The following is a 70,955-nucleotide window of genomic DNA, read 5'->3' as shown; positions in this document are numbered from 1 at the left end:
CACATCTGTTGCAACACATGAGTGATCTGTTGGAACAGTTATCAACAGTCAATATTGTTTAGATTTCTTCCAACATAGGGTCGTCTATCGCGGCAGATGAATGATCAGTTGGAAAAATCAAGTCTTGGACTTTTCTTATAGGAAGAGTTGGTAGAATTTTATCCAACAGGAGGTTCATCTGTTGCATCAGATCATTAATCTGATGGTTCTTTCATTGCACCAGATGGTTAATTAGTTGCATAAGATTTTTTATCCGAAGCTTAATCTGTTGCAACATATGGTAAAGTTGTTGCATCAGATTATTAATATGTTGCATCAGAATTGTAATCTAGTGGTTCCTCTGGTGCATCAGATGGTTTATCTGTTGCATCATATGATGAATCTGTTGCATCAGATGGTTAATATGTTGCACCAGATGGGTAATCTGTTGGAGGAAACAGTAGCAGGATTTTGTTAAACAAAAAACAGCAATTTCACCATTTTTACCAAGAACAAGAACAGAACAAATCAAACCAAATTGTCCTTTTGTTTTTATAAACACAAACAATAAAAATCAAACTTCAAAAAAATGCAACAAACAACAAAATATCATAATTCACTTCAAAAAGAGAAGACAAGAGAAGAAATATCAGAAATTAGGGTTTTATTCAGACCGCATTTCAAATTAGTGCAACAAATATTGAAATTATTAACCAATACTATAAGAGAAGTTGACTCAAGTTTCTCGTTTTCTTCAAAACTAAAAAGGACATAAATTTTTACCTGTGAAAGAAGAAAAGGACCGATGGAGAATTCGAAGCTGCTGTGGCCAGAGAGCAAGGTTTTCACGTCGATTGAAGTTGAAAAGGAACTGGAATCCCAACTATTTGTAGTCGGATGTTGAAGTCGCCAAGGATTGAAATAAGAAATTTGCAGAACAGTTGGTTGGGAGGGAGTTGAGAGAAGCTGTCGAGAGAGGGATGAGAGACAGGTTGATTGAATTGAAGAGGGGAACTCGAAGCCCAACTATTTGTCGTCGGGGGTTGAAGGGAGAAATTTTGCAGAACTGTTGGTTGGGAGAGAGTTGACAGAAGCTGTCGAGAGAGAGGGGAGAGTGGTTGATTTGGATTGAAGAGGGTGTGGGTTGGGTTGATTTGTATTTTTGAAAAGATTAGAAAGTTTTGAAAATATTAATCAAGTCCACAATTAACTTGATCAAGTTTCCTAATAATGTTTGACCCTATCTATTGGTCAATGTCACCAATCCTTCATTCAAGACTTAAAAGACACCTATTCTTCAATTTTCTCATGTTACTCCATCTATCCCAATTTATATTTAATAGAATTTAAAAAATCAAACAATTTTTTTATATTTTTTAAATATCTTAATTTGTTAAATTATAATTTATGTTACTTTTGATGAAATTTTTAAATAATATATCCCATTATGTTGTACTGATAGAATTTCTAGTCAACCAGAAAAATTTTATGTGTCTCTAAAAATTTAAATTATTAATTATTATAATTTATAATACTTTTACACATTTTTTAAGCATATTAAAACAAATAAAGTAATTAAATTAAAATGAGAAATATGAAATTATAAATATGTCCTCGATCAGAACCAAGCGACTGAAAGCAAACGGGGTGCTTACTCATGATGCTTATGGTAGTAATATGGTTTTAAAATAAGTTGATTTCGCCAGCAAGGACATGATTGAGTGGTTGAGAGGTGAGTCGCCTCTCATGTGGTAGACCTGGGATCGGATCTTGTCTTCATCTGTCGCTCAGTCGATGAATTCGTCGCATGGGACTTGCTTAGTGCGATTTTACATCTCTTGTGTGGCTGGCGATGGTTATTGCACAAGGAGGAGATTACTAAAAAATCTCACTCGAAGGACAGGGATTCTGACAGAAGTTATGGTTGTGAGTTATTGTATGGTGAAGAGATTAGCACTGAATGCTCACCCAAAGAATAAAGATTGTGAAAAAGTGATAAATAACCAAGACGTGTGTAAAGTGTCTCCGATAACATGATTATTATTTTAAAAAGAAATAATCTTCTTGAAATGCACTAAATATGTGTCATTCCAACTTATCCAAATTCACAAATGCTGCTGTATCATCTTCAGCACAGACACAGCTTTGCATCTATCTACTTATATCGTATTAAATTGATTTATCTTTTATTCAATATTATTACTACTTATTTATCTACTCAATTAGCACAACCTATAATAAGGTGAATATATTTGGCTGACGAATACTATTCCTTCCCTTTCAATTTATTCATCTTAAATTACTATGTCGATAGTCAATGAATATTTTCTTCGATTGTCATTTCTATCAATGAAATGATTTGGTAAAATATTCAGATTGTGATAATATAGGAGATTAATTTACTGCATGCATTGTCGCGAGAAATTCATTGAACCTTATCAGAAGTCATAACAAGCGTTCCGAGGTGAATTTACAAAAAGCATTACCATCGATATTTGCAAAGTAGAACAACCCACAAACTTGTTCAAATACCGTGGGAGACCGGCCCCCTCCGCGCATCTCCCTCCTATTCCTTCTTGTGTTTCCCTCTTATAGTACCTTCTTATAGTATTTTACCATTTTATAGTACTTTTTAGAGTAAAGACATAAAAATTTACAAAAAATATTTAAAATTTACGGGCGATTTACTACACCCCAAATTTGTACAAACTCTTGTAAATAGACCATTTTGAATTATTTTGAGCCTATGCGGGTTGTCACGCCTATGACGTGTGTGAATAAAGAAAATTGATTGTAACTACCAGTTAAAAACTGTCACGTGTAATTAAATTTAACAATTATTTTACAAATCCTTCTTCTTTTTAAAAATAGATTTTCTTCCAAAACCTCCATTATTATAGCCATTGGAATTTGGAGCTTGACTTCCAAAAAAAAATAAATCACTCTCTTCTTAATCTTTTCTCAACGAAATCAGCCTTAGAGCCCGTTTGGATAGGATTAAAAAAGTTATTCTTTAGCTTAAGTGATTAAATGCTTAAAATAAGTGCTTTTAAATTAAGCAAATAAGTGTTTGGATAAAAGTGCTGAAACTGAAAAAAAATCTGTTGATGTGTTTGGTAAACAAGTGTTGTCAATCACTTTTTTGTTGTCAAAATGATTTAAATATCCTTAAAGTTGTTAACACATAATAACGTGAATTATTTATGATTTTTAATTCTAATACTTCAAAAATAATTTCTATTTAAATACACTTTCAACGTAAAGTGATTATGCCAGGTCAATTTATAAATATAAGTTACTTTTTTATTTTTAAATATTAAAAAATAAAAATTTTAAGATATTTTTTATATAAGTATAGTATTATATTGTAATATTGCAAGCTTGAAAACAACAAAAAATCTTTAGGAATGAAACAAACTATTAAAAAGAATCAATTTTTAAAATTTAAATAACATGCAGAGATTCTATATGAACGGATAGAGAAGAACTTACCACAAGTTGATTTGACGATAAAATTTTTGAGTGTTTTCTTACGTAATGATAGATTCTCTGAAAATAAAGGAGAAAGATAAAGAGAAAACTAGAGGAAAAAGATGAAAAAAATGGCAAAAAGAAAAAGAAAGAAAAATCAATAAGGGCTACAAAGTTTAGGATATTGTTGGAATTAGAAGAAAATATAAGGGATAAAAAGGTAAATGTTTTGGTCAAACCAAAAAAAACAATTAATCTAAAAAGTAAAAAGTTAGGGGTATCCAGCTTCTCAATTTTTGCTTTTTTTAATCTACTTTTAGCTTTTTTTAAACTCTTTTTAATTTTACCAAACACCTTAAAAAGCTAAAAAAGTAATTAAAAACTAGTTTGACCAGATTTTAATACTATCCAAACACCCTCTTAAAAGATAAAAAAATTTCATTTATGTTGTAAATTGTTCTTACTTTTCAGTCATTAAGCTTTAATTTGTCTTAATTTGGTTAAAAATTTTGAAATCGAATTCTAATTTCTAATTAGGTTTTGAGGAAAAAAATTCAAGCAAAGACAAATTCATAATTTATCTACACTATACGATTGATCTTCCCTCTCAAAGTACATTTCAGTCGAAATAATCATTTTTGGAGTGAGTTGCTATTATTGGATGTTGTTGCTGGAAAATTAATGCAGTTACTGATTTGGGGTCCGTTTGTTGGTGAAATTTTTCAGCAAGACAAAGATGGAGAAAGTTGAGATGGTGTGGTGATCGAAATTTAGGTGGCGGGAGTAGGTGGTTGTTATTTGAATGTTACTGGCAGTGAAGGATGTTAATTGCAATGGAGGTTTGAGGAGAAAAATGGAAGAGAAGTTAAAAAAAAATTAATTAATTAAAAAAGAGAAGGTGACTAGGATTGAAGATAAAATCGGTTAAAAAGGTTCATTTATAATGATTTTTATAATTTTTATGGGGTGATGGGTCGCACACAAAGTTAAAGTATTTTTTTGAAAATCTCGGACAAGGTCAATGGTTATTTTATGTCTTTTCTCTATTCTTTATGTATGTAGTTTTCAAATATATAGCTAATTTTATTTTGAAAATAAAGATTTTATGTATGAATTACTTCAAAAGTTAGAAAAAAGGTATATTATATACAAGTGATCATCCTTCTGTTATGATTTATTTTGCTTTTTTTATCTAATAATTATTTTATTTATTTTGTATTTTTTATCTAATAATTATTTTACCAATTTTAAGACAAATTAAATTTACAAAATTAATATCTAATCATTTAAAAACTAAATAAGAAGTAACATAAATTTACTTATTTCATAACAAAATTAAGGTTGATGGAGATATATAGTGGTCGAGTTGCACATGGTGTGGGTGCCCCTGATCATAGGGTGGTCGTGTGATCAAGTATTGGTTGCAATAGAAAGCAAGAAGGATAAAAAGATCAAGAGGATTGAGTTTGAGCTGAGGCTGAAGTGAAGTACACTGTTTTACTGTTGCATTGCTCTACTGCTGATTAGTCTGCTATTACTGTAGTTGTTGGTTACTGTCACTGTAGCAAATTTCAATTGTTAGTTAGTTAGTTAGAGGTAGTTACTGGGATTACTTTGTCTATGAATACTACCAGTTGTACTTTCAGAATTTAGTGATTGATAATACAAAACTCTTCTCTCCTCAAATATCTCTTCTTCTCTAATTAGTTGAGTTCTCAGAATTTTTATCCCTGATCAGCCATAGTTGTTCATCGAGCTTAGCTCCTTGAGTTGTAGTATCCATTTACGTGCATCAATTGGTATCAGAGCCACCCGAGCCTTGGCATGATGGTTACCAGAAACAAGGGTCAAGATAAGAGTGCTGATGAAGTAGATAATAGGTGGGGTCAAATCCAAGAACAATTACAACAGTTGATGGAAGGCACGACTACCATGAACGACAAGAATTCAAAAACTGAGAAGGAATTGAATGACTTGAAAGCAACAATGCATCGAATAGGTGGTGGAGGAAAGGAGAAAGAACAAGCAAGAGCTAAATCCTCTAATTACAGACCTTGTTCTGTTGAATTTCAGCAAAAGATCAGGCAAAAGGATCATCACACTGGTAACTTCCTTACTAAGTGTTCTAAAGTAGAATTTCCTAAATTTTTGGGATATGAGTACTTGGTTGTATAAAGTAGATCAGTATTTTGCTTTGGATGAAACTTCTTTTAAACATAGAGTTAAGATAGCATCGATTCATCTGAGGGAGAAGCCATTGCTTGGCATAGATCTTTTATGAGATCAAGAAGTTCTGGGGTAGAACCTTCTTGGACTGAATATGTACTAGCCTTAAATGAAAGATTTGGAGATGAATTTGAAGATCCTATGGAGGCATTGAAGAAGTTAACTCAAACTGGTAGTGTGAAAGAATATCAGGCTGAGTTTGACAGATTATTAACTGTTATGAATTTATCTGATGAGAATGCTATATTAGTTGTTATCTATGGGGGTTACAACCTGAATTAAACAAAGTTGTTAGGATTCAGGCACCAAGGACACTGATGCAGGCCTATAAGATCACTAGACTGCAAGAAATTGTATTTGAAGCACAGGCTCAAACATGAGGGTTTAAGGTGCAAGGAAGGTATAATCGGGTCCCTATTTTGCCTACTATTAGTCACACTAAAACTCTGTTAAAAAAATGACAATCAATCCTTCTTACAAGAGACCAGTGGAGTCAAGTAGTAACAAACCTCCATATAAGGTTAATACTAATGGCAATAGGAGAAGATTGACTGCAGCAGAAATGGATGAGAAGAGGTCTAAAGGACTGTGTTTTTTTTGTGATGATAAATATGTCTTTGGTCATAAGTGTAACACCAAGAGACAAATCTTCATGGTAGATGTGGTAGATGATGGCTTAGATGTAGAAGATGCAGAAAAAATTTCAACTCAAAAAGATAGAATTGAAATAGATGAATTGATGACTATATCCTTGCAAGCATTTACTGATGTGACAGGTTATCAAACCTTAAGGGTAACAGGATATCATGAAAAAAGACCTTTGCAGGTCTTGATTGACATTGGTAGCACACATAATTTTATTGATCAAGAGGTGCCGAGAAGTTAAGTTGTAGAACTACTCCCATAATGACACAATCAATCAGTGTTGCTGATGAAAAAAAGGTACAGACAACTTCAATGTGCAAGAATTTGCAGTGGCTGTTGCAGGGAACCACCTTTGTCTCAGATTTTTTATTGTTACCACTAGGTAATGTGGACATTTTCCTAGGAGTACAATGGTTGAGTAATCTTGGCAGAATACTATTTAATTTACAGAATAGAACTATAGAGTTCAGGTACAAAGGCAAAAGACATGTACTGAGAGGAGCAAGAACTACATTGAAGAGGCTGCTAGTGTCAAATCCTTGGACAAGATTGATGTTGCTAAATCTCATATCTATATGATGACTTTCCTAACAGGATCAGAACATAAATTGCAATGCTATAATGTTCAAGAAACTCAAGGTAACTCTATTAATCCTGAATTATCTTCCCTACTAAAAGAATATGCTAATATTTCTTAGGCTCCTACAACACTACCACCATAAAGAGGATCTTTTGATCATAGGATTCCCCTGATTGAAAATGTTAATCCAGGGAAAAAAATACCATATAGATGTCCAGGAGTTAAGAAGGATATCATTGAGAAATTGATTCAGGAGATGTTGGATCAGGGAGTTATACAACCAAGCAACAGTCCTTATGCATCACCTGTTGTATTGGTTGGCAAGAAGGATGATAGTTGGAGGCTATATGTTAACTACAGAGAATTAAATCAATTGAATATCAAGGACGAGTTCCCTATTCCTATCATAGAGGATCTCTTGGATGAGTTAGGGGGTATTGTAATTTTCTCTAAGATGTTGGATACCACCAGCTAAGAATGTATGAGAAAGACATCTTCAAAACTGCATTTAGAACTCATTAAGGGCACTATGAGTTTTTAGTCATGCCCTTTGAATTAACTAATGCTCCATCATCATTTCAAGGGCGCATGAACTCAGTTTTCAGACCATTATTGAGAAAATTTGTGATGGTTTTCTTTGATGACATTCTAATTTACAGCAAATGTATAAAAGATCACATTGAGCATGTTAAGGTAGTATTTGATCTAATACGGCAATTCTAGTTATATACAAAGATGTCTAAGTGTACATTTGGAGTACCTAAAGTTGAATATTTAGGACATTTCATAATGCAGAAGGGGTGAGCACTGATCCAAAAAAAAATTCAGGCAGTAGAACAATGGCCTGTACCTACTAATCTCAAGTAGTTGAGAGGTTTTTTAGGATTAGCAGACTATTATAGAAGGTTCATTCAGAGTTTTGGTTCTATTTGTAAGCCACTACATAAGCTACTCAAGAAGGACAATTTCAAATGGTCTGATGATGCTACAACTGCATTTGAGAAACTGAAGTTAACATTAATTACTGCACCTGTGTTAACCATGCCTGACTACTCTAAATCCTTTGTGGTGGAAACTGATGCTAGTTGTAAAGGTATAGGGGCTGTGTTGATGCAACAAGGTCATCCTATAGCCTACATCAGTAAAGCTTTAGCCCCAAAACACCAAGCGATGTATGTGTATGATAGGGAGCTGTTAGCTCTCATTTTTGTTGTCACTAAATGGTCTCACTACCTGGTAGGTAAACCATTTACACTCAGAACTGATCAGAAAACCTTGAAACACTTGCTTGAACAGAACATTCATACAGACTTTTAAGTGGCTGGTATTTCTAAATTGATAGCATTTGATTTTATCATTGAATATAAGAAAGGGGTGGATAATAAAGCAGTTGATGCTTTGTCGAGACATCCAGATGCTGAGATATTAGCTATTTTCTTGTTGACCCCTAATAATTCTCTTTATGATCAAATCAAGAGTTCTTGAAGTGGTGATCCTGTTTTACAGACATTAATCACTAAACTACAGACGCAACCTTTTAAGGATTACACTTGGTGCAATGACCAACTCAGATGGAAAAGAAGATTGGTAATAGGTGCAGATGATCAATTGAGAAGACATATCATTGAATTATGGCATTCTACTACTCAATGAGGTCACTCAGGCATGGATGCAACCATCAAACAACTGCAGTCACTGTTCCATTGGAAATCTCTTGTACATGATGTCAGGGAATTCATTAGAAAATGTGATGTATGTCAAAGACACAAGTATGATGTTGTTGTATATCCTGGACTACTACAACCCTTGCCTATTCCTGATGGTGTATGGACTGATGTGTGTTTAGACTTCATTGAAGGGTTATCTAAATCTAATAGTAAAGATGTCATATTGGTAGTTGTTGATAGATTGAGCAAATACAGTCATTTCATGAGCTTATAACATCCATACACTGCTCAGAAAGTAGCTCAATCATTCTTGGACAATGTCTTTAAATTGCATGGAATGCCTTCTACACTGACAAATGATAGAGATCATATCTTTCTCAGTACCTTTTGGTAAGAGTTGTTTACATTACAGGGTGTTCAACTGCAGAGGAGTACAGCATATCACCCTCAAACTGATGGTCAAACTGAGGTAGTTAATAGAACTCTTGAGACTTAATTGAGATACTTTTGTTCTGATAAACCTAAGGAGTAGTCCAATTATCTTTCTTTAGTTGAGTGGTGGTAATGTACTCCATATGAGGTCTTATATGGGCAAAAACCTCTTTTACACCTTCCCTACTTAGCCCGTGAGTCTTCTTTTGAAATGGTGGACAGATCTCTATCTGCAAGAGAGGCTATCATTGCACTTTTGAAGTTTCATATGCTAAAAGCTCAATAAAGAATGAAGGATTTAGCTGATAAGCATAGGTCTGATAGAAACTTTCAAGTTGGTGAATGGGTCTACTTAAAGTTGCAACCTTATAGACAAATTTCTGTGAGTGAGAGACCATTTAATAAGCTTGCAACAAAATATTTTGGGCCCTATCCTATTGATGCTAAGGTTGGTTTGGTTGCTTACAATCTTCTTTTACCCGCCGATGTGTTGATTCATCCGGTTTTCCATGTATCTCAACTAAAGAGGTGTTTGGAACTTCCTTCTGTTATCAACTATCCACCTGTATTCAACTTATCAAGCCCCTACTGTCCCTTGCCTGAGATGGTGTTGGATAGAAGAATGGTCAAGAAAGGTAATAGAGTTATTGCTCAAGTTTTGGTGAAATGGACAGATATTGATGCTTAACAGGCTACTTGGGAATTTTTATCAGAGGTACAACACAGATTTCCTTCCTTTTAGACTTGAGGAGAAGTCGGTTCTTCAGCAGGGGGTATTGAAACAAGTATTGATTGAAATAGAAAGCAAGAAGGATAAAAAAATCAAAAGGATTGAGTTTAAGCTGAGGCTGAAGTAGACTGTTTTACTGTTGCATTGCTCTACTGCTGATTAGTCTGTTATTACTGTAGTTGTTAGTTATTGTCACTGTAGCAAATTTCAATTGTTAGTTAGTTTATTATTACTGTAGTTGTTAGTTATTGTCACTGTAGCAAATTCCAATTGTTAGTTAGTTAGTTAGTTAGAGATAGTTACTGGGGTTACTTTGTCTATGAATACTACTTTCAGAATTCAGTGATTGATAATACAAAACTCTTCGATTCTCGGAATTTTCATCCCTGATCAGCCATAATTGTTCATCGAGCTTAGCTCCTTGAGTTGTAGTATCCATTTACGTGCATCATCGTGGTCGAGATCGCGATGCTCGATAATACTCATTCGGTAACTGCATCCAAAGCTACAGTCAAATGATTGTGTCTCTCATCATTATGTTATTTTCTGTTCAACAAATGTGTAACTGCGTCCCTTATCATTACGTTATTTTCTGCTCAACAGATGTATGACGGCGTCCCTCATCATTACGTGGAAGGTTGTAGTATCCATTTACGCAGATCATCGTGGTCGAGATCGCAATGCTCGATAATACTCATTCGGTAACTGCATTTAAAGCTAAAGTCAAATGATTGTGTCTCTCATCATTATGTTATTTTCTGTTCAACAAATGCGTAACTGCATCCCTCATCATTACGTTATTTTCTGCTCAATAGATGTATGACCGTGTCCCTCATCATTATGTGGAAGGTATAGGCGTGTATGACTTATTTTGTTGAGAAGGGTTTTTTCCAAAAACAATTGGGACATAAAATTTGAGAATTGTGTTTCGTTTAGGTTATTTTTCAGTTGTATTGTGCTTATAGAGCTTGAATGTTTCATGCTTTCCTAAACTAGTCGACAATTGTTCCAGGGAACTATTTGATTTAAAAAAATAACTTTATACTTGTTTTTAGTATAATATTTTTATAAGACATAAATACTTTATTGAACATGTAGTATTATTATTTATAATAAATTAGTCATTCTAATTAATTAGATGTTAGCCATGTGTGTTCAATACGATACCTTAGTTATTTTTGTTAAAACTCAATTTTATTAATATAAAGATTTAAGTAATTCAGTTCAAAGTTCTAAAATATTTCTTGGTAGAAAAATAGATAGTTTTTCTTTTTTATATAAAATTTATAATTTATATTTTACAATCTTCAATATATTCTAAGAGAATACAATCATAAAATCCAGCAATTCACCATTAAAAACTTTTACAGTCAAATAAAAAAGGCCCTATTTGGTTGGTCATAACATAGTCATATACATTGGGGAAATAATTTACTCATGTGTGTTTAGTATTTATATCAAATCAATATATATAAAAACTTTCAGTTTCATTTATAAGTTATATATTTATTGAATAACATTAACATTTTATTTAACACACGTTAATCTTTTTGTTAGTCTGGTAACTCCAATCCTAAGAAAGAATTATTAGCATCATCCATCATACTTTTCTAATTCTTAAATTAAAGAATACAAGTAGAAGACGTAGAAAAACACTTTAATTTGATCTCAACTTATGATTAAATACTTCAACTTTAAAAATACACATCTAAAAATGTGTTTATGGAACCAACTTAAGCCATTATAATATAAGCTTCTCCACTTAGAACATATCAAATTTATACCTTCAAAAGTTAAAAAAAAAATGACAATGGACTTTTTTGAGTTTCTAGCTCCCCACTCCCCCACCCCAACAAAACCCCAACTCACCCACCACCACATAATTGAAAGAAAAAAAAAATAGATTGATCATTCACACAAGTTGAAAACTACCCATTGATAATGGCACAACTTGATCCCCCATATATCTTTCTTGATACATCTTTCAGTATTTTAAAATTTATTATTATTATTATTAATTTAAATTTGTATGGAATTTGATTTGATAAGAGGGTCATGGCACTAAATCTTATCAAAAGTTCTATATATTTATTGTTAAAACTCGAAACTTCTCATTTAAAATAAAGAAATTTAAACTATCCCACCATTCTTCTTGATACTTTTCTTGTAAAACTAACTAAATTTCATTTATTGACCCATCAACCTAGAGCTAAGTCAATAGCACATGGAGCATTATAGTGGCCCCATTTGACTCTTCTTATCATACTCCATTCATGTAATAGAGCTTGCTAGACACACAACACTCACCAATTAATTCCCTTTTTTGTAGAAATTCAAAATTTAAAATTTTTAAACTTTTATTCTAGCTTGAGATTAATTGCGGATATAATTTGATTCACAGTTAAATATTTATAAATAATTGATGAATTAATGTAAAATCAAAGTAAAAGTTATTGAATTCAAATAAATTCATAATCAACCTTCTAGATTCGTTCCGGCCTTTCTCACTTCTTATATAGGGGTTTGGGTGGGAGTTATTCTTGGAATGTTGAAGCATGGGAATAAACTTGTAATTAAACATATATTATATGATTTTTTTATTAGATAAGGGGTAGGGGAATTGAAGAGGGGATTACAAGGTGGAGAATCGACTCGATCCCTTACTGACAAGGTAAAAATCGAGGTAGTCAATCAATCGAGCTGCTAAGATCCTTTGATAAGTTTTATGGTTCACTTCATACCATGTATCACTACCAATTAAAAAAAAAAAGGTAGCTCGATGCACTAAAGCTACTGCTATGCACGGTGTCCGAAGAACAGCTCCACCACAAGAGTACGTAGCCTTACCTTACATTTCTATCAGAGCCTGTTTCTGAGATGACAACTTTACCAGTTACATGTGTCACTACCAATTATTATCTTTTATTGTAGTTTTACCATCTACCAACATTTTTGAAAATTAACTATACAGATGTCAAGTTGCTGCTACATTACATGGTGACAAATCGAAGCACCACAACAAGGTAAAAGTTCATTCAGCCAATCAATCAACCAACTAAACTACTAACATTCCCCGTTTACTGCCACTTGACAAAAGAGAGACAGAAAGTCTGGATTTGAGGCTCACTATATATATAGGAACTAAGTAGACAAATTTTTTCCATGTCCATTAATCAACCTAAAAATAACATGATAGTTTCTAATACATCCGATCAAATACACTCTGTAACCCAATAATACTATCCTTGATCACCATATAAAATTAATCGCGATAAAAAATACGTGAAATTAAGTTGTAGCTCATCAATACACCTCACACTTTTAACATTCTATACGCGCAAAGTTTGAACCACACGAAATTATGTGATACAAGTTTCTTGCTATGCAACATATTGACAGTATCATTATAACACCAGTATAATATAACACTAGTATAACAGAAGCAAATGAACTCCATCCAGCAAAAATCAAGAAAATTTTGCAGAACTGGAAAGAATACTGATGTGCATTGGAACAGCAAGGTTGTTTTGCTTGGCAAGCACCGGTTTCTACTATTCACCTAAAAACAAAAAAAACTTGCCGCAAGGGAAATGAAGATAACCAAACTAAAGGGCGAAAAGAAAATCTTGAAAGGCGAAGGCTCTTAGACCTTTAGAGCGTCTCTGAATCCGGTGCTGAAGCTGTGCTCTAGACCTTTCTTGCCACCAACAGTCACTGGATGTCCCTTTTGCATCATAGCGACAAACTCATTGTAATCAATGCGCCCATCCTGAAAATTTTTACAAGAGAAAATTGCCACGAATGAACTCATAGACTCAAGAAGCTTGTGTTGCTCGTATAAACATCATCGTTTTATGGTAAGAGAAGTGTAACATCATTATTAACCAACAAAGAAGTCATTCATGCATATCCCTCAAACTTAAGTGGTGATATCGACTACTTCCTCGACAAATGCCAACGAATACTGCTTTTTGAACATTTTTAGTAAGTCTCGTACCAAAAGCGCAAGGAAGTAGTAGTATTAGATTCTTGATATGAACTAGTCAAACTTTAAGAAAAGGATGTCATTTTATCCAATTAAAGAGCGTTCTCAGAGTACAAACTGACAAGTCCCTTATGCAGTCACTTGTTAAACTCCCTCCTCGGTCCCATTTCAAATTTTAAAATCAACAACAAAATACTGTGTAATCCCACTGGCGGGGTCTAAGAAGGGTGGTGTGTACCCTTTTGTCGCTCAGACTATTCAAAAAAAGTCAATGGGTGCATGTCGGATTCTCCAAAAGTAGTGTATTTTTGGAGAATTCGACCCGGATGTGGCAACAAAAATGAAGTGTCCGCACAACTTGGACTGTACCTTACTCATACCTTGTGAAGGTAGGAAATGTTATTTAAAATAGAGGTCAAGTAAACCTTATCAAAAATCAGGTATGTAAAGCAAATACAATAGTGAAGGAGTCATACTGAATAATGAATAAGAGAACAGTAATAATTATTGAAACAATCAATAATACGATAACTGAAATATTAAAATCAAGGAGAGCAAACATAGAACTTACATTGTCCTGATCAGCATCTCTTATCATATCTTCCAGATGGGCATCCCCGATGCCAAATTCCTCACAAGCTTGTTGAAGCTCATCTGCGGTGATGTAGCCACTGCCATCTTTATCGAAGTAAGAGAAAGCAGCAAATAGATGATCTTCTCTTTCAATTTTGTTAAAATGTAATGTTGCAGCTATAAATTCGCCATAATCAATTGTGCCACTGTTATCAACATCTGCCTACAATTTCAGACAATACACGGAGTTACATGAGGTCAGTATCATTTGGTTGAGCATGAGATGTAAGGATGGCATGAGGCTAAATGAATCTTATGATTTGATGAATTGATGAAGTACTGTATAAAGAGAAACCAACACAGAGAAAAGAGGATATCAAAGGCCAAATCGTTCCGTCTTACTTCCGGCCCATATTGATTACATCACATATAAGCTCACGAGCACAAGTTTTATTTCCAATTTACTAATGCAAGCTTCATACAGTACACCTTCACCTTCTGGCAATTAAACTATTCCCATAAAGTGAAATTTATCCAGTACTGATAAATAATTCACCTTTCGCCTTCTCAAGCTTTTGATTGAAGTTTTAGGCAATTGTTTTATTTAAGACATGGCCTTTGATAGTCGGTTATGTCAGATAAGAGTTAGTCACAAGTTCATGTATATTTGGGCCCATGTTTGACAAGCATAGTGGTATTATGTTTGATACCCATAAATAGGTAGTATCTTTTTTCTTTAATTCGTGAAAGGAACCATTCTATTGATTTGCACAAAAGATGGCGTCAAAGTTATTTATCTTGGCAGAATTCTCATTTCTCAAGAATCTCCCAAACAGACATTTATGATATTGAGGATTCATGCAGTCGACCCCAACTAGCTTGGGAATTGAGGCTAGTTTTTATCATTGTAATTCCCAACAATTTACCCAACTACTACATATACACAAATAATTTCCTCAGACCAAATACATAATTTTCCACCACTGTACGCATGTTCTTCACATGATACAAACGCCATTGAGAAATTGGCGATGATCTCTCGTGAGGAACGTTTGGAGGGACTTGTGAAACTAAAATTGTAGGATCTAAAACACTTTTCTCCCATTTTTGTTTTCCCTCAAACACATAAATCATGCGTCGTCGTTCTTAGTGCGCGTCCATAGATATCATGCTTGAATTAGATCGTAGGTCTGGAAAGAGACTAAAGTTAAGAGTTATTTCTGATACTTACTGCTTGCATAAGATCATAGATCTCAGATTCCTTGAGATTAGCGCCAACTCTTTTTAATCCAACTTTGAGCTCCTCAAAAGTTATCTGACCACTATTGTCTGTATCTATCATCTTGAACATTTCTTTCAAACCAGCAATTTCTTCTTCAGATAAGCTTTCAGCAATGACCTGCAAGACGTGTAACTCACAACATTTAGTGGACTAGTTTCAATCCACAATTTGTATGATTCTTAGACATGTGTATGAATCGTAAACTCACTCTCAAAGCCATCTTCTTGAGTTTGTTCATTGCAGAAAATTGTTTCATTCGACTCAGAACTGCAGAATCCAGCGGCTTATCTGGAGCCACACCATCAACTTGAACCCAGCGATGGCCTACGGAGGTACAAAAATCACAGGTAACTTTTATCCAAATTCACATCTTGAGAGAGATGTTTACAATGGGAAGGATTAAGTTCATGTTCAAAGGATTCTAGGAGATGCAAAATATAAACCATAACGTCAGAGTGTAACTTTCTCCGTTACATTAGTACAATTACATGATCCATTATGACATAAAACATATAGTAGTAGGAGATTATTGAGTATTCGGTATTGGAACAAAACATGCCAATTAGAACACAATGATATAGTATTCAGTGAGGAACTTGCTTCCTAGAGAAAATGTTTTCAAACACTTTAACCAACAAAACATGGGAATAAAACCCTACAAGAAGATTTAAGGTAGCACATGTGAATTACCAATATAGAAACGTAAAACCATCTCCCACTACTAAAACTGAATCCACTTATCATTTAAACAAGTCGACATATTGAACTCAATTATCAAATAAGACAAACTGTTGAGAATACTTACACAAGACTTCATGAGCCGTTAAACGTTTTCTGGGATCTCGAACAAGCATTCCCCTGACCAAGTCTTTTGCATCTTCTGAAATACTAGGCCATGGATCTGATGAGAAGTCGAGATCACCGTGCAGGACTTGTTCAAATATTCCTTGCTCATTTTCTGTATGATGGTTTATAGATTAATGCAAAGAGAAATCATACAAAAAGATAAGCTATCATCATAGATAGAGCAGCATTTGGTTTCCATAAACCTTTTACATTTTCCTCTTTCACTTTACTTCCCTTGCTGACAAAATTGGTTTAGTTTATGAAAATAGATCTTATCTTGAATATGCACTTATTCTTTTTCATTGAAACGTATGCATATAAAGGTTCCCAATTTTCTGGTGATTGCCCTTGAATCCTTCAGAGTCATCAGTAGAAGTCGACACAAAAGCAGCAAAAACTATGGAAATTTCAGCTGATCTATTATAAACTGCAGAAGAAGAGATAGTGAGGTAGTAATGGAAACGTGAAAATAAGATGGATAAGTGGAGTTGTGAGAGAGATGTTATGTGTCAGGTGTGCAAACAAAGTTACGCACTGATAGTTGAAAAGATGGAGAAGCTACATACATGGTGCAGTGATACTCTTATTTGAGTGAGGCCTTTTGCGGAAGTGTCACACAATGTCAAGAATATTATTAGGTTGACTTAGCCCAACAGGTGAAATTAGAGCCAATGGTTCGACTTGACGAGTATGGAGATGACTGTGTGATGGCATGTGGCTGGGTTCACTACCTTTACCATGCCAAAGGTACTTGGAGAAGCAGGTTCACAAGAAGAAGCTGGCTTTGGGCTCCAATGGCCATAAATGCTCGGTGGATGGCACATAATGAATCTTGAAAATTGATTCGTGGATAATGGTATCGGGCTGCACCATGATAATGGGATGCATGGAACTTAATTAGAAGTGGAAATCCATAGAACGTGGTAATGGACAGTGTGGAACTTAGTTCGAACAAAGTGGACAGTGTGGGACTTAGTTCGAACAAGTTCACTCATTGGAAGTTGAAAAGATTGGGAAACTACATGTGAGGAGTAGGGATATTCTTAACTGAATGAGAGTTTCTGGGAAAAATCATGTAGGTTTTGGCCCAAAGCGGACAATATCACACCATATTAAAAATATTATTGGGTTGGCCTAGCCCAACACTATGCACGAAGGGAATCCTGTGACAGGATCCTATAGACTAAATGGTAATATGATTATGGTAGTGCTAGCACCATGATTCGATGTCCCAGGAAATGGAGAAAGTTTTTCCCGATCTTTGCGAATATCATATCATCTTTTTCAGCTAAAATAACACAGGCCTAGTTTTCCTCTAGGATACTAATCGAAATGTAAACTCTGCACAGCTGAACAGAGCGAATTGCAGAATAAAGTAAAGAAGACAAGCGGCCTCAAATCTCACCAGCCCAGAAAGGAGGCACTCCACTTAATAAAATATACACAATCACACCAGCACTCCAGACATCAGCTTCAGGACCATACCGTTTTTTGAGAACTTCCGGTGCAACATAATAAGGACTGCCAACAACATCTGTAAACCTCTCACCTGTAAGAGGATACATCGATAAATAAGCTGTTTCAGGAGATTAAACATTAAAACTAACGAATAACATGGCACAGAGGAGAAAGAGATTCAAATTGCATCAGATGGTTATACAGGAGATTTATCAAGAGAGTTCGGTACAATATGAAAGCCAGTGAATTGGAACGAAGTGCATCTAAATCAAGATAAAATCTTGGACAAAGTCCAATAGAATGTGCATCATGAATACTGAGAATTAACACGCAAAATTCATTTATAGTACATGTCAGTGCTCATTGATCACCTTATCTAACATTATAAATTCCGTGCTCATTACACTCATTAAGCAAGACGGTATCTTAAAGTAGCTTCACCAAAGTAAACAATACACTAATCAAATTAAGTACCTGGTTTGAAGAAAACTGACAATCCAAAATCGATAGTTTTGAGAAGTGAATCCTCCTTCTGATCAACAAAAAGAAAATTCTCAGGCTTAAGATCACGATGCATGACGCTCAGCGAATGACAAGCTTCTACAACTCCAAAAATAGTCCTTGTGAGCTCAGCCGCTTTTCTTTCTGTATAATGTCCCCGTTGAATAATCCTATCAAAAAGCTCACCTCCGGCACAGTGTTCCATAACTACATGAACGGCTACAGCATCCTCATAAGCCCCTTTTATTGATATAACATTCGGATGCCCTGCCAAGTGATGCATTATCTGAATTTCCCTTCTAACATCTTCCACATCATCATCTGTTAACAACTTCCTCTTCGCAATCGATTTGCAAGCATACTCCTTCCTCGTCCCCTTCTCGATACATTTAAACGTAGTTCCGAATTGTCCTTGTCCTAATTTCTTCCCTATACTGAAAAACTCCTTTAAGTTGCCTGTTTTCTTCTGTAATACAGAATCAGTTCTAAGGCCTGCACTACCTACCCTCTTCATCTCTACCGGCTTCTTTGGCTTTACCTGTCTCTCTTCCTTATCCACCTCTTCCTTCTTCACCGGTTCCACTTCCTTCTGTTCCGACTTAGGCATTGTCATCTGTTCTGGTGCCCTATTTTGAACTGGCAAATCAGGGTCTTTTCCCGAGTCCGCTGTTCCACTTTTACTACTTCCACCATTAGTGGTGGAAGCAGAATCCTCCGGCACCCGAGACGGCCACATTGCAGCTGAAACAGACTGCAAGAATCTATTTCTAGAAATACTTGGTCCAACACAAGTGTTTCCCATTTAGTCCTAATTCCTAAATTCACTCTTTTTCAGTTCCTCAGTTTCAACATTAAGACCTTAGAATTGCAAAAAATAGCTCTACAATACCCCCCCCCCCCCCACACACACACACACAAAAAAAAAAATCCAACAAGATCTTGATTACTTCAACCAAACAATCCACCACCAACAAAAGGTCAAACCTTTTTCACCAAACTCAAAAGTAGTCAAAAAAGTACTAAAATCAAGAATTTGCTCAACTTCAAGCTTGCCTAATCAAAGATACAACAATCTTATACTCAAAAAATACTAAAATCAAGAATTTGTTCAACTTCAAGAATCCAAAATCATTACATAACTAATCAAAAAGTAGTAAAATCAACAACTTGTTCAACTTGAAGCTTAGCAAATCAAGATACAAGAATAACCCAAAAATCTTATCTAAGTAGTCAAAAAAAGTACCAAAAATCAAGAACTTGTTCAACTTCAAACTTAGCAAATCAAGAATCAAGCTACAAGAACAACTCAAAATCTTATAGTAGTCAAAAGGTACTAAAATCAACTACTTATTCAGCTTCAAGTTTAACCAAATCAAGATTACAAGAAACACACAGAAATGCTATCTAAGTAGCTAAAACTAAAGTTGAAACAAACACAACAACAATACCAATCAAGTGTTTCATTTAGTACTAAAAATACAAAAAGTACATCAACCTTCAAGAATATTGAGCACCCATGGATAAAAGATTGAATGGGCAATCTAAAGAAGATAAATAAATCAAGAAAAAAGACAAAGTAAAAGCCAAAGTACAAGAAGTAAGAGAAGAAGTCTTTTTGTTATCACATTGAGAAGGTCAAACAACAGCTTAGTAACTAAGGTTACAAAGGAAAAAAAATTGACATCTTGATTATACTAATAACATAGTAACAAAAAAACAATTTACAGCATATAAAATTAAGAATTGGTCTGTATCCCTTAATGGATATTCATTTATATATTATAGAAGAAAAATCTACTAAGCATGCATTATACTCATTGGTTTATTTGTTTGTCATATCTTTCTTTTTAGTTTGAAAAAAAAAAAATCAAATGACGCTCACAATAGTTTTATCTATAGAAAGATCGAATCATAATAATTTTACCTATAGAGGGAGCAAAAAATAAATTTTACTCTTCATTAAAATTTAGTAGCCGTTTGGCCATAAAAATTATTTTTTTTTTGGAGTTTGAGTTGTGTTTGATCATGTCTTTTTTGAAAAAAAATTTTAGATCTTTGAAAAAAAAATTTTAAATATGATTTTATATTCTTAAATTTTAAAAATTATCAAAATCACTCAACTATTAATTTACCTACTAACATACAACCAAATGTTGAGAAAATAATTTATATGTCTTCAATTGGTAAAATAATTAACAACAAACTAATTATTATGATTGTTATTCTTCTAAAATTTGAATAAAAATATCACAAGTACGAGCTAAATAAGTTTATTTAACCATAATCGATTAAATAGAGAAAATATATTTTGATAAATATGATTGATGGATATAAATATATTTTATATATTCTTAAATTTGTTGATGAAAATTCTTAATTACTTTCACTTGAATTAATTATTTTATTGAATTTGATCTTTTAAAAAAAAAATTTCACTTGAATTAATTATTTTATTGAATTTGATCTTTTAAAAAAAAAATTATGAATAAATTATTTCTGAATAGATTAGTGCTAATTTTTTTCTTTTTTTTTATTGAAGATATTGATTTTCCTTTAATATATATATATATATATATATATATATATATATATATATATATATATATATATATATATATATTGGGTAAAGGGAACAAACTTTTGTTAAACTAATTACCACACTTGTCTCTGTTCAAAATTCATAAAACCAAAATAAGGTAATGGTCAATATGGATCGTTACGTTATGTTTGATATGCTACTTTATTTACCACTTTTTAATAATTTATTAAAATCATCATAGTCATTATATGACATATACAGAAAATTAGAATGGCAAGAAAAAAATATTAAATTTCTCATTTTTAAATAACATAATGTACTAGGCTTCATATTTGTATAATATAGTTCATTCAAAATAAAAGTTGATATATTTCCGCCATAAATTATCATTTACTATTTTTTACTTCACGTTAGTAAATTTTGATTAAAAGAAGAAAAAGAGATTAGAATATCTGTAATAATTAAAAATGATGTTGTACCATAGAAAATAAATAATAATTTTTTTCTTGGTGGTTGGTTGTAGTTATAAGAAGGATTTGTGTAAAAATTTAAAGATTGAGGTTATATGTAATAATAATGAAAGTTGGAAATGGAAGTGGAAAATTGTGAAAACAACAAAAAGTTGTTTTCACATTTTGAAATCCAACTCCGGAATAATTTTCTGAAACTTCATGGTCAAATACTATAATTTTTGAAAAAGTGAAAAAAAAAATCAAAAAAAGGAAAAAAAATTATGGCCAAACGAGACACTCACAATAGGTTGAATCACAGTAGTTTTACCTCTAGAAAGGTTGAATCACAATAGTTTTACTTATAGCGGGAGCAAAAAATTAATTTTACTCTCTTTTGAAGTTTAGACGCTCACAATAATTTTACCTATAGAAACTGCAAAAAATGAATTTTGCTCTCTTTTGAAATTTAGACACATACAATAGTTTTACTTATAGCAGGAGCAAAAAATTAATTTTACTCTCTTTTGAAGGTTAGACGCTCACAATAATTTTACCTATAGAAACTGCAAAAAATGAATTTTGCTCTCTTTTGAAATTTAGACACATACAATAGTTTTACTTCTAGAAAGGTCAAATCTTTTATGTAGCATATTTAAAATCATAATATTGAACAAAATTTCAATACATCTTACATATTTAAGTTTGAGATTATAAGGAGTTGTTTAGTAGGGTGTATAAGAATACTATAAAATATTGTGTATTAGTAATACTTTGCGTTAGTTATGTTTGTATATTTTTTATGTAGTATTTGATTTGGTGTACTAAAAATAACCTGAATTGTATAATTTTTTTTTAAAAAAAATTACAAAATATCCTTTATAAATATGGCGGAAAGGAGGTGAAAAGGATTTCGAGGAACAATTGTGACTTTAACCATACTACTACTACTACAACAATAATAACAAACTCAGTGTATTCCCACATAGTGAGGTGTGGGGAGAGTAAGATGTACGCAGTCCATACCACTACCTCCAAAGAAGTAGCAAGGTTATTTCCGATAGACCCCCGGCTCAAGATAACCATGCTATTGCATGAGAATTCATTGCATTACTAATAGTCTAATACGATGAATTTCTATTCATTAGTAATATACTCTTTACTAATAACTAATATTAGCAATACACAAAGCTAATATAAATATTATTTTCTTAATAAACTCTATCAAATGACAATATTTTTTATATCAAATTAAGATTGAATAAATAAATTAAAACGAATAGAACAGAGTATAAATTTAGACATATTTTTTTTTTTCCATAAATATGGTTAGTTCCCATATAATGATAAATCCGAACAGACCTACAAGAAAAACGCGTTTTGGTCGGATATTCCAACTGTCCTAAGCTTTATTTCATGGGGATTAATTTTGTGTCAACTTTGGTTGGTTTGGCCCACCTTTAATTTAGTATCCTTCCATTTGTGAGTCAAACCAAATTATATAAAAAAAAAATTATCATAGAAAAATGAGTCAGAAGGGCCCGACAAGTTTTCAATTAGAAAAAGGGGACGAGTGAATTTGTTACTGAAAAAATTAAATCCCTTGGAACAATTGGGTTAGTTGTGGGACAACTACGTTAGTTGTCTGAACAATTTCGCGCAGTTATTGAACAACTTCTTTCAATTGTCGAACAACTAGGCCTAATTGTTCAACAACTAGGTGCAGTTGAACGACAACTGTGTCTAGTTGTCGAACAACTACCAAAATTGTTCTATAACTGGGACAAGTTGTTCGAACGAAAATACTTTAAAAAAAAAAAAACTAAAAAAAAAAAAAGTTCTTGTCAGCTTTACGCCTTACATGCAATAAAAACAGCATAGATTAAAGTAGAGTTAACTTCTCTTGGGTGTGCTTGTTGTAGATTTCATTTTAATTTTCGTGAATATCTCAACAATAATTATGCGTGAATTATGATCATCTAAAAATCTCTGAAAAATTCAATATTTTCAAATTGTTTCTTGAGTCTTGACAATATCATCAATGTTCAACTATATCTTTTCTGCACATTTGGAATCAATTGATTTTGAAAAAAATTGTCAAATTTACCCCTCTACTATATCTTTTTTCATATGTTTTCTTGTTGATAAGCACATACTGAAATAATTATAATTGGAAAATAGTGTGTACTATGGACCTACGTAAAATCCACAATTGTTGCCGGCCAATATGGAGAGTATTAATAATCAAAATGCAACTATTTATCAAAGCTTAGAAAATTGATTATTTAGCACTTAGTGTTTAATAAACAAATACTAATTTAACTATAATATAGGCAAAATAAAATAAGAATGTGTATATCATTTAACCATAATTAAGTAGTTAAAACTTATATTCAAGACACAGTTCGATAAATTATATAGAGAAATAAACTATCTTTTTTTGATTTGAAACAAAATTTTCGAGAAGTAACAACATCGTTCAGTTTACTTTCTCTTCTTAGCTCATCTCGAAGGATCTCACAGAGTTCACGACTTAGACCTGGATTCATATAATCGAATCCAACTAAACATAATGATTGACTACATAACATTTTATTTCCATGGTTCACGACATAGATAACATCATTCAATTTACTTTATCTTCACAGATCATCTCGAAGGATCTCACAAAATTTACGATTTAAGGATCTCACAAAATTCACAATTTAGACCTGAATTTATATAATCGAGACGAACTAAACATAATGATCGATTACATAACATCTTATTTCCCTAGTTAATCAAGGTGAACAAGCGTATATGTACGGAGAGAAGACCCCTCTAGATACGTAAGAGAATTTAACTTGTATACATAACTAAATTTTTTTAGTAAATATTCTGACTCCGCTATTGATCGTATTCATGACACATGAGTTCATTAGCTTTAATTTTCCAACCTACTTCATAAATCATAACGTAGAGAAGTAGGTTTACTAAGACGGCGAAGTAATTATTTATTCTTGTCATGTTTGTTGGTGCTCCTACAGATAATATAAACTAATATTGCAAAGTGCAAACTTTTATTAAAACCTCAACATCTAAATATAAAATAAAAAGAAAAAATAATTATAAAAGAGGGAAATGCCAGAGAATAGGGAGAGGTGGACATATATAGAGAGGCGGATGCAGAATTTTAACGATTAATTCATTTGAACTAAGGAATTTGACTCGGAGCGTAGATTTATAGTAGAGATTTATTTTGTATTATGTTATATTTTAGGCATGATACATAAACGTATTATTTAACTTGACCTCAGATGGACATCTATGATTTATGTCCTCCAACTTTGGATGTGGACAAATGCTAAATTTGTATAAAGTTAAATATGTAGACACACGCGTCCTACATAGTCAGAGGCAAACCCAGGATTTGAAGTCTGTGGGTGCACCGATGTTGTCAATGGCGCGCATAAGCCTAGAAGCAAGACTCAAAATGTGTTGAGCGCTCGCCTCACTTAATGTGCAACTTAAGTTCTAATTTCTAATACATACTTGCCCTTATCAGTCAATGAGGCTTTCTTAAGAGACGACTATTTCACTTTATCAAAAAAAAAAATCATATATTTGTCATTTATGGTTATATTATTAGTCTTGGACTAGAAATATATTTATATTTTTTTCTCTTTATGATTTTTTTTTGGTTAAATCTCACGTTTTATTTGTACTTTGTGCTTAAACACAATAGACCGTGAAACTTTTTTACTCTTGTTGTTTTTGATAATACTGTGGAGCACAATATTATCTTAAGACATTAGAAAACTTTCAGTGTCGATTAAGAAATATTATTATATTTAATTGGTCGTCAAAGATATAAACAATACTGAAAAAATAAATATATAGAACAAGTATTAGTTTTAAGCTAGTAACTTTTCTTTCTTATAATATGAGGTTCATTTTTAAGATTGTTGAATAATCATTTGTAGTAGCTCAATGATTTTAATGTTATAAATTTAGTAATAGAAAAAAATATTGTGCTACGCACTAACATTCAACTTAATGTAGTAGTAAGCACATTCAACTTAATATAATAGTAAGCCTTTAATCTTAAGATTGAAAATAAAAGAGAAAATGTTGCACGACCCAGGGATTGATCCCTGGTCACGTGGACGGATGTAATGTCTTCAGTCAGCGCAGCAAGGTACACTAGCATTCATTTGGGGGTTGGGGGTGCACTATTAACTATATCTCAATTTCTAAAGGTATATACACATGTATACGTATAATTTTTTTTGACGTCAACGGGTGCACGTGCACACTCACTAATAGCTGTGGGTTCGCCTCTGTTAACATAGCAGAACCTGAAGTAGAAAAATTAATTGTTATAGAACGTTTTCCCCCTAAACAGATCATATGTAGCGCGAGTCTAAATTAGTATGGCCACCGAGTACCCGAATACCAAATGATTTGACAAATAAAACACAACATAATAAGTATAGGTTTGACAAACATAGTTGTAACAACTCAATCCGCTAGTGATATTGTCCTCTATGGGCCTAGACCCGCACGACTTTAAAATGGGTCGCTAGAGTGAAAGACCTGTTTACTTATATACTCCGCATCTCTCCTTCATTTTGCCGAATGAAATTTGCCTCGACCCAGGACTGAGGTTTGTCGCACCTTACCGGAATTTGTCTAAACTCAATTTCAACTCTGGTCCACTTCGTCAAGGCTGACACGGGAGTGGCTCTGATACCATTTACAACGGCCCACGACGGAAAATGTCACGATTGGGACGTTACAAAAGCAGAACATAATAGGGACCAAACTATGCATACACAAAACCTGAGCAGCTGTGAACAACCAGAAAACTTCATCTAACAGACAACATATTCGATGAAATATACCGTTACAATGACATAGTACACCTCGATAGTTAACAATATATTACATTTTAACGACAAAACTTGAATATACAACAAGCGATCGCAACATCAGTTGATGATGCTACTCTTCCACTCCTGAAAAAACGTTACAAACATCTTTGTACTCAGCTTCATTTAATTGTGAATGGTCTGTTTTGGTGTGTGTATGTCGATTTTAAAGAGTGCAGATAACATTCTGCACCGATGAATGGGCATTTCTTCCATCACATCTCAATGTCTTCCAGCTCCGGCAAAGGAAAACGAAGGATTGCAGCAATGCCGGTTAGCTGTGTCAGTTCTGTGTTCCCAACCATAAGTTATAATCAGCGTAACCAAATATGCAACGTGTGCTCGTAGGAAGGAAAAAGATTGTAAATGAACATGTGAACGGACAAGGAAATACGATTCAAAGCATTACTAGGGGCCAACTAAAATAAATTCCGACAAGGAAATTAACAGGAAGTAACTAAATATACTCACGTTCTCCTGAAACGTGCATTGATGAGAAAATGAGTGCAGTACCACCGGAATCCTTGACTGAATCAACCAGATTAGCATACTTTTTCCTCGTTTCTACATCAGAACTCCTGTCAACAGATCAAAAGAAGTTAGATATTCCTCATGAACAATAGACCAACTATATACAGGAAATGAGTGAAATCGAAAAATATATAATTGATTTCACATATGAAGAACAATGAAATTGCCAAATCCTATGCACCAACGATGGCAATTTTAAAAGCCAAGCATGCCAAAAGAGTTGCAAATTACTGTCAAGCTATATGCAGTTTAATTTTTATTGCTCGTAAAGCCCATTCGTTCAACCAGGGAAAATAAGATACTCACCTAAAGAGCTCGTCGGTAATGAGAAGTGTCTGGATAGCCATTCGCTCGTGAGCAACTTCAACATGCTTTGGTCCATAGCATGCACGATCAGGATCCTAGAGAAGGCCCAATAGAGTAACAAAAACTTCCATAAGTATCCGGGAAGGAACACACTACAGGTATCTTTAGATTGACTAGTGGGAGTAAACTTCATACATGGTGAAGCTCATTCATATATATGTTAAGAGATGCGGTAAAAGGGACACGCCATACATTTATTGCGAGGAATTCTTGAAAGAGGGGAAAAAAGCTTTTAAAAAAAGGTGTTATCCTTCTTAGTTGCTTCCGAAAGCATGAAAAGTGGCATCATATTTATCCAATTAGTATCACAATTCATGAAATACGCTGAGGGAGGGCGTTCAAACAGGCAATCACTCTTGCAAAAGACCTCTATACCTATAACATCCCTAAATTATGTAACAAGCGGGTATATTGTTGTTGCAAATGAATTTTCAGTATTCAATTGGTAGAAAGGACTGAAAAAGGCAAACACGGAGATAACAATATCACCCGCTGCCCATTATAACACTACGTCTGTTCATGTTGAAAATTTTCAAATTAGTCCACCTTGATCTCCTTAAACAGGAATATCCGTCATGCATAGTGAAACATCTAGACTTTCATTTGAAACTCTCAGGCCTTCCACAGAACCCAAGGTAACAGAGAGCCGAACTAAACACCAAAAAGAGCAAGCAAACAAAATTCAAAACCAAGCAATCTGGTTGTACTCTTAGCATATGAAAGAGACTGAAATATCCCAAAGCTATTAAGAAACATACAAATACAACATAAAGATCAAGGATAGAACCTAACATTTGAAAGCATGTTGAAAAATTCCTTTAGAGCTTGAACCTGATTAAGATTGGAAGAGACGAAGAAACTGTAATTCTCGAAGAGTAAGAAAAAGACATAAACAAACATAAGCATATTGAATAAAGGTCATATTAAGTTGAGCAAGAGTCATAATGTAAAGTACCTCTTTGGCAGCTTTTGTATCTTTTATCATATTCATTACGTTTGGGGCATCCAGAACCTCTTTCAAACTATGTCTGTGAACCAGAAAAAAAAATTGGGCTTAAACAACCGAACTGGACAAGCATTGCACATCATAAGTCATACATATCAACTACAAATAGACAAATATTGAAGGTTATTTTTACAAAAGGGCTTACTTGTATCCTGAGGTTGTATGGACAAGAAGTATGCGTGATTTATTTTCTATTATAGGTCTTAGCTGCTTCCTCTCGGCTTCTAACAACAGGTGACGATGAAATTGATCCTACATATTCAACCCAAAAGGAATTGAATATCTCAACTGAATTAATATATGTACGGTACAGATATAATTAGACATGCATGCTCTATCTGTTGTAACATAGCATTAAAGAATGACTAGCCAAGAGTGTAACTTTACAAAACGAAACCAAAAACAAAAAATACCTTGGTGAATCCTGGACTTGCAATCACAGCACAGCGAACTACTTTGAAATCAACATGCCTGACAAAGGCCTGCAACAGAAATAAGAACCTGTCAGTCTGTAACATATTGCTTATAGAGATTAAGCAAACATCAAGAAAGCTGGCAGAGACTACCTGTAGAACATTGCCAAAGAACTTATTTAACGCCTGCAAATCAAAGTTAAGAACTCAATTTCACTGAGATTTCATCTTCAAAATAATTAAATAATACAAAAGCTGAAACAAAAGGAGACATACCTTATCATAACCTGCAATTGCTGGTCCATGCTTGCGTGGTATAGAAGTCTCTATACGAGAACGAGTAATAGTCAAGCTGCTAACACAACAGTAGCAAGTATATAAGACAAAATTATGCTAGACAATCTAGTAACTCAGCCTTAACCTTTCATACAATTCTGCAATAGAAATTCGGACATCCTCATTCGCCTTTAAAATTATTGATCTCGTTTAAATAAAAGAAAAGGAGATGCTCAAAATTTGTTTAAAACTCGTATCAAAAAGGATTATCAGATTGTCAAGCTTACCTTTTACCAATAAGAAGTATGTGTGCCAATCCTTCTTGCATCAGAACAACAGCCAGATCAGCACTTACAGAAGGATCTGAATCATCAAAATAAGAAAAAGTGGATTCAGCTTAATGAAACGGTAATCTAAGAGCAGTACAAAACCACGTATCCATGTTAGAATCAATATGGCTGTAACATCATCAATTATGTACAGAAACTTCTTATCAGATCAAGTGTTCAACAGCATTCTGTAACACACACGAAATTGCAGAAAATAATTATGTTCTCACTGCAAGTGCTTGAGCGGAGTAGAGAACCTCTGCAAAAATAAAGGCTAAAACACACCTACACTGAAACAAGCTATCCGAGACTAATGCACCTATAAAGCAGTTTAACAATTATGTCAATTGATTATTAATCTATCCATGTACTAAAAAGAAGTATCTACAGGCTGTAAAACTTGATAAGCCATGGACGAAAAGTAAGGGTACGAACTAAAACGCTTAATATTGCAGATAATGTTAATGGCAACACTTAAACAAATAAAAGTATAATTTTGTTAAAGTGCAATGTGAAACATACCAGCAGCTTGACGAAGAACCTCTCGTGCCAGTGAGTCCCAGACCACCTAAATCAGATAATCCAAGTCAGAGCTGATTTATATGTAAACTTTCGTATAAAATCAAAGCTGTTCAGATAAGACTAAAATTTAATCAAACAAGATGCTCATAGATTTGCTAACCAAATCAAAAGACAGTATTCTACCTTTCTTAGCACAAAAGGTCTGTGTGGCTCAATTTCCAGAGTGTGAAAAGCGCCTATCTGCAATAAACGTAATTAGAGATTTTGGTTGCAGCATCAAAGCAAAGAATTTATCCAGACAGATTTAGTTGAAGAACACACACCTTTACATGTTCATTCTCCAGGATATTCTTCCCACGAATACGCAAGGCAGAACCTTCTTTGTCATACTCAATATTCTACAACACCAAATTAATTATATTATACAATATTGAAATGGAAAACACTCAAATGAAAACCTAGAAAGAGTACTATCTATTTCTTGTTTTCCAAATGACACATTTAATGTGATTCGTTGGGAAAGGAGCATTGCTACGTGCAAATCTATCTTGTATATTTCATATAAAGGTTGTATTGATATCCTCAAATTTCATCAAACAACCCCCAAACCCTTCATCTCGACCACATTGGAAAAGAATGACAAAGAAGTGTCTCCTCTCCATGCTTTAGTAGAAAAATTTTCTCTATAGTTAATTGATTTCTAAGTTTATCTTTCAATTTCTCTTAAAACACCTTACACTGGAAGCTAAGATCAAGTTCTAACCCAGGCTCACACCTGATCACAATGCAGATAAAAGGCCATGAGAAGATGATTCCTTCAAATCTGCCGTTTCAATATCTAAAAGTTATTGCAGTTCACATTTGTCCAAGTCTTGGCATCTTCTATTCTATTCATTTGTAATCATATAGCAGACATCTGTCACTTCAGGAACACCTTAACACCAGAAATGTCCACTTGATTGATTAGAGTCATACTTGTGGTCTCCTAATACAATCGACAACAAGCACCCAGAAGCGCTTAATCTTCAAAGCAATGGCATATAAATAGCCTCAGATTGTTCATTGAACCCCAAGGCGATATGAGGTACTCACAGAGCCAACACTTGAGAAACCAAAGGCTATCTGGCTGTACCATGACCAAATCCCTATCTCCACAACTACAGAATGGGGTCCGTATCCCACATCGGTGTGGGATGTACTTATATGGTCTTAGCCTCTTGGGCCATCCTCACCTCATGAATCATCACACTTCTCAGTTTACCTGATGTTGCATCCCAATTGTCTATTGTCCACACCTCAGTTTGCCGGCCTGTGCATGCAGGGGGGGTTAGATTCCCACATCGGTAGTAGATGGGACGCTTGGTCTCCTAATTTGTTCTTGGGCAAGCTTCACCTCATAAGTTAGCTATTGGAGCATTGGGGGTTGAGTTAGGCCCGAGGTCCATTTTAAACATGGTTCAGACTTGGGCCCATCATAATCTTGGTTACCAAGTGTTGGGCCCCTAAGTTATATTATCTAAGTTTCAGATGTCTAGTCTTGGGAGCGCCGGTGGTGTCAGTGTCACACATCGGTGTGGGATGGACCCTCTTATGTGGTCTTGGACAATCCTCACCCCATGAGATGGTTTTTGGGATTGAGTAGGCCTAAAACTATTCTTCCCCCCAGCTTTGGAACAGATGCAATCAGCTAATTTATTTTACTCGCATTCAGAACTAACACTATAAAATGAATTAAACAGTCAACAAGAATGTTAAACTTCCCCTTCACAACTGAATGATGCTGGATGTCTAAATATTTCCTTACCTCAACTTTGATTTCCAATTTCAGTTTCACTCGTTCAGCATCTCTTCCTCCAGAAGCAGCTTCCCTTAGGACCTTCCTACAAGATATTACAAGCAAAAATCAACCGGCTTCCAGTAGGTTGTGTTGTGATAAGCAAAACCGTGTTCACAGTCAGCAAAGGCCCGCATAGCATAATTTGCAAATGATAGTTGCTCTCAATATTAAAAATGAGTGTTCATCGTAAGCTTTAAGCAACAAAAATATCTGTACTGTTAAAAACCTGAGCAATCAGTAAGGATTCACACTATTCCCAAAATCCATTGTCTAGTTACATTTTCATTCACGATTTCAGCATACAACAACTCCTCAGTTTCAAAGAAGTTTGGGTCGGCTACATGAAATCTCACTGACCATGCTACTCCGTTTAAACTCTAACTTAGGCTAATGTAGACAAAATCGGCCGAGAATTTAGTCCAACTCGTATAAAAGTAACTATCTGTAGGTCACTTTGGCAAATATGGAACACTAAATTTCCAAGATAAGATAATACTATTTAAGAATTAGAACAAAATAGCAAATTGACACAAAAAATAGACATTCGGAGAACGAGAGCAATTAATATGTTATTCAAGAAAATATAATGTTTTAATCAACTCGTCAGGAAGAGAAACATGCATCACATTAAAAAGTGTGTGTGTGTGTAGAGAATCAACAGAGAAGTTCAAGCTTCCGGATGAACTGAATTTGGACCTAATTACAAGCGACACTCATTTTAAGGAGTTCATTGAACATAAAAATTCCATCTTTAATGATCAAATTATAAAAGGGCACTTCAAGCTTCTGAATGAACGGAATTTGGACCTACTTAGCAACCGAAACTCATATTCAAGAGTTCATTCAACATAAAAATTCCATCTTTCATGATCATATTACAGAAGGGCGCCTCAGGATTCTGAATGAATTGAATTTGGACCTAATTAGCAAGAGACACTCATATTAAGGAGTTCATTCAACATAAGATTCCATCTGTTATGATCAAATCACAAAAAGGCGTTTCAAGTTTCCGAATGAACTGAAATTGGACCTAATTAGCAAGCGACACCCATATTAAGGAGTTCATTCAACATAACGATTTCATCTTTACAACAATAACAACAACAAACCCAGTGTATTCCCACACAGTGGGGTCTGGGGAGGGTAAGATGTACGCAGTCCATACCACTACCTCCGGAGAAGTAGCAAGGCTGTTTCCGATAGACCTCCGGCTCAAGACAATGAGTAATAAACAAATTCATAATAAAAACATGAAACAAGATGGAACAACAGAAATAAGACACCCATAAAGTAATATCCTACGCTAACAAACCAAAGGCGCCCCCCACCCTCATATCCCCCACCCCGACGCTCCCTTAATTACTAACTACAACCCTCCCACATGCACTAGCCTTCTATCCTAATTCGCACCCTCCAAACCTTCTTATCTAGGGTCATGTCCTCAATAAGTTGTAACTGCACATCTAATCACCTCTCTCCAATATTTCTTCAGCCTACCCCTACCCCGCCTAAAACCATCCAAAGCTAACCTCTCACATCTACGAACTAGGGCATCCGTGCCCCTCCTCATCACATGCCCGAACCATCTCACCCGAACTTCCCGCATCTTGTCCTCCACCGAAGCCACACCAACCTTCTCTCGGACAGTTTCATTCCTAAACCTATCACCCCTAGTAAGCCCACACATCCAACGCAACATCCGCATTTCCGCCACCTTCAGTTTTTGAATATGGGAGTTCTTGACTGGCCAACACTCCGCTTCATACAGCATGGCCGAAAGGACTACCACTCTATAAAATTTACCTTTAAGTTTGGGCGGCACCTTCTTATCACACAATACTCCCCATGCGAGCCTCCACTTCATCCATCCTGCCCCAATACGGTGGGAGATATCCTCATCAATCTCACCATTCCCCTGAATCATCGACCCGAAATACTTAAAACTATCCCTCTTACACACAACCTGGGAACCCAACCTTACTACCACCTCGTCCTCCTGTCTCAAGTCCTTAAACTTGCATTCCATATACTCGGTCTTGCTCCTACTCAGCCTGAACCCTTTAGACTCAAAGGTTTGTCTCCAAACCTCCAATTTATCATTCACAACTCCCTGCGTCTCGAAAATTAATACTACATCATCTGCAAAAAACATAAACCAAGGCACTTTTCCTTGAATACGCCGCCGCGTCAACACATCCATCACCAACACAAACAGAAACGGGCTAAGCGTCAATCCCTGATGCCACCCTGAATGCTCTGAATCTCCTCCCGCCATCCTCACCTGAGTCTTTGCTCCGTCATACACGTCCTTAATCGATCTGATGTACGCCACCGAGACCCCCACTCACCTCCAACCATCTCCAAAGAACCTCTCTAGAGACTTTGTCGTATGCCTTCTCCAAGTTGATAAACACCATGTGAAGGTCCTTCTTCCTTTCCCTATACTGCTCCACCAGTCTCCGCATCAGGTGAATTGCCTCAGTCGTCGAGCGCCCGAGCATAAATCCAAACTAATTCTCCGAAATAGACACTATCATCCTCAACCTCCGCTCGACCACTCTCTCCCAAATCTTCATAGTGTGACTCAACAACTTAATACCCCTATAGTTGTTGCAACTCTGGATGTCACCCTTGTTCTTATATAAAGGAATCATGATACTCCATCTCCAAGCCTCGAGCATTTTCGCAGTCTTAAAGATGTCATTAAACAACTCAGTCAACCACCTTAAACCAGCACCGCCAATACACTTCCAAAAATCCACAGGAATCTCGTCAGGCCTCGTCGCCCTACCCCTTCGCATCCTGTGAATAGCCTCCCGGACCTCCTCCACCTTAAAACGCCTACAATAGCTGAAATCACGACACCCCTCAGAGTGCTCCAGCTCCCCTAACACAATGTCATTGTCCCCCTCATCATTCAAGAGTCTATGAAAATACGACTGTCATCTTCTCTTAATATGCACGTCCTCCACCAGCACACTACCATTCTCCCCCTTAATACACTTCACTTGATCAAGGTTACGACCCTTCCTCTCCCTAGCCTTAGCAAGCTTATACAACCTTTTTTCCCCGCCTCTCTCCTCTAACCCCGCATACAAGCTCTCAAACGCTGCCGTCTTAGCAGCCGTAACTGCTAACTTGGCCTCTCTCCTAGCTAACTTGTACTCCTCCCTATTTAGCCGCTTATCCTCTTCATCCTTACTCTCAACCAACTTAGCATACGTCCCCTTCTTAGTCTCCACTTTCTTCTTAGCAAGCGACACTCATATTCAAGAATTCATTCAACATAAAGATTCCATCTTCCATGGTCAAATTATAAAAGGGAGCTTCAAGATTTCGAATGAACTGAATCGGGACCTAATTAGAAAGCAACGCTCGTATTCAAGAATTCATTCAACATAAAGATTCCATCTTTCATGATCAAATTATAAAAGGGCCCTTCAAGCTTCAGAATGCACTCAATTTGGACCTAATTAGCAAACGACATTCATGTTAAGGACATAAAGATTTCATCTTCATGATCAAATTATACATGTTTAGTAAATTCTTGTAGCACCTACGGCATTGCTTCTTATAGAAAAAAAAAACATATTTTTCGACAAATTCTTTACCTTTTTTACACATCTTGTGTTTGGAAAATTTCCCCTTCACACGAATAAATTACTCACTCTGATTTTGACTTGACACATAGTTTAAGAAAGTAAAAAAAGACTTTTGAATCTTATCGTTTTAAACTAAAAGATACGTTTTAAACTAAAAGATACGTGGAAAGTACCAACATATCATTTAATCTTGTGGTTTTAAACAAGCCACCTGGAAAGTTCGAATTAAAGAATCACCAAAAACAAGTAAAGATACACTCTTCAATAAACGGACTAAAAGGAAAAATAAGACAAACAAATTAAAACGCAAAATTACATGAAATAAAACGAAATTTTAATACCTGACAGTAACAGCCAAAACAGTATCACCTTCAGCTATCAAATTATAAGCAACCCACATATCATCTGCTTCCTCTGGAATTATCTATTTAATGCAAAAAATAAAAAATACCCAGATTAATTTAACAATTTTCCTCTTCTGGGTCATCAAAATATCAAGAAAATAACTCAAATTAAATGATACAAAATATTTTACAAGATTAAAAAATAAAATAAAAAATACCCAGAATAATTTAACCATTTTCTTTTTCTGGGTAATTAAAATATCAAGATAATAACTCAAATTTAATGATATAAAAACAATTAAAGAAAATATTTTTTTGTTACCTTGACACTACCAGGGCCATCAGGAACAAGGTCTTTTCGAACAATTTTCATATTTAATTATTAAAAATTGGTTCTTTTTTTGTAAGAGATTTGCTTCAGTTTGATGGGAAGTTGCAGGTTTAAAGGTTGGAGTGTTCTTGTATGTGTAGTTTTTTTTGTTTTTTTCCAAGACTATCGTATATATTAAGGTCAAATACTAAACAATTGGAAAAATAATGAAAAAATAACGTAAGCACCGTAAGAATAAAAATAGCATATAGAATCTAATTGGAAAAGGATCGCGATGTAGTGTTATATTAGAAAAATAAAATAAAATATACTTTTTTCATTTTAAAATAATTAAATTATTAGAATTTGACACACATATTAAAAAATATATATAAATTAGTCATATTTTTTTATTTTTGTCCTTTTAAAATTTTAAAACTTTAATAATCATCATGTTAATTCTCAATATTCATTTAATTTATTTATTTTTATTACAAAATTCAAAAAAAAAAATCTTACAATCAATATATATATAAAGGAAACTCTAAGACAATCCTATGTGGCATGTCTTAGAGGCCCCCAATACTATTTATCTATTTTGTGGTTTTTTGGGCCATTTTTTTCCTTATATTTGAATATTTTTCTTCTTTTTATATTTAATGTCTTTAATAAATATAATTATTTATAACTCATACCTTCAATTATACTCTTAATAATATCAATAAATTCAACCTTTTAATCTTCATAACCCCAAAATTTAATTTATAAGTTTATGACACCTTATGGTATTCCTTCATTTTGCCTATATAAATTTATAGTTTGTTTCATGAAAATTTCATTCAAGATTATCCTTTCTCTTCTTCATCACCATATCAAATTATGCTTAGCAAAGTTGTTGTTCCAGTTGCTGCTTTCATCAAGTAACTTTCGACGATTCTTGTATACATTTACCTTATTAGCCTAATAATAGTATGCCCTATAGGTTCATAGTATTATAGATGTGTAGTTTTTCTTGTAAATCATGTCTCTATCTTTTGGAGCCACTTTTGTTTTCTTACTTTCCATTCCCCCGTCTTTTTGGGGTTTATTGTTATTTTGATATTAGTCATTAGATAGGATGGGGCTGCTAAATGAAGAGTTTGTTTTATGCTTCTGACTTTGGATGTTCAATTTCGTATTTTCTTACCAGATATTGTTATACATGTATACGTAATGCTCACTGTTTAATTCTATTCATATGATTCTAATTAGTTTGTGTATTTAAGCTTGAACAACACAAGTAATCACATTTTGAAAGTAAATACGTAACTTACACATCTAAAATATGGAAAGTAATAGATATATAGTCCCTTTTAGAATTGCTAATTAAATTTTAGCTGGCATTACAAGTTGAAACTAGAAGGAGATATAATTAAATTCAAAAGAGATATTATAACTAAAAGAATATATTTCGTTTGTGATAGTTATTTTAAACTTCACGAAATTTTTTGGATTTTGATGTTTAAAAAGTTTACATTGATTTGTTATAAATGGCTAGCTGAGGCTGTCGACTAAGTTTTATGGCAGGTTGCTTCTTAAGTCAACTCTCACAGTGGCATTATTTTTTAAAAACATCAAATTTCATGAATTGTTTTGGTGTTTGAATCAACAAAAATATTGAATTTCATGAATTTTTCTGAAATTTGAATTAATAAAAATTTAAACTTTTGAATTTGTTCCTAAACGTTGCAATCCGAAATCATACTAAAGTTTCACTTATTAAACTTTCAAATTCAAGCAAAATTGTATCCTTTTTTAGTTAGAGATATATATTTGTCCAAATTTTATTTTAGAAACAGAGGGTCACTTAATATTCATTGCCTGAGGCTAGCCCAACACTCAAGGTGAGTTGTTCCATGAAGATGCAGTAATAATAGAGAGTTATGGGCTGCCATTTATTATCTTACTATTTATCTTCTTTTTTTGTGATTATTTTAGTTATTTTTTCTTTTTATATTAAATATCTTTAATAAAGATAATTATTTATAACTCACATCTTTAATTATACTCTCAATAATATCAATAAATTCAATATTTTAATCTTCATAACCCCCAAATTTAATTTATAAGTTTATGACACCTTATGATATCCCCTATTTTGCCTGTGTAAATTCATAGTTTATTTCATGAAATTTTTTATTCAAGATTATCCTTTCTCTCCTCCATCACCATATAACTTGTGAATAAACCAAAGTGTGAAAAAAAAAAAGACAAAATAAAGGTAAGAAAAATTTTATCTTCAAAATATTTCTTTGCATCTTTTATGTGTTTGGTCACATTTTTTTAAGTATACTTATATACCTATATTATGAATAGTATTAATTTTGCATCATTTTTTATCAAAGATAGTAAAGATAGTAATAATAAAAAGTATATCCACGTCAAAGTACATGTTAAAAGAAATGGTCTAAGTTGATTGTTTTATTTTGTGAGATGTTATTCAAAATTTTCAGGTGATCGAGGTTACCACATGCTCAACTAAATTGGCCTACTCGCGTTAAAATTATCTAGAAAAAAAAATGTGATTACTATACTTGTGAGCACTCAAGAAATAATAAATTTTGATTATTAATTACGATCAAAAGAATAATTGGTAGAATCATGTATAGATCAAATTGCTTCTTTTTTTCTAATAGTTACTTTGGTTAGGATAAGTGTAATAAAAATATTATAACTATTAAACATAGAACTTGATATTATATTAATAATTATCTAAATTGTTTATTCAGGAAAGACGAAGGAAAAATTATTTGAATTTTTATGTGAATAATACTTTTTCTTTTTGTGTATTTAATTTATTTTAACTAACTAATTTATTTTATCTATTTATTATATGTTAATAATTTTTCTTCAACTGGTTATGAAATATATATATATATATATGAAGAAGTGAAGAGTCATACTCATGCAACCTACAAAATTAAGAATTTGTGAAGACAATAAAGATATGTTGTGATATCTTTTCTTTTTCTCCTAATTAATTTTACTAATATGTAATAATGTGCTAAAGATGGTAGATAAAAAGATAATAATAATTAATCTATGCGTTATATTTAGCTATTCATATGATAATCTACAATAATGTATCATAACACCAAAATTATTACTTTTCCTATATATAAACTTCTATTACCGTTTCACTTCTACTTGATAAAAATTTATGATTTAAAAATAGTGAAAATTAATTATGATTGAAAATTATTTAGGATTCATAAGAATATATAAAATAACAAGAAGCAAACCAACGAGACTGATTAACAGGTTTGAGATGAATTAGAATCAAGATTGTTGACATTGCAACATCACGTAAGTAATCATGAATTTTTTATCTTTGCCTTTTTTCAATTGAAAATATGAATGAATATTCATTAAGCGATCAATATCCTCAAATTCAAAATACACATATAAATTAACATTATAATTATTATTATATTTTGTTTTGTAAATTACCATTTTTTAAAAATACAAACTAATGAAATAACTTTTGTGATTATTCTAGTATTTAGAAAACTGAAAAAAAATATATTATAAATTTATAAAAGCTCAATGATCGCATGTAGCGCGAAAAAGTTCTCTAGTTACTACTAAACATATTACTTCCTCTAGATATGTTTAGCATTTTTTGAGGTAAAATTTTTGATCAATTTTAATCTTAAAAATCTTAAATTGGCAACAAATTTTTGAAGGTAAAAATAAATAAAAATTTAGATAGAGTCAAATTTAAATTTTTCATTTTCCTCTAAATTTATTTTATAGAAAAAAAATTTACTTCAATATGATTCTTAGTTAATTTAACATGACAATAATACAATTTGATTTAAATATTTTATTTTATTGTAATATAAAGAACGAATGATGAAACTTATTAAAATAATAGAGAGAGAAATAGAAAGATATTTAAATATATATATATAAGCAAGAGAATAGAAATAGTAATTTTTAGTAATAGTTCATTGATTATGTTTTTATAATGTAGTGTGCAATGTCTTTTATAGACAAATTGCTACTTGAAGTAGTGTCATTGCTACAGTAGTATATGATACTTGTTTAATTGACATCCACAAATATATAACTTATTTACAATACTTCCCCTTGGATGTCCTTGTACTAAAAAAAATCACAAAAGAAATAAGATGTACATAGTACATCTTACCCCCCCCAGACCCCACTAAGTGGGAATACACTGGGTTTGTTGTTGTTGTTTGTAAATAAGATGTACATAGCGGTTTGTAATACGCATTGTTTGCTGCCTTATTAAAAGTCTTATCAGGAAAACCCAGTGGGGTAAAACCTTGGTTAAGGAAAAAAGAGTTCAGTGCGTATTTACCCCCCTGATAAAAATATTACTTAATATCCAGGAGGCGACGCATCCCAATCTTGTATCTCAACTTCTCAAAGGTTGATGTTGGCAATGCTTTAGTGAATATATCTGCTAGATTATCTCTTGAACGAACTTGTTGAATATCTATTTCACCCGTCTTTTGAAGATCATGAGTAAAGAATAATTTTGGTGAAATGTGTTTTGTTCAGTCTCCTTTGATGTATCCTCTTTTAATTGAGCTATGCATGCGGTGTTGTCTTCGTACAATATTGTTGGAATATTCCTTTTCAAATTAAGGCCACATGTTTCCTGAATGTGTTGAGTTATTGACCTCAACCAGACACATTCTCGACTTGCTTCATGAATGGCTATTATCTCTGCATGATTTGAAGATGTAGCAATTATAGTTTGTTTTGTTGAATGTCATGATATAGTTGTACCTCCACATGTAAACAAATAGCCTGTCTGGGATCGACCTTTATGTGGGTCAGACAAATATCCTCCATCTACATAACCAATTAATTGCGAATCATACTCATTTGAGTAAATAGTCCCATATTAATAGTTCCTCGGAGGTATCTGAATATATGTTTAATACCATTCCAATGTCTTTGTGTTGGGGAAGAACTAAATCTTTCTAATAAATTTACAACAAAAGATATATCTGGTCGTGAATTACTAGAAAGATACATTAATGCCCAATTGCACTAAAATATGACATTTCAGCGCCAACAAGTTCTTCATTATTTTCATGAGGTCAAAATGGATCTTTATTAATATCAAGTGATCTCACAACCATCGGGGTACTTAATGAATGTGCTTTCTCCATATAAAATCTCTTTAAAATATTTTCAGTATATTTGGATTGATGGACAAAGATTTCATTCGTAAACTGTTCAATTTGTAGATCAAAACAAAATTTTATCTTTACGAGGTCTTTCATTTCGAATTCTCTTTCCAAACATTCTACTGTCTTTGAAAGTTCTTCAGAAGTTCCAATGATATTCAAGTCATCAACATGACCTTTTAATAAAGACACAAGGACAAATGGATTATTTTTATACCCTTTTTTTCAATAGGTATTCGCTAAGGTGATTTTACCACATGCGGCCTGATTGTTTTAATCCATATAAGGATTTCTGAAGCTTGATTGAACAATTTTCTCGAGAATTTTTATACGCATCAGGCATTTTGAATCCTTCAGGAATTTTCAAATAAATATCACTATCTAATGAGCCATATAAATAGGTTGTGACAACACCCATCAGATGCATATCAAGCTTTTCATGAGCTGCCAAATTAATAAGATACCTGAAAGTGATTACATCCACCACCGGAGAATATGTCTCCATATAATCAATGCCAGGTCTTTGCAAAAATTTATGTGCCACAAGTTGTGCTTTATATCTTACGACTTTATTTTTCTCATTTTGTTTTCGCACAAAAGGCCATTTGTACCCCACTGACTTTATACCTTCAGGTGTTTGGACTATAGATCCAAAAACTTCGCGTTTTTCGAGTGAAGTCAGTTCAATTTTGATTGCATCTTTCCATTTTGATCAATCATTTCTCTGTCTACATTCTTCGATAGATTTTGGTTCAAGATCCTCATCTTGTTGCATTATTTCATTTGCAACATTACAAGCAAAAATATTATTGATAATTATATCATTTCAATTTCATGTTTTTCTTGATGAGACATAACTGACTGAGATCTCTTTATTTTTTTAATTTTCAGGTACCTGAACCTCTTCTGAGGTTTTATCAATTGTTATGTCTTGTTGTTCTTCTTGAGTAGATTCCTCCATATTATGATTATTTTGATCATTTGCTCCTCTTTTTTTTTTGAGCATTTTTATCTTTGGAATCGATTGGTCTACCATGTTTTAAGTATGGTTTAGACTCATTTGCAGGAGTCAATTGTCCTACCGGGAAATCAACTCGGATAGAAGCATTAACAACTGAAATGTTAGATTTTGTAACTTTTGATAGGTTAGTAAATGCATCTGGCCGTTGATTTGCAATGCTTTGCAAATGAATTATCTTTTGAACTTCTAGTTCACATTTATTTGTGCAAGGATCTAAGTGAGATAATGATAATGCATTCCAGTCTATTTCTTTTTTCAATTGCTTATTTTCTCCCTCTAATGTTGGATATATTGTTTCATCAAAATGACAATCAACAAATCTTGCCGTAAATAAATCTCCAGTCATAGGTTTCAAATATTTTATAATAAAAGAAGATCCATATCCAACATATATCCCCAATATTCTTTGGGATCTATTTTTGTGAGTTGTGAAGGAGCAATTGGAACATATACCACACATCCAAAAATTCTTAGATGGAAAATATTCTGCTTTTGACCAAAAATCAACTATAATGGGGAGACTTTATGATAACTTATGGGCCTTATCCGCATAAGAGCTGCTGCATGCAAAATAGCGTGACCTCATATCGAAATGGGAAGTTTTGTTCTCATAAGCATTGGTCTAGCGATTATTTGGAGGCGTTAAATTAATGATTCTGCTAGACCATTTTGAGTATGCACATGGGCAATCGGATGTTCAATTGTTATTTCAGTTGATGTACAATAATCATTAAAAGTCTAGGATATAAACTCACCAGCATTATCAAGACGAATTGTCTTTATTGTATAATCTGAAAATTGTGCTTTTAACTTTATTATTTGAGCAAGTAATCTCGCAAATACTAAATTACGAGTTGATAATAAACATACATGTGACCATCTTGTAGGTGTATCTATTAAAACCATATAATACTTAAATGGTCTACATGGAGGGTGAATGGGCCCACATATATCACCCTGTATACGTTTCAGAAATGCAGGGGATTCAATTTCCACTTTAATTGTTGATGGTCTAGTAATCAATTTGCCTTGATAACATGCAGCACAAGAGAATTCCTTAAATTGAAGAATCTTCTGGTTCTTCAATGAGTGTCCATATAAATTCTCAATTATTTTGCGCATCATATTAGAACCGAGATGGCCCAACCGGTCATGCCAAATAATAAAATTATTTGATTTACTATGGCATGTGTTTCAATAGTGCTAATACTTGTATAGTATAAGCTGGAAGAAAAAGCGAATAATTTTTCAAGTATATATTTGTTACCCGATATTATTGTAGCAATATAAAGATATTCAATTTTTTCATCATTTGTAATCTCAATATGATAGCCATTTTGGCAAATTTCTTTGAAACTTAATAAATTTCTTTGAGACTTACTACAATATAATGCTTCATCAATTATCAAATTTGTTCCTCCGGAAAGTAATAAGTTAGCTTTTTTGGAGCCTTCAATCAATCTTGTACTACCAGATATAGTACTTACATTGGCTTCTTTCATCACCGAATAAGAGAAATATTTCTTATCTTTTAAAATAGTATGTGTGGTAGCACTATCTATAAGACATATATTATCGTAACTAATTTTGGATCCAACTGATGATTGAGAAATTTTCATATTCTTAAAAAAAATATACTATAAGAAATTTGAAAAACTAATATAAGAAATTGCATTAGAAATGTAGAAATTAGAAGTACATAGTACTTTAATAAAATTAAAAAAAAAAAACATAATTGCAAACAAAAGAAAACAATAATTTTTTTTATAATTTTTTTTTCTCCAATAAGGTGATCAGTTCTTCAATCAATATCCCCAAAGAAATCTTCAGCTCTCAAATGAGTAATATCTGAGAGGCCCTTAAAGTCATCATCTTTATAAGCAAGATTTGCCTTAATATTATTGTATATATTTGATGGAGCTGCTTCATCATCATCACCTCAAAAGGTCAAGTGTGCTTCCACGTCATTTTCTTTTCTTTTAAGGAAAGCTTGATAAAGTTTGACAAAATGATCAGGCGTACGATAAACACGCGTCTAATGACCTTTCATACCACATCGGTGACAAATATTAATTTTACCCTTTGAAGAATTGTTTTGAGAACCTTTATTATTCTCTTGTTTATTTTCACCATTATGACGATAATTATTTCGTCCTCTGCCACATCCACGACCATGGTCTCAACCACGATCGCGATAATAATTTTGCCTTATTTCAGGCTGATCATGCGCTGCTACAACATTCACTTCAGGGAATGGAGCAGATCCAGTGGGACGAGTTTCATGATTTTTCATTAACAAAGCATTATTCTGCTCTGTCACAAGTAGACATGTAATCAATTTAGGATATTTCTTAAATTTCTTTTCACGATATTGCCGTTGTAGTAATACATTAGAAGCATGAAAAGTGGAAAAAGTTTTCTGTAGTAAGTCCTCATCAGTGATGGCTTCTCAACAAAAGCTTAATATTGAACTTACTTTATGAATAATAGAATTATACTCAACTACGATTTTAAAATCTTGAAATCGAAGGTGTATCCAGTCATATTTAACTTTCGGTAATACCGTCAATTTTAGGTGGTGATATCGGTCCTTCAAGTTGGTCTATAATTCGAGTGGATCTTTCACAGTTAAATATTCAGTTTTTAATCCTTCGTGGAGGTGATGACGAAGAAAAATCATAACTTTTGCCTTATCTTGACTAGATGCGTTATTTACTTGTTTAATAGTATCCCCAAGACCTCTAGTGTCAAGATGAATTTCAGCATCAAGGACCCATGATAAATAATTTTTTTTGGTAATGTCCAGTGTCACAAACTCAAGTTTCGATAAATTTGATATAGTGAGAGGTTGGATATAATTGGTATGAGGAGAAGCAGAAGTAGGCCAAAGAAGTTTTGGCAAATCTTTAACTTCTTAAAAGATATGTTTATAGTAATGTGGCTAACGCTGTTTATAACATATATGTGTATGTGTAAATATTAGCCTTTTTAAAACCTTTATGATGATCAACACAAACTACACATGAAAAGAATCTCAAAAGATGATTAAGAACGGGGTTGCATGGAACAACTAATTAAGTAGAACAACTAAGTTTGATCCAAAGAAATAAATAGAACAACTAAGTACTAAGCATCAATTTATGACTTCACTTCACATTCTTTTTTAAAACTTCACTGTGGATTTAAACGAAAGTAATTTGATGTTAATTTATGCAGTTTGATTTTGTATTACTTTAATTTCTATAACTCAATTATCAATTGACGTTATATACACGTGCAAAGCACGTATACTAGACTAGTATCTTTATAAAGGAAAAAACGTATTTTTGTTGGATGTATTATTTATCTCGACAGACCTAAAATTAAAAAAAAAAATATCGAGAGTTAATTATGTATCTTTATAAAGAAAAATATATATTTTCGTTTGATATATTGGATGATAATTATTTACCTCGAAGATCCAAAATTGAGTTTTTCAATAATTATACAACTTTATAGGAGTGAGGATTTTTATCCTATGTGATAAAACTGTCGGTATGAAACACTAAACAATGTATGACGGAAAAAAGAAAATCAAAATTTTCTTTTATGTTATGTTAGTAAGATACACAGTAGAATTCAAATAATGTTGATATGTTGTGCCAAATGATGTTCGAATTTGGATAAATTTTAGTCTAAATATATGATGTATGAAACACTTATTGGTATAATTGGTGTGTAAAATGAATATAAACACTAAATATTTGGTGTATAATTAGTATTTTAGGATAATTGATGTTTAAAATTGATATAGAGACTATAATTCTTTGATCATAATAACGAAACTCGTTTTAATATTTTTTTTTTGTACATTTAATGTGTAAAATGAATATATAGACGGAATATTTGATATACTAGTTTAGAATACGCTCTCCGTGCATGTACCTCGCTTCAATGAATTCAATTTTATAAAATCACTTTGACACTATAAAAAAAATATATCGCAACATTATTTTAGCCATTTGTCTTCAAATTTTATATTTATTTAAATTCTATAGCTTGTACCAAAAAAAGAATATTAAAAATAATGATGATATTTGTTTACTGACAATTGAAATAATTGCATATAATTAAATTTTAAAAGAGAATTCACATAGAATTAGAATGACTAACCAATTTACTATGATGAAATTTAACATCCAAGAAATCTGATCAAAATTGTAAATAAGTCAATATAAACAAAAAATTACAAAGAAACTTCTCAATCAACAATTATTTATTGAGAATACATGATAATTTATTATTTTAAATTTCAAAAACATACTAAAATTACAAAAGAAAACTTCTCAATTAGCAAATGTCAATTAAAATATATGATAATTTATTTTTATGAACATAAAAAATATATTAAGACCTTAGAAAACTTACCTCACATTACAAGTTAATTTATCTCTACAATCATGACTATTCTCAATATTAAAATAAAAAGCTTCTTAATTAATAATTATCCATCAAGAATATATGATAGTTTATTATTATAAACTTCAAGAACATATTAAAATCTTAGGAAACTTATGTCAAATCATAAAAAAAATTATCTCCTTAATCATAGAAACATCAAGATTGTAAACATTAAGAACATAACTAGGACTTTAAAAAAACTTAACTCAAATCACAAGTATATTTTTCTCTACAATCATAAGATATCTCAAATTTCACAGAAAAAAAAAAAAAACTTCTCGATTAACAATTGTTATCAAGAATACATGATAATTTATTTATTACAATCATAAGATATCTCAAATTTCATACACACAAAAAATCCTTCTCAATTAGCAATTGTTATCAAGAATACATGATAATTTTTTAATTGTAAACTTCAAGAATATACTAATACTAAAATACTTTAAAAAAACTTACCTCAAATAACAAGTATTATCTTTTTAATCGTAGATACTATTAATATCTCAATTTATAAGAAAAATTTATATAATCTAAATAAAGAAAGACAACTATCATTAACTAATTAGTTAAAGAAATTCAAATTTAAAGTGATTTAAACCTTAACAATCTAATAATTAATAGCTATTTAGGTTTTATAAAAAGCATGACTTTTTTATTTATAAGGAAACTTTTTCTTAAAACAAGAAAGAAAGTTTTTTTTTAAAAAAAAAAATTACTATAGGACAATTATGATTTTATTTTGGAAACTTAAGGATTTTTTTTTCCTCGAAATTTTACAAAACATGTTTTCTATTTTTTTCCTCAAAAATTTAAAATAAGTTCTTTTAAAAAAAAAAAAAAGCCTTTAGGACACTTGTTGGTTTTTGTGTTTTATAAGGAAAAGTATATATAATATAATCTTATTGTATAGTTGATGTATAAAAGGAATACAGTGATTATTTATACTAAAAGTGTGAAGACCTTTAGAAAAGTGAATTAAACTTTTTGCCCTTCATTAAAAGAGTTCGCTTTAGACAAAATCGTCTTTTACCCTTTTCCCTACAGTTAAATTCTTCAAACAAAATATACTAAATTTTTGCTACAATTAAATTCTAACCAAATTTAGTTTTTTTCTCTACTTAATTAAAACCAACATCTTTTTTCCCCTACTTTGTTAAAACAATCAAATTTAGCCTTTTCTCTACTTAATTAAAATCCTACTTTGTTAAACATCCAATTTTTTTTAATCCCATTTGATTTCTACTTGGTTTCTTCAACCAAAGTCCAAAAATAACCCTCAATTTTCCTACAATTAAATTCTTTCCAAATTTAATTTTTTTCCCTTTTTTTTTTTTTTTAGCTTTTTTCCCTACTTGATCGGATGAAATTACTGTACTGTTTTTTCTCCTATTTGTTTCCTGCTTGATTTCTCTCAACCAAAAAACCGTTATTTTCCTACACATTCAAATTTGTGTCATCTTTGGTTTGTATATTCTGTCCTTCTATATAAATCCTTAAGTTTTATCACAAGGATTTAGAGTCCCCCGGTATTCTTAATTGGAACTGGTGGGACGAGGATTGTTCATCTTTATAAGCAATTGCGATCTTTCATTGTTTTCCGTCTCAGCACAGTTTCAATAATTTTATTTTTAGATTTTTGTCGTTATATCATCTGTCCCTTTAATTAATTTTAACACAATATTACTTGTTATGCCAACATAAATTGCTTAGTTTAATTTAGCTTAATGTGTCCAGTTAATTCAATATATTTTGTTTTGTTTTCTACTGCTCATAATATCATGATCCACAGAAAACTTGAAAACCATGCCACTGGCATTGCATTCAGACCCAGAAGCAGATAGATGCCAAAGGATCCGGGAAGTATGAATTAGTAGGATCTTCATTCTCATATACATATCTAAATTCAGCATTACTCCAACATGAAACTTGGTTCAATGTGATCATAGGATCTTCACTCTCTATAGGTAGTAGTAGGCACAGGGCAATACATATTGTGCTACACTTTATCAAAAAAATTTCAGAAAAAAAAAAAACTGATATTCCCCTTTATTTGATTGTTGCTGAAGTCAAAACTCATATCTTAATAACACCACAACAATTATACCAAAACAACTCAAATCTCTGAGAAAAAAACAAAGTATTTGGTATTAGATCCATGGAGATTCAAGAAAAAACTGAAAAGTGAAGCACACTTTGCTTTAATGTGAAGCACACAATTTAAGAAAAATTTGGAATACTAAACATATATAAACTTAGTATCACTAAACTTGGAATAGTAGTTTAGTGACTATGTAAGTATCCTTAAGCGGATTTGATCTGGTCAACAATCATGGTAGAATTAGGAAGAAACACAATCCTATATGGATAAAATCAAGGCCACATTAGCATACTGTTTCCTGTAAATATGCAGCGCAACTAATATTTTCAAATGTTTGATTCCAGAAAAGGTGAAAAAAATAATATCCACTCAGTTCATGTTACCCAAAATGTGGATTCTATGGAAAAGAGCTTACCTATAGTTGAATATCAACTAGTTTCAAAGGTCTAGCTTGAGTTTGGTATACAGCTTTTAGATAGCCCCAAATTTTATGTGACCAAAAAGTTCTAACTTTTTATGTAAATTTGTAATATCAAACAACAAATAGAGCTGAAGTTCAACATCTGAATGATGAATTATAGTACTAGATATCCTTCTCTTACAGGAAAGAAAACACTAAAAACAGAACAGATTAACGGCGAATTCCAAGCATGATGAACCAAAATCATTATTAGTAGAACACAACAAGAAAAATGGACCATCCTCTGTTAAGCATTAAATATCATAGTAGATGAAAACACTAAAGTAACAATCGAGAAAGCCACAAGGATCAATAAGGCATGTCCAACCCTCCCTATGCGGTCACTGAAATTATTGGTGATCTTCTCCAAATCATCACGTAGAAAATTTTTTTTGATAGTTGCCAGGTAACAACAAAGGGAAAATGAGTACATAAAAAATGTGCATGATTCTTGGATAGCGGGCAAAAAATATTCACATTAGTAACAATGAAAGAATCCAGATTACCAACTCCCTCCATCTTCACAATTCTAATTGCTATGAAAACTAAACAAAAGTAGTACTTACTACCCATAACACCTTCTGAAAACACCAACATATTGTCTCCAATAGAACCATCCTAGAAAAGAATCAATTTCAAATTCAAAATAAAAATCAAGAGTTAATGGTCAAAAATACACCGCAAGTATTTCGTTCGTTTTTCAGATTTATATCTGAACTATTCGGTGTGTGAGTTCCTATCACCAACTAAAATTCTTTACTTTTTCAAAGAAATCTTCATTCACATTCAAAGCTACAACAATGAGTGAAACTACTCTTTTACCAAGATTCCTAATTAGCAGCAAAACAAAATAAGCTAATCAAAGAAAACTAAGGCAATTGCTAATAATACCTATGGTTAAGAATTCTTTTCCGCCTCCAAAATAACGCAGAAAACATAAAAGACAACAAACAGTAACATCTAAAAGATAGAGCTAGCATCAAATTTTATAAGCATCATATAGAATTATCTGTAGATAAATACAATAACAACAACAACAACAACAACATACCCAGTGTATTCCCATAAAGCATCAGAACGTTAGTAATGTTTTTTGTCAACAAACTAGAATTAGCAACTATGAGCACCTCAGAAAGAAACCCACAAGCAGGTAATAGAACTGTGATGCCTAATTGTGAGCAACCTTTTAGATTCAAGTGGGCATCACTTGGTTCCGGTACCTCAAATTCAAGTATCTAAGCTAACATGCAAGCATCAAAACATTCAAAATTGGTAACATTAAGCACACCAGACACAAATTATATGTGAAGCTATAGTAATTACGTAATAAACCAGTACCATCGAAGAACCCACTTTGAAATACTCAAATCAAGCCAAAATTCTAAAACCAAGACACTTATTTAAACACTACACAAAAGAGATATAAACAGCTACACACACACACATACACATATATATATATGTTAAAGTTATTTTCGAAATTGAAGATCCTAAATCCAAAATTGCTTATTTCTTTCATAACTCACCATTTTGGAGTAGAGAAACAACAGTAGAGAAACAACATAACAAACTATCTGTTTTGGAACCGCAAAGAAGCTATCTCCGAATATCAATTTTCACGCTAAACTTTGAATAAGCTCTAACTATAGCAAAATGAAATTTCTGATGTTCATGATCCTAAGATGAAAATAAAGCTTCTGAGTTCAAACAAAGTACACATAAATTTATTTGTTTTCCTATTTGTTTTTTTGTCTATATCTTTTAAAGGATCGGGCCTTTCAGATTTGGGTCATAATTTACTATTAGTATTACTCTTTAAAATGCATGTTTATATACAATGAAAAAAAAATATATAATCATAATCTTAACTTACAATATTTACACAAATTCCCTTCCTTAGAAAATAATTACAAATATTTCAATTAGTTATACATCTTCATTGGATATATCAAGAGTTAATTATGTATATCGACAAATACAAAATAAAAAAAAATATAACAAAAGCTAATTAAGTATCTTTACAAAGAAAAAGATATATCTTCACTAGATATATTTGTTTCCAACATAATTTAATTCATGAAAAATAAACATCAACCACAAATAAAAATATGAAGAAACAACAATTTTATTGATAAACGATGGGGGTACAAATCTGTTCCTCCCTTGATTCTTCTCTCATGATTTTCTCTGTAATTCGAGGGCCGTCAGTAACATATTTTTCGAATGTATGAAAATTTGAATATGAATTTCTCCGTAATTCGAGGGCCGTTAGTGGCGTATTTCTCGAACGTAGGAACATTTGGATTTGATCTCCATGAAAGGAGGATTTGTCTTCTTGATGTATTTGATTGTCAAGAAGAGAGAATTTTGATTTTTATGAATATTCCATGAATTTATTGGGACTTTTCAGATCGTTGATCTCTTTGTGAATATCCTGTGAATTTATGGGATACTGGAGATGCCTCTTTAAAGGGATATTTGCCCATTTACATAGGAGTAATGTAGTGTTTAGGTTGAGTAGTTATCAAGCTAGATTTAGGATAAATTAGCCCCCAAGAACTCTAACCAAAATTGAATTCTTTTTGTAGAGTCCACAAAATTTCAATGAGACGCCCAACAAATTTCTTTTTGTAGATTTTACTGTCCAAAAAATTCTGGCATGCCCAGTGGGACGATCTCTACCTCTCATCTCAACTTTTCCAACTGTAAAGTTCAAGAACATTGAAATGACTTCCAATAAGGTCAACTCTCAATCAACTGCTTCCAAGGCTGTTGATTCAAAGTTCTCTGCTGAAGTAGAAAGCATCTTTGGTGTTACTTTTGAAAGCTTAGGAGCTGTCACTAGGAGCAAGGCAGGCTTGCTAGGACGACAAACACTTCCAGTGTCGTCCGCGCCAACTCCTGTTTTTAGATCTTCAATCCCAAAAGGAATGAAGTCCAATGCAAGTGCTTCAGAAGGAGGAAACAGTGTGGCTGAGCATTCCGATTCCAAATACTCTGACGCAAAGAGCGATGATCGTTCAAGTAACTCATCATCTCCGACCATACCGCATAAGTTGAGCACTTTAAAAATCTACTTATGCGATAATCCATGCTACTCTCCAACATCTCCAGTGATTATGCAAGCAATGGTAACTGATGCCTCGTCTATGAAGGAGCAGCTTGCGAATCTGGCAAAGGTAATTGATGGCCTAACCAAATATGTTCAAAATCAAGATGCTCGAATTGATAAGATAGTGGATAAGGTGAAAGGTTTGATAGATGAAGAATCTATCCATGTATCGGGAAAAGCTCTAGAGGTTCATGAGATAGAAAATCCTGTGAAACAAACACCATCGACTAAAGAGGTGCAAGTTTTTGCTGAGGGAATAATCTCAATTGGGCAATTGAGGGAATCTATTGAAGGGACCCTCAAATACAAGTGTCATGTTGTCACCAAGTCTTTCCTTGTATATTCCAAGCCTTACACTGCAAGAATAGATAGCCTCAAAATGCCTGCTGGCTATCAACCCCCCAAATTTCAACAATTTGAGGGCAAAGGTAACCCAAAACAACATGTCGTACACTTTGTCGAGACATGTAATAATGCTGGAACTTACGGTGACTATCTTGTCAAACAGTTGTTCGTTTCCTGAAGGGAAATGCTTTTGATTGGTATACAGACCTCGAGCCTAACTTCATCGATAGTTGGGAGCAATTGGAATACGAGTTCCTAAATCGGTTTTATAGCATAAGGTGTACAATGAGCATGATAGAGCTCATAAATACTCGGCAAAGAAAGGATGAGCCAGTCATCGACTTCATCAATCGATGGAGAAATGTGAGTATAAACTACAAATATAGGCTCAGTGAAGCGTCTGCAATAAAGATGTGCGTCCAAGGAATGCACTGGGGACTTCTCTATATCTTGCAAGGAATTAAACCAAAATCCTTTGAAGAGTTAGCTACTCGTGCTCACGACATGGAGTTGAGCATGTCTTCTGCTGGAAAGGAAGGAGCGCTTATTCATGAACCTCGAAGGGGAAAGGAAAATTAGGAACCCAAAAGATGGGGCAAGTTTGTTCTAAAAAATGAAAACAAGGAGTCCATGAATGTTGATGTGTCTCCTGTGAAGGTCACCACAAAGGTAAGCAAGAAGCAAAGTGTGAAGACGACTTCTGGAGCACGTCCGAATAAAAAAACTTTAAAGGAGATACAAGAAAAGGAATATTCCTTTCTTGATTCTGATGTTTCTGAGATTTTAGATGAACTCCTTGAGCATAAGCTCATTGAACTCCCAGAGATGAAGCGTCCCAATGAAGATGGAAGGACCAATGACCCTAATTATTGCAAATATCATAGGCTCGTAAGTCATCCTATGGAAAAGTGCTTTGTCTTTAAAGGTAAAGTCATGCAACTGGTAAAAGATAAGAAGATCTTCTTCGACGATGAGACGGCCAGTTCTCATCAAATCTTTATTACTTGGCTCGCTCGACCCACTCCAAGTATATGTCGAAGAGCATAATAAGAAAATATTAGAGCCTGACAGGTCTTCAGTTGATGAAGGCAATGATGAAGGTTGGACTCTGGTGACGAGGCACAGACGCAGGAGGATGAGTTTGCAAAAGGAGTCATCCGAGCAGCCAACCAGAAGGAGAATGGTAAAGAAACCAAGGAAACAAAGGTTGGTTGAATTCCCAAAGAAGACGAGGGTGACTGAGCTTCACCACCAAAAACCTCGTCGTCCGGTGACTTTAGAGGAATTCTTACCGAGTTGGTTTCGTGTAAAGACTGCCCAATTCAACCTTAAGCCGTCTTGTTTTAATACCGCCAAAGAGGGGGCAAAGGGTGAGAATCTACCCATGGAAGTTTCTTCACCTTCCAAAAAGCTTGCTGAAACTCTTGGCGAAGAGGCACATGTGTGTGATACAAATAAGCTTTTGTTGGTTTTATGGTCACACTATACTTTAAATATTTACATTATACATTACAAAGTTTATATAGTAGATATTACTTTTATACGTTGTGGATTTTATGGTCACATTATACTTTAGATATATTTATAATATGTATAAGGTGCATATTTTATATGTATAATGTTAAATTATACATTCTGCCAGATTATATTATTAAATGTATAAGGTGTACACATACATGTGAAACTGTTGTATAATGTTATCTGTAATATGTATATATCAGTTTGTTGCTATGTTTTTATCTTTTAGTTGGAGTTTGCTAATCTATAAGTACTTTTGGTTTATATTTTTTTATATGTATAATCATGTAATAATTATTGAACGATCGACCTGTTAATTCAGAATTTATTTTATATCCGAAACTGTGGCATTTTTGTTGCTGCATATGAGAAATATTAAATGAAGGATTGGAAGTGCATTCATGTGGGTTTGACGCACAAAGTGTACATGTGCACGCTATGCATATTTACTATGGAATTACAGAGTGAGCAAGACAATTGAAGGATACACAAGTGATAACGACGATCCTCCGCGTCCAAGGAATATTTATCTCCAATCAATTGATGAAAGTGCAATTGTAACTTTAGAGTAGCACGTTTTTTTAACAACCTGCATGAAAACATCTAATTCTTGTTTTAGTAATGGATGTTAAAAAATTACAACACTTGTTAGTTTTTTGTGTTGGTTTGAAATTTAGATGTTATTGATCTCTTTGAACTGCTTATACATACATATTTTATGTATAGTTCGTAGCTTCGATTACTAGGGTCATATTTCAATTTTAATTAAGTGTATTGCAATGACGTACAATATATTGTACTGGTACTATCTAAGTTGACAGCTATTACATTTGGCGTACATTATACTGTATTGGTACTATATAAGTTGGCAGCTATTACATTAAACAGTGATTTATACATAATGTATAGCAATCAATTATACTTTAAAGTGTTATTTTATATCTAATGTATAACATTTTCAAGAACAGAACTTCATTAATGTGTCAGTTACATCTAATGTATGGATGTATGAAATGTGATTCATAATGTGATTCATACATATAACATTTGTTTCATACATATAAAGTTAAGTATGATATATTCTCATACATATAGTTAAAAATTTTTAACTTAAACCAAAATAATGAAAACATTTACATCATACATAGAAACTAAAGTATAAAACTTTATCATACATATAAAACATAGTGTTGTTTGAGTCCAAATCGTACATATAATCTTGGCAACACACAAAGTAAGAAATGTATAATACATTATCATACATATAACACATTATAGCACAACTACTTAAATTAAACTAACTTTCATACACGAGTGTAACAAAGATCTCTTGTTTAAAAATGAAAGTTTGCAGAAGTTCAGTTATAAAGAATGTTATACATTACATAGAACTGACAGTTTAATGTTTAATTGTTTGTTATACAATACATATGAATGACTGTTTAGTGTTATAGCTACCAAATTAGATAGTATTTATACGCCTTTTATGTATAATGTAAAGTGAAATAGTTAAAGGAATGCAATATGATTTATGTATACTGTAGAACATTGTTGTGACAATCTCAAACTATTATTAAGAACTAAACTTGAAATAACAATATAAAACATAGTTCAAAATTATTCCAGATTATCAACATCAACAAAGTAAATTGTTTATTCAAATGAAACCAACTTAAGCATCATTACATGGAAAATTAAATTATCTTCTTCACGGTTCCTTTGAAAAAAAATCACACGTGTATCGGTTGGGACCTGCACGTCAGCATTTACCACAACAGTTCGAACTTGAAGAAAGTGATTCACTTGATTTCAAATGTCTTCCTATCTTTGGCCTACCCGGAGGTCTTCTGTATTTGGGCGGTACGACTTCTTCATCTTTTACAAATTGAGGAATTACCCTCAACAATGTATTTTACTTCAATTTTTTTTACGAACTTCATCAATATTCAATTCCGTTGCAATCGTCGAAATCAGTTTCAAGAATGTTATACTTTCCAAAACAATAATTGCATCACATTTACATTGTAGATAAAGAATTTCAGACTCTTAAGGAATTCGAATGACTCAACAATATGGGAATGTTCATACTGATTTTTGGAAAATAGAACAAACCAGATGTGGACGTTTTTTTTTGTAGGGTTGATATAATTCCTTCACTTTTGTAGTATTGATAAATAATTTCGGACTCCCAAATACCCGAATGACACAACAATATAGGGATGTTCATATCGATTTTTAGAGAAGTGAAGAAAACAGATGTCGACCCTTTTTTTTAAGATCGTATTGCAACAAAAAAGAAAATTAATTGTGATGTTTAAGATATTTTTTGAATTTCAGTTACTATATTTAATCATACACCACATAATGATAGGTAATTAATGGAGTTAATTAAGGAAGAGAAAGATAACATCTGATTTCTCTTTCCATAAATATAGGCTAATCAATTTTCTCATACATTCCAGAAATGTATGAGAGTCCACGACATGTATAAGTACTTTTACCAAAATCGGGAGAGAGAATGACAGATGGTATTATGTGTAATTACTTTCATTCGGGAAGAGATTTATGTGGTTCATACAAATATTTAGTAGGGTATATTTTACTAAATTAGTCTTATTTTATACTTTGAAAATATTAATTTCAGTATACATACTTTGTTTAGTTATTTAATGATAAGAGTTGTATTGGAAGAACATATTAAAATCCTCTTGATTTCATAAAAGGAACAACTAAAGTGAAACAAATATTTTTAGAAAGAAGACCAATTATTTTGAAACGGGGGAGTATGTATACCTTGTTTTATTTAAATTTTGATAGCAATAAATATGAAATTTAAACATATAATTTTAGTACTAGATCTATAAAATATTTTAAACAAATTATATAATGATTGATGATGGTGATAGCTTACCCTGGTCATTATGGGTGTCGATTGAGAATGGTATTGAGCGTGGATGATAGTTAGTGGTGATGATGGTGAGCTAATTGATCGTGACGACTGGTAATTATGATTGATTGTAATGATAGCTAACTATGACAGTGAATAATAACAACGATGAGTAATGGTAGTTGGTGGTTAGTGCCATATGATCGATAATGATTGATGATTATTGTAGTAAGGAAAATGGTAACAATGATTCTAAAGAGTGGCTAATGGTGGTTACGATGATTATGGTGAGGCAACGATAAAATTTTACTTGCGAAAATTGAAATTTTGATTAACAACGTAACAAAAGTTAAAAGCAACTATTTAATTTGTGAATTTTACGCGTCATTTGGTCAATGAAAAAATTTCATATATAGCTATTGTTTCGCCTCTAATTATGAAACATAGCTATAAGTTCTGTATTTATCAATGTAGCAACATTTTGTACTCGCGCACAAGCAAAATATATTGTATCTGTTAGCGTAATTACAGTAAAATATACTCCCTCTGTCTCATTTTATGTGTCATCATTTCCTTTTTTGTCAGTCCCAAAAAGAATATCATTTTTTTTTATTTGGTAACTATTTAAAAACACAATTACACTTTTACCCTTATTGGTCCCACTTAATTAAAAAAAAATAGGGACACATTTTTTAATAAAGGATAATTTGGTAAACATTACCAAGTCTTTCCTTATTTCTTAAACTCCGTACTCGGTCAAATGGCGACACATAAAATGGGACGGAGGGAGTATTTGATTTGGACGCATATGATATTTCCGTAGCATAATACACTATATCCACGTACATAACAATAATGAAATACATTGTACTTAGACACTTAATAAGTGTATACACTCATATACAATATCATTGCTTAACTATATTCACATAAATAATAAATATATTCATATGTATCTGCTATAAAACCTATAATTTTTTTAAACCATCACTATTTAAAATTAGTATAGACATTAGTTTGCTGTATCACATAAATTTTTCCTTGATGGATAGGTGAGAAAGCACAATAGAATTATAGAAAAATAACATAAACATACACCTTAACTTATCATATTTACATAAATTCTCACTCTTATAAGGTAATTATAAAAATTTCAACTAATTTTGTATCGTCGATGGATGTATCAGGAGCTAATTATGTATCTCAAGAGACCCAAAATCGAGAAAAAAAAATGTATCGAGAGCTAATTATGTATCTTTACAGACGAAAAAATGTATCGGGAGCTATTTATGTATCTCAACAGACCCAAATTGGAATTTCAGTAATCATGCAAAATGTTAGAATTTTCTGTAATTAAACTCCAAACTGTCGAAATTTATGTTTTTTTTCCTAGAAATATATCGGACCAAGAAAAGCAATTTTAAGGCCAACCATAACATTGGGCCTATATTTTAAATTTATGAGTTCTAAAGTGTAACTTGTTTTTATTATTGAGTTAGAAATATAATATTTATACATATTAACTCAAATTCTTAATGCAAATATAAGATTGAACTAAAATTATTGAGTTTCGTTAAACCCGTATATTATAGCTCCGCTACTCATGAATATATAGCAATAGAAACATAACTTGAGAATACTTAACAAAAATATTCTTACCTAGTATTTCATATACCATGATATAATATCAACTATACACAATCATGAAAACTCTGTTGGGAGTGCTGCCACCTTAATGGGCCCTGCAACGCGCGATTCGGATTAGTCGGGGCTCCAATACGGGCAACAAACACCGAATGGGAAATAAAAAAAAAAACTATACACAATCATTATTCAATTCCATTCCTCCTCTAATAAGTTACTTACTATAAAATGTTTAGATTTATCAAACCCTTAATCTTTAATCAAAGGTTTATGGGGTTCAAAATTTGAAACAAAAACGCTTTGATAGGGAGATATATGCATTATGAAACAACACGTAACAATCATCCAAACAGAGTGTAGTCATCATACAACAGGTGAATCTTGATAGTTAAAAACCTTACACAAGGTGAATCTTATTTGGTCGAGTCGATATGGTCACTCGCCAAAGTTTGTGGTGAAGTGATTTACTATTGAATTATTGATTATAGCTCTAGGTATCAAGCTCGAGCGAATCGTTTTTAGTAGGAAGCATTTTATCTTTTAAAGCGAGATTTCCTAACACATGCAAATTCTAATTATTCGGGTCTCAATCCGTAAATAGAATATCAATTAGGATATAAAAAGAATGTTCATAGTTACAACTAAAGATTGGGATTGAGTGCTAAATATTCTTCTACGATAAATTATATGCATCACATTCGAGCTCGCCTTTGGTAGGAAGAATTTTATCCTTCAATATAGAACTTCCTGACGCAATCCTAATTAATTGAGTTCTAAAACAAATACGAAACAAAACACCAATAAACAATAATAAGATATTTATTGCCAGGATCAAAGATTGTGATACAGTAGTAAATATTCCTCCATCATTAACTATTTATATACATCTTCTTTGATAGCCGTCGTTTTATCCTGACACAATCCTGATTAATCGAGTCCTAAAACAAATATGAATCACAAATAAACAATAATAAGATATTTATGGTCAGGATCAAAGACTGTGATGTAGTAGTAAATATTCCTTCGTCGTTAACTAATTATATACATCTTCTTTGATAGCCGACGTTTTATCCTTGAAGCAAAATTTAATTAATCAAACTTCAAAATGAATATCGGACAATAAATGATGAGAACCTATAGTCTTTGTACTTCACGTTCGAGCTCGCCTTTGGAAGGAAGAATTTTATCCTTCAATACAGAACTTCCTGACGCAGTCCTGATTAATCGAGTCCTAAAGCGAATACGAAACACAAATAAACAATAATAAGATATTTATGATCAGGATCAAAGATTGTGATGTAGCAGTAAATATTCCTCCGTCATTAACTAACTATATACATCTTCTTTGATAGCCAACCTTTTATCATCCTTAATGCAAAAGTTAATTAATCGAATTTCAAAACAAATATTGAAATATAGTCTTTGTACTTCAAGTTTGCAAGTCTATTCTGCAACAAGTGTACCTTGATATGACTAATTGTTTTTAACCAAGTCACATGGCATATACAGAGGGAGCTCAAAAGAACCAAGAGAAGTACACAAATACAATTTGCCAATAACAAGGCAAGCTGTGAAAGGGCAAAATGCCATATGGGTTTTATACATGAAAATAGAAAGTCCCTTTGACACTACTACTCAATAGGTACTTGATGAATATAAATAAAAGAAACATGTGAAGTTTGTCATGTTCCTATACTCCAAGACTTATAATTTCCTTTACAAAATTCATCAATTTCTTTTCTTCTCTTAGCTGTCACAAGTGTCAATTCATTTTTTTTTTCTTTCAATTTTTGCCACATTTAATTGGCACCCACTTCAATGAGGTAAGACCCCAATGTTTGGACCCACATTCATATTCTGACGTCTCAAATTAGTTGTCGTATTTTTCATTTATCCATCCTTTGAAAAATATTACCTAGGAGGAATGATTGACTATTTTATCTTTATTTATATCTTAAGAGATTTCGAAGAAAGAGGATCAGTTGGTGACCTTTCGTAGTATGATGACTAAGATTCAGATAGACTACTTACTCTTTAGAAAGTGTGATAGAAGCTACTAGTCATACTACAAAAAGTTTAAAAGAGTGGTGGAGATGGGATAAGGAGGTGTGTCTAGCTATCACCGAAAATCAATTTGGATTCACGTAGGGATGTTTGATTACAAAAGCCAAACATATCGTAAGGAGATTGATGAAAAGTACATGAATAGGAAGAGAGACATATATATAGTGTTCATTGATCTAGAAAAATTTTACGATACAGTTCCTAAGAGGGTTTTATGACAATGTTTGGATGTTCAAGGTATACCTTAGGCTTACACTAGGAAAATTCATGTATGATGGAGTCATCAAGTGAGGACACTGGGACGACACTCATATCACTTTTCAGTCGTGATGGAGTTGCATCAACAATCATATCTTAGCCCGTTTCTATTTGCCTAGATGGCGAATATATTAATGTAGAATATTCAAGGAAATGTGTCATGGTGTATGTTATTTATTGATTACATGATGTCGATTGAAGACACACGACGAATTTAATGATAGGTTGGAGATTTAGAAATAGATCTTGGAGCCTAAAAGGTTCACGTTGAGTAGGACTAAAACAGAATACTTGAAGTGTAGTAAATTTAATGATGTGACCCACATGGAAGATTTGGAAATAAGGATTGATTTACAAGTCATCACCAAGAGAGAAAGTTTCAAGTACCATATGGTCTATAGTCCAAGAAAATAAAAAGATTAACGATAATGTTACACATCGTATTAGAGCGAGGTAGATGAAATGAAAGTTTGCATTCAGTCTTTTTGTGATAAGAATGTATCATCTATCAAGCCTTGAAGGTAAGTTTTATAAAGTGGTGGGCATACCAACTATGTGTTAGGAGCAGAGTGTTGGTTAATCAAGCACTCGCACCCTCACGAAAGTGCAATAAAAATAAGAATGTTTCAATGGATGTATAGTCATACTAGGAAGGACATGATCTGGACAAAAATATTCGGGATAGGATGGGAGTGGCCTCCAGGGTGGTTGAAGATAAGAGATTTGAGACTGAAATAGCTCAGGCATGTGAAAAGAAGATGTACGAATGCCCAATGAGAAGAAGGTATGAAGGTTGACTATAGTGGATATAATGAAAGGTATAGGTAAGTTGAAGAAGTCTTAGGAGAGGTAACATATAGGACAACACATGCCTACAGTTTATCGAGGACATGACTCTTAAATAAAAAAATAAAAGATCAAAGATTAGGGTAGAAGTTAGCAAGTGGTCGAACGTTGTCTAGTTCTCATATGAGTAATTGTTGTTTTCTTTACTTCAGTTATCATATTATCTGTTTTGTTTCTACTTGTTCTCTTTGTAGTTATTTTCTTCTTCGCATCTTTGTTATTGCATTTGTTTTACATACTTGATTTTTAATATGCTTATTCGAGTCAAGGGTCTATCAAAAATAATTTCTCTATCTTCACAAGATAAGAGTATGGCTGCGTAAACCGTCCTCTCCTATTAATAGTATTAATTAGTAATCGCATAGTCTCATATATTTTAATTAATGTGTATTACTATCAATTACTCTGTTTGCGTTATATCTTGTTATTTTATTGTCATATTTTTCTTGCAATCCTACTTTGAGGTATTTATTTTGAGTTTGATGCTTTATCAAAAATAATCTCTTTATCTCACAATAATAGGATAAAATTTACGTATAACCTACCCTTCCAAGTGGTTTAATCAAGTGACCTTTTTACACCTAGAAATTTCAACTTTTTCCCAATTACAATCTTAATTTTCAAATATTATTTTTTAAGTTTTTTATTTCTTTCAAATATCACATTTTTTTCAAAGATAGTGACAGATCTTTCACTTGGTCAACAACTTTTTTATCTATGATAAGTTGTTGTCACCCTAGTCTAACTAATTAAGGGGTACTTTTTTCTGAACATAAAAAAAATAAGGTCAAGTGGGTAACTGACAATTTCTTGCACAACTTTATCGGTTATTCCAAAACTCAACTTCATTTAGGGTGGGGGTAGGTGCTAGAGAGACATAAAATAAATAACTATATTTCACTTGAAAAATACTTTTCTAACCATTTTTTTAAAACTTCATGTTTTGACTTCAGATTAAAGTTGAAATAATAGATCAAACATATGACACAAATACTTTTTTTTAAAATCAAATATTATCTATGGACAAACGACTAAGGAGTTGCTTGGTAGGAGAATAAGGTCAAATATTTCAAGATTAAATCTGAAAAAGTTTATACAGTCAAATCATATACAATATAAACTTTTATCTTAGGCTTAATCCTGAAATATCTTATCTCTGAAATTATTTTATACCGGCTCTTAATTGGAAAAAAATTAGTCCAGAAATTATGCTTTTAGTATAGTTTTATCTGCAAACAAAATGACTCCTAAGAGTACATAGAGATCGATGACCATCAAAAGATGTGACGAAATTGTTAATAGAATACTTCCTTAATTAGAAGGCTTGAGTTCAAGCTTTTTAATGGACTCGAATTCGTTGATGCTTGACTGAGAGTGCTAAAACCACATACTTAATACTCTATTTGTTTTACTTTATTTATTACAAATTTGATTCAACACAAAATATATAATAAAGAAGGCAGAAATGAGAAAGTAAAATTTTATGTTGTGCATATTAGTGTGGTCGTAAAAGATTTCTTATTATAAGTTTACAATTCTTATATTTGTTGTCAGCATGCTTCAACCTTTCTACTTTATTTAAACTTTGAACTGGTATCCAGTGATATGAGTAATTAAGTTCATGCAAGCAAACTTCATTTTCGAAAATATTTTTTTACGATAACTCAAACTTCTTACTTGGACAGTAATATGATCTCGATGTTAAGAGAGATGAGCTTATTCGCGATATGAAAAAGTTTTATGATAGTTATTCAAATTTAAAACCGACAAGATTCTAATGTTTGGTGTTAGGATAGATGGGAGCATCAACAACCACCTTTTATATTCTGTCATAATTGATAAGATGAATAATATAGACCCTACATATATGTGCCAACGATACATTGGCATATTTGAAAACACAAATAGATAGAGATGATATGTTGGTAAAATCCAAACAAAGGTCCTATCATCAAGGCAAGACCCAATACTACCACCCAACACCCAACAAGCTCATGTATTCATCATATGTTACAAGTACTACCATCTTTCTTTGACCAAGTGTTGGATTGTCACCATTCACTTGACCAAATGATACAAAGGTTATAAGAAGGATAAAATGGACTTTTCACTCGAGGAACAATCAAGATTTTAAACATGAATTCAGAATTATAATTTCTTTTAAGTTACTAGGTTCTAAACTAATAATTTATACACGTGTAATGAATTTCTTAACCTAAATTTGATTTTATTGAAATCGTAATTCGTACTCTAGCTTCGCTCTTGCTTTTTGTCGCCCTTGCTTTTTGTAAGTGTGTCAATAGTATCTTGGAGAGATGACAGTCTAGTACTCGTTTGGACTCGGTATATGTGGGTTAGCTGACTAGTAAGAAATTTTAAGAAAGCAATAAAATCTTTTAAAATTTGTAGTTATAATCAGACTTCTCTATAATGTTTTGCATTTGTAATTTATTATAATAACCGTTACATAAATCATTGTTAAATAATGAATTGAACAAAAATGAATAAGTACTTAATTAAGTTGAGGTGCGTGTGTGTATATATATACTAGTTTAGCCGCACGTGCCTCGCACGTGTAACTTTGATTATTTAAAATTAGGCGATTTTGTCTATTACGAAGATTTTTAATAAGTGCAAAAAGTTTAAAACATATATTTTATTGTAAGCACATATATATTTTACCACCAAAGTTTCAAGTGGTTAATGGATCGTCATTTTTGCGTTTGTCATGCAGTACCTCTATCTCTTTTCTTTGCTTGGTAGAGGTTAAGAGAGACACATTGATTTGAATCATATTTGTAGTGAGACTATTTCTATTTCTATATTTAACATCTTTCTTTATTTTTAAAGTTAAATCTTTAGAAAACCTTTGATTACTTACTTAACACTTTTACAAATTTGGCATTTCTTATATTTTTCTTATTCTAATACTTTTATATTTATTTCTAGATTTTTCAAATCGTCTAAAAATTTAGTATTTTTAAACTAACGAAAAAAGTATTCATTGTCACTAATTCTGATAACTTCTAATAAGAAAAGGTTTACTATAATTATTTAACTAATTTCAAACTCTTAAATATCAGGAAAATAGTGAAAAAACGATTTTGTCTGAAGTAACGACTTTTAATGAAGGGTAAAAAGTCAAATAACGTGGTATAATTTATCGAATATATATTTTTTGCTTCGTAAGATAAGAATTTATGACTGATAATGGTTACCATTAAAATGGTATATTTATTTGAATCATTAAATTTTTGAAATAGTTTTGTACATATGATATTAGTTAACATAATTGAGAATGATGATTAATAAATAAAATTTACGAAAGTAGTTTCTTTTAAGTTCGTGCCTTTGATAAATTAAATATTGAATAGTCCACATGGTAATCTTCAATATCTTGTTTTACCTGCAAAAGAAGGAGAACCAACATTACATTATATCTACTTGGACTTCATTTGAACATTACAGATGTTATTGTATGTTGTAGAAAAGAATGATCCACAATTTATATAAATTCAAAACTTTGGTTACATTTTGACAATAATTGGATTGCAGACGCTCCTCAACTCCTTCATTTTGTGCTCAAATTCAACGAATTCAACAAGCTGGTTAGCATCAAACCATGACTGTGACTATGAGCGTATGTTTTGTACGCGTTGTGTCTGCGTGTGTGCCAAAAAACCTAGTAACACTTATTTCTCTTAATAATAAAAATAGATATCTGATTTCTTTTCATATATTTATTCTATAAAAAATCTTTCCATATATTTAAGAACTCTTAAATTTTTACGCACACCTCTAACCATGAAAAATCAGAAAAGAAGAAGAAGAAGAAGAAAAAATAGTATTTTGTTAATAGTGTGTCAATATTCAAAGCCATCTTCTATGAAATAGTTGCATCAATCTTACCTAATTAATGGAGAAACTAAAACTATTTCATAATTTAATGACATGGAAGGTGAAAAAACACTAATCCATACTATTAAACTTGTACTACCTAAGTAGTTTTAACAACATAATAATATAACTAAAATAGAAATCACACAATTAAAAACTTACATTTTGTTCTTCTTATCAAACATCTTATCATTGATACTCGAATTTGTTTCGAAGCAAAAAGTAAAAAATAAAACAAAGTTAGCGCCATTTCATATTTATTTAGTGTATGAGAAAATTGAAACAAAAAATAAATAACGTTTGAATTATTATTATGAATTAAAGAGGGAAACTTTTGGGTATTGATTGGGATTGTGTGTGAACTTCACAAGCTGCCTCATGCGTTTAGGCTTGGCAACATATCTCTCTGTGTAAATATAAGGTAGGGTTATTTATTTAATTTAGAATTCTAATTATGGTTATTGTTCTAAATATTTGGATGATAATTAATGACAATTAATTGGAGAAAAGGGGTGAAAGAACAATTTTGTCTACTGTGGAGACTTTTAATGAAGAACAAAAAGTTCAAATCACTTTTTCAAAAATTTTCACACTTTTAATATATATATATATATATATATATATATATATATCAACTCCAATCGTATAAGCCTCAACTTGCTTGCTTCAGAATACAATAGCTTGATAACGTCGTGTGACTCAAACAAACCCAAACTAGTTAAAAAGTTCAAAATTTCATCACAACTTCAAAATAAAAAGACATAGATTATATTTTTTTTGATCGCAACCTCAATCTCAAATTATAAATACAATATAATATTTGTTTCATTAACATAATTATCCTACTCATCCACTTCTCATCTGCTCAATACAAAGAATTGAAGAAGAAAACACTCTTTATATAAATATAGAATTTCTTACACATAGTAAATATCAAAACAATAATTTGAGGTGTTAGTATTAAAAATATAATCATCATTTAGAAGAGTATTTATACTTCTTGAAATAACCATACAGTGCATAAGGCTAGTCAATAATCAATATATTAAATATATTAAAATATTATTTAATTTTATAATCTTAAATATATTATGTAAGTATATTAAAATTTAAAAGTCACAAATAAAAGTTAAATTATTTATATATATTTAAAATTAATTTTTCTGTACATATAATAAATATCAAATTCTTTCGATAAACTCATATATTTTTTCTTTATATTTTAAATTTTTTTAATAAAATAATAATTTTACTATTAATTACTGAACAAACGAATTAAAATGAAGAAATAATCATAAAGCTTTTGTAGGGCCAAACTGCAAGTATACAGATTAAAACTTCAAAACTATAGTCTAAACATCAACATTAAAACAACAATAAAACATAAAAATGGCTCCAACAAGTGTGGGGCTCACTAGAAGTTTGTCTTGGTATTTTCTAATGTATATAATAATGAATCATTTGGTAGATAATTAGGACTCGTTTGAGGTGAGGTATAAGAAATGAGTAGTTTTGGAATGAAATAAAAAATTATTTTATCTCATATTTGATTAGAAGTATTAATTAATATCGAGATAACTTATCTCATCATTTACACTATAGTGATGGGATAAGTTATTCCATATGGATGGTGTGATAAGTTATCCCAGGTAATCTCAGGATAACTAATTCCGTAATTAATTATCCTAGAATAATTATTTTCCAACCAAACGACCCCTTCGAGTTACGTAGAAATAGTTATGCTGATTTTAGTGTTCGCTAGGCAAAAAATTTCATGTTTAGATATTGAAAGTTGCAGGAGTAAAGATCTTTGATGTGTGGGTGTATCAAGAGAAATGAAATTAGAAATGAAGATATTTCGAATAAGGTGAAAATGACTTCTATGAAGGAGAAAATACAGACACCGAAATGGAGATAGTGCGATCATATGATTCCACATTTCATTTACGCGTAATAAAATACCTTGAAAAGTTTAAAGATAAGAATCACATTTTTACTTCAGGAAATAATTGTGAAGAGAAGATGTTTGAATATGGTAAGGAGGTGTGAGAAGATAACTATGAATGAATTCAGAAGAAATTAAGGTAAACTAAAGAAGTATCCCGGAGAGATAATTAGATACAGTTCCAACTTCTCAAAGACATGACCTATATATTATCTTGTTATCTGTTCAGAAGATCAAAAAATATTTTGATACGATACACATATTTTATTTAATAAAATTTTAAAATATAATTGAAATTTGTAACCAAATGCTACCTAGAATTTTACTGCTAATAACTATTTTAGCATTAACAGGAATGAAAAGTATTTTTAACACTCTCCCTCTATTTCTTTTTAATTATCATATTTAATCCTGATATCCTCGTTAAGAAAATAATAGTGACATGACTATTTTATTATACTATTATTAGTAAGTATAAAGTTTTGAAAAATGATTTTAAAAATAAATAATTAATTATAAAAAAAAAGTATGCAAAAATATATTTTTTTAAAAACATAATTTAATATATTAAAACTTTCGCTATACGCATGATCTGAAAAAACATTCCATCGATCGATTATAAGGATCAATTATATGCCACGTTATTTTTGAATTAGTGAACGAGTTAAAATGATGGGAGAGATCTCCAATATTTTATAGAGAAATAGTTGTGTTTTGGTTACAGGGAGGAGGGAATTTCTTGAATATTGAAAAGGGATGACGTCATGGGGGTGTAATAAATAAGTGGGCCAATGGCAGAGTTTGGACCGGAGCTAAGAGAGTGGGCCCAAAGCCCAATGTAGAAAGGAGGAATTGTCTGTCTGTCAGTTGTCTTCATAGTTAATCGTGTACCACTTTTTCTCTCTCATCATCTCTCACGTGATCTACCTTTTTGAGCAACATGGGGTGGTGAGGGTGGGGTAGGGGGTGAGATGAGAGGGTAGGAGGGGTGGTTGAGGGGTAGAAGGGAGGGGGGGCACTTTTTTATTTTCATTATGTGTTTGACATCTGTATTAAAGTTCAGACTAATTTTGTAAATTCATTTTGAGGTTGATGATGTGGTGTCAGGTGGGATGGAGTGGGTGGGTGGGGTGGGATGGGATGGGGGCATTAGTGAAGAAGTGGAGGGGGCTTTTTTTTATTATATTTTTAACGTTTGCATTGAAGTTCAGACTAATTTTATAAATTTATTATAAGGTTGATGCTGTAGTGTCAGATGGGATGGAGTGGATGGGCTGGGGGCATTAGTGAGGAGGTGGAGGGTGGAGGAAGTGGGGGAGTTACCCTTTTCTTTTTTTATATTAGATATCTGCATTAGAATTTCGACTAATTTTAAATAGCATATCGGAGGATTCATTTAGAGATTGATGTTGTGGGGGGGCGTGGGGTGGGGAGGGGGTGGAGATGGGTGGGGGAGTTTTTGCTTTTTTTATTCTCATTGTGTGTTTGATTAATTTTGATTTGCGTAGTTCAGAAAGATTCATTTTGAGGTTGGATTAAAATTTTATGTAATTTAATAAAGATAAATTATGGTATTATATAATTTTTTTTCTTAAATAAAAGCATAAAATAACCGTAATAGATAGAAGAAACGGATATTTTAGGTTCAGTATGTAGACGGAGGGTGTTTTTGTAATATTTTACATAATGGAAGGACATTTAGGCATTTTTTCGTTGTTTATATAACTTTTGTACTTCAATTTTTGTTATTATTTTGTTTCTTATATCTCGATTATCCTATTGATTTATTATATCCAAATTTTGTTTTGTTTCTATCAATTGTTTTTTAAACTTTCAGTATTTCTTTTTTGAAATTGTTTTAAATTGAATCGAGAGTCTATCAGAAATATCATTCTATCTTTTGAGGTAGGGATAAAATCTGCCGCAAAATCTCATCTGTTTGAAAGGTAACTTGAATTAACAATTGGATTGTAAACTATTGTCACTCGTCAAGACTCTTAATAGCATATACTCTACATTTCTCAGACTTTATTTTATGAGACTGTACTAAATACATAATTTTTTCTTATAATTTTGACTATCATTTGAAATTGATATCAAGTATTGAATTTAAATCTTGTTAATAATAATTTTGTCTTTATAGATCATTTGGCCTTTTAGGTAGTAGTAGTAAAATTGGATTACACCTCTAAACTTATTCTGAATTGCATAACTATTAGGTGACACAAATCACATAAAATAAAAAAAGTACTACCTTATTTTGCCAACAATAAATTATGGTGGTGACTAATGATATAAGTTACTCCTTTAGTTTTTTTTTTTTTTTTTTTAATTTGTCATATTTTAATTTTCATTTACTCAATATTTTAAGTTTACCTTTTATTATATCAGTATAAAAAAAATTATAAATTATAGTTATAAATTATATTATGTATCATATTCTTTTGAACTTTTGAATTTTAAATATTAGAATTTTAATTTATCTACACTACAAATTGCAACAGATAAAAAGAATCAAGGATTCGTTTTGTTAGAAAATAAGTTATTTCAGAATAAATTATTTTGAAATTAGTTATGTCATCTTCGACGTTGTAGATAATACTATAATTTCGAGGTTATTAATTTTGAAATAAGTTATTCACGATTTTATCCGAATAAACGAATCAGACATGGAATAAACTTATCCTAAAAGCTAGTTTGGTAGAAGAAATAAGAGATAATTAATCTCGAAATTAATTTTAAAATAACCAACAAACCAAACTAAAATATATACCGTCCATATCACTACTTTCGAAGAAGTAGAAAAGTTATTTTCAATAAATTCTTAATGCAGGATAAAAAGATGGTAACTCTTAATAGTAATATTACTCTCGATATTAGTTATTTCTTATCTCTCGTATCAAACGAACTAGTTATTTCTTATCTCTCGTATCAAACGAACAGCAGGGAGTAAAAAGAAATGGTCCAAACCCCTATGCAGGTAAAACATTTTACTTCCTTACAGCTCTATACTAATAGCTTCTTGCCCACAAGAATTCAGATTCTTTTTCTCCCCCTCCCCAAACCCCCTCCCCCCACCCCCAAGGTTAGTGAAATGTAACCCCCCCTTAAAAACTCAACAACTCTTCTTTCCTATGTACTGTCCATGTCCCATTAATTGCCATAGCAGTGTTATTTGAATGTCAAAGTGAAGTTGTAAACAGAAAAAAAAAAAAAAAAAAAAAGGGTCCATTTCCTTTTTGCTACTTTGCATTTACAACACCTTTCTGTGTGTTTTAGTGTGTGTTAGTGTGTGTGGGGGTAGTAGACTAGCAGTATATAAAGAGAGGAAAGCAAAAAGAAAAAAAAAATATGCAGCAGCACCTGATGCAGATGCAGCCCATGATGGCAGCTTACTATCC

At 32.2% G+C, this 70,955-nt stretch overlaps 4 protein-coding genes across 7 annotated transcripts in view; 1 reads left to right on the top strand and 3 right to left on the bottom strand.

Annotated features, from left to right (window-relative positions):
- Positions 1–2,130, bottom strand: part of LOC107868553 — a 14,223-nt gene extending 12,093 nt beyond the window's left edge. The window contains exon 1 of the mRNA XM_047412066.1: positions 2,075–2,130. Coding sequence (XP_047268022.1) covers positions 2,075–2,130 — 56 coding nt within the window. The remainder of the gene's footprint in view (positions 1–2,074) is intronic.
- A 10,907-nt stretch (positions 2,131–13,037) lies between these two features.
- Positions 13,038–20,074, bottom strand: LOC107870305 (calcium-dependent protein kinase 1). Its single transcript, XM_016716796.2, has 7 exons — positions 18,349–20,074; positions 17,822–17,965; positions 16,376–16,528; positions 15,779–15,894; positions 15,520–15,687; positions 14,287–14,511; positions 13,038–13,499 (listed from the first exon to the last, which is right to left on the bottom strand). Exons 1-7 carry the CDS (start codon positions 19,175–19,177, stop codon positions 13,374–13,376), a joined length of 1,761 nt encoding a protein of 586 aa, XP_016572282.2. The 5' UTR covers positions 19,178–20,074; the 3' UTR covers positions 13,038–13,373.
- A 6,119-nt stretch (positions 20,075–26,193) lies between these two features.
- LOC107870304 (protein PELOTA 1) lies at positions 26,194–36,033 on the bottom strand. Of its 3 annotated transcripts, none has more exons than XM_016716795.2 (16): positions 35,822–36,033; positions 35,497–35,579; positions 31,521–31,596; positions 30,040–30,114; positions 29,900–29,956; positions 29,717–29,762; positions 29,153–29,228; positions 28,866–28,941; positions 28,743–28,775; positions 28,590–28,658; positions 28,322–28,428; positions 28,126–28,198; positions 27,963–28,001; positions 27,111–27,205; positions 26,745–26,851; positions 26,194–26,562 (listed from the first exon to the last, which is right to left on the bottom strand). In XM_016716795.2, the coding sequence occupies exons 1-16, from the start codon at positions 35,870–35,872 to the stop codon at positions 26,489–26,491; spliced, it is 1,137 nt and encodes a 378-aa protein (XP_016572281.2). In that variant the 5' UTR covers positions 35,873–36,033; the 3' UTR covers positions 26,194–26,488. The 3 variants fall into 3 exon arrangements, with proteins under 3 accessions (XP_016572281.2, XP_047268463.1, XP_047268462.1); XM_047412507.1 differs by having other exon boundaries at positions 28,866–28,944; positions 35,822–35,981; XM_047412506.1 differs by having other exon boundaries at positions 28,590–28,775; positions 35,822–35,981.
- Positions 36,034–70,541: 34,508 nt separating this feature from the next.
- Positions 70,542–70,955, top strand: part of LOC107870303 (GRF1-interacting factor 1) — a 7,657-nt gene continuing 7,243 nt past the window's right edge. Inside the window, exon 1 of one of the 2 annotated variants that reach the window (XM_016716793.2) lies at positions 70,542–70,955. This exon is cut by the window's right edge and continues 31 nt beyond it. In XM_016716793.2, the coding sequence (XP_016572279.2) occupies positions 70,906–70,955 (50 nt within the window). In that variant the 5' untranslated portion in view covers positions 70,542–70,905. The other variant, XM_016716794.2, reaches the window with a different exon arrangement.

Source organism: Capsicum annuum, chromosome 5 (genome assembly GCF_002878395.1).
Source record: "Capsicum annuum cultivar UCD-10X-F1 chromosome 5, UCD10Xv1.1, whole genome shotgun sequence".
Taxonomy (NCBI): domain Eukaryota; kingdom Viridiplantae; phylum Streptophyta; class Magnoliopsida; order Solanales; family Solanaceae; genus Capsicum; species Capsicum annuum.
Note: the sequence above shows the minus strand (reverse complement) of the source record. Positions and strands in the feature narration are given on the sequence as shown.

Coding starts and splice junctions, on each gene's coding strand:
- LOC107870305 (XM_016716796.2), bottom strand. CDS start 19,177: ATGGGAAACACTTGTGTTGGACCAAGTATTTCTAGAAATAGATTCTTG. Junction 16,529..17,821: donor AGTGCCTCCTTTCTGGGCTG/GTGAGATTTGAG, acceptor ACCATCATACAG/AAAATGAGCAAGGAATATTT. Junction 15,688..15,778: donor TCAAGAAGATGGCTTTGAGA/GTGAGTTTACGA, acceptor CACGTCTTGCAG/GTCATTGCTGAAAGCTTATC.
- LOC107870304 (XM_047412506.1), bottom strand. CDS start 35,872: ATGAAAATTGTTCGAAAAGACCTTGTTCCTGATGGCCCTGGTAGTGTC. Junction 29,763..29,899: donor GACCTTTTGTGCTAAGAAAG/GTAGAATACTGT, acceptor TATCTGATTTAG/GTGGTCTGGGACTCACTGGC. Junction 28,429..28,589: donor CAAGTCCAGGATTCACCAAG/GTATTTTTTGTT, acceptor TTGAATATGTAG/GATCAATTTCATCGTCACCT.